Genomic DNA, 62,210 nt, shown 5'->3' with positions numbered 1-62,210 from the left:
CGGTTGACCGTTGAACCATAGCATGGTCATCCCACATAGTTAGTGCGAACAACTTGCATTTGGAGGCTTCATCCATATTAGAGTAGTTCAGTCAATCGTTGATGAGTTATACATGTTCGTCTGAATCTCCCTTTCTGTTATACTCGCCCATCTTGGGAGGATTATCCATATATTTCGGTAATTTTCTGTTATGCTGGTTCTTCGATGGCTTATTTTCTACCTGATTCGAGGGGGGAGCGTGGCCGCCTCGATTTACATCAAGGCTTTGGGGAGGACTTTGGCGCATCTTACTCCTATGCTAATTCTTCGATTTAAGAACTTCATATTTCTTTGAGTTCTCTTTGATATAGCTTCTTGAATGGTGTTCCCTCGTAGAGGCACATTGTGGGGGTTTTATTCGAGGTAAAGCAACCTTTCTTTTATTGCTCGCAAATTCTACTGTCGAACGATGTCGCACATACTGTTCAATGATTAATTGGATCCTTGCAACCTAATGTTAGTTCACAATAGTTAGAAACTAGTTAAGGCTCTAGGTTGTGAAATTGGTGGTGGAATAAAAGGTATAATGGGAGGAACTTTGAAAAATCCAGATCTCTGTGGATCCTGGAACATATTTGGATGCCATAAAACCTCTGTTCCAAAATTTGCAATGTCTTGCGAATGAGGTGGAAATTAATGCTACTTGAGCTACGTCAGAGCGAGTAGCCTTAGATCCATATATTACTTACCATAAGGGAAGTTCTCGCATACTGAGAAGATTTCCGAAGGATTGCAGCTCCTTTCGAGCGATCAGTCGGGGATCCATGTGGTCGTCCTAAAATAGTTGTTACTATAATTTTGTTGAATTTAATTATATGGTAAAAGAAGGGATAAAATGAATGTGTTTTATGTTGTTACTATTACTATTAGGGTTAAAACCCATTTTTCCCTACCATTTGAGGCGAATCTGAAAAACAACTACGTAAAAAACACAGATTTCGTCCCCGCCATTTGAAGATTCCTTTATTTTGACATCTCAGCTCGTTTGGTCAATACTGAGGGTGATGTGGAATGTCTAGAGTGAAATTTTTCTTATTTTTTCCTTTAAATAATTTACAAGTGACACTTAATTAAGGATTTTACAATTTTGAAATTATTAAAAATGATTTTGTTCTTTTTTATTATAAAAGGGAAACTAGGGTTTCTACTTTGTCTCCTACACTTCATCTTCCATGATAAATTATAAGTTGCAGAGTGTTCAGAATTGATCAGCACATACACCATACAATGGTTGGAAGCGGTAGCGCGAGTTTATGTGCAAATTCGTGTGGATGCAAAGCTCTATTATGTGGACACGAGATAGCAATTAAAATTCCTGTTTATGGTGCATAATAAGAATGGTTCTAGAATGAGAAGGCCCAATGTTAGTTACAGATGCACTAGATGTGACATGTATGGTCATAACTCAAGAAAGTGTCAAAGTAAAGATCAAGACCTTGCTGCATTGAAAATAAAGGTATGTGGATTCTGAATTTTTTTGCTCTTATTAACATGTATGATAACTTACTAATTGATGGTTTTGTTTATCATAGAAAAGCACTTAAAACCAAAGCCACTACTCAAGATGTACCCGCTGAAGGTGCAACTGATAAAAATGGACTTATTGAAGGTGAAACTGATGGAGTTGGACCTACTGAAGGTGAAACTGATAGAGTTGGACCCGTTGATGGTGAAACTAATGGAGTTGGACTTGATAATGTTGAGGATGCTACTGCTAGTAGTGTTGACATACCTACTAATATACCTACCGGGTTTGATTGTCATGATGATCAAACTGTAGCATCATTAGGGGACATGGTGGACAAAATAAGAGCTGAATACCTAGCATCTCAGATTGTGAATCCAATACCTATTACATATGTAGGAAATGATACAAAGTCTGCAAGAAAGAAACAAAAAGTGGCCTCCAAGAAGAAACATGTTTCTACCATTCCTAAAGAAAATGTGAAAGGTTGAAGAACAAGTGAATGTAATGCTTATTTTTCTATGTAATGCACTTAAAGTGCTTATTTTGGTATTATGTACTGTAATGCACATACGTGCTTAGTTTGGTAATGTTGAATGTAATCTTGAATCTTTTGATTACAATGCACATAAAGTGCTCATTTTGGATTATATGTTATCTTCAATGTAATGCATATAATGTGCCCATGTTTGGATTAAATGAAAATTATGTTTTAAAATGTTTGAATTATATTATTTTATTACATTGTTGAACTGCATACAACAGATGAAATTACATTGTTGTACTGCATATAGGAGTTTAGAATACATTGTTGTACTACATATAACAGATTTGGAATCACGTTGCAACAATATACATAATGGTACAAACTACTCAAAAAGTTACCATTTCATTCTTTCATAATCAAAGAGTTACAAAGGGTTACATAATGTTAATGCAAAAAAGTAGCAATACATTTAATTCACTTATTACATTATATGTACATGTACATTAAAGCAAACAAAGTCTAAGATGAAAATATAAGGTATGTCAGTGTCTTGATTTTCTGCCGATCTTCTAAAACCTTCAGCTTGAGTTTCTCTATTTTTTTGTTGCTAATGACTCAACTCATGCCCAAACTCTGCTCCTTAGTTTCTCATATACACTTTTATTTTTTCACATTCATAGCAACCTGATTCCACTTGTTTACTAGAAAATAATTCACCATCCTAGTGAAATTACTGACAATCATCATCATTCTTGCCAAGTCTAAAAGACTCACTGTCAGAAAATAGTCAACTTTTGCAAGAGAAATAAACGAAAAAGATGAATATATGTAACTAACCTCCATGACTTGCACTTCCAATAACGTCTTCCTGGATTCACACTTGATTTGGAAGCATGAATTTTCATTACTATCTAGTGTCCACATAATAGAGCTTTGTGTCTAAGCGACTTTGCACCTAAACTCGCGCTACCACTTCCAACCATTGTATGGTGTATGCGTTGACCAATTCTGAACACTCTACAACTTGGAATTTATCGTGGAAGACGAAGTATATGAGACAAAGTAGAAACCCTAGTTACCCTTTTACAATAAAAAGAATAAAAATCATTTTTAATAATTTCAAAATGATAAAAATACTTAATTAAGTGCCACATGTAAATTATTTAAATGAAAAAATAAGAAAAATTTCACTCCAGACATGCCACATCACTCTTAGTGTTGACCAAATGAGCTGAGGGGTCATAATGAAGAAATCTTCAAATGGCAAGGACGGAATCTGAATTTTTTACATAGCTGTTTTTCGAATTTTCCTCAAATGACATGGGACAGAATGAATATTAACTTTTATTATTATTATTATTATTATTATTATTATTATTATTATTATTATTATTATTATTATTATTATTATTATTATTATTATTATTATTGTTGTTGTTGTTATTATTATTATTATTATTATTATTATTATTATTATTATTATTATTATTATTATTATTATTATTATTATTATTATTATTATTATTATTCAATTAAGATTCATTTAAACTTTCTCATATCTTAGAATTTTACTCATCTTGTACTCTCTCTCACATCTCAAACTTACACTTTTACTCATTTTAGACTAATAACTGATTTGTATGTTTAAGTACTTACTTTGCAGATCTATCCTATGCTGCTGGTGTTGCATCTGAGTTCTATGCCACCATATTAGGAATTCAACATCCCAAATATAAAACATGAATATCTTAAAGAAGAATTAAATTATTTTAACGCATCTATTTAGTCTAACTAATAAATACTAGTCGAGATACCACACCAACCATAAAAAAGAATTGAATAAAATATTTTTTTTATACATTTATAATAATTTAATTATTGTAATTGATTGATAGTGTAAAAGATTATAGTACATAGATTAAATTTTTAATAATATATTATTAATATGAAATATTTTTGTTTGAATAATACTTTATAAATTATTAAGTCATTATATTACCTTTCAAAAAAGTCCCTATATTAATTAATAATTAATAATAAATATTTTAAAAGCTTAATAAGAATTAATAATATACTAAAGTAAAAGAAATGATATAATAAATATTTGAAAAATCAATAAAATAATAAACTATATATATTTTCTATACATAACAATTTAAAGATTGCAATTGATTTTTTTGTTTATAAATTGAATGTTCTATGCTCGCAACCGGATAAACCAATCTTTTAAACCAAAAAGAATTACACTATATAAAAACATTCTCTCAATTTTTTTTAACATAGTTGTATGTCTAGTGAATTTGAATTCGAATCCAAATATTTTATAAAGATTTTTAGAATCTATTTAACATGACATATATTTGAGCTTCTAGCTTGTAACTTACTTAACTTATAAGCTTATATGAAAATAATATATTTATTTAATAAAAATATTTTTATCACAAGTTTATAGTTTATTATAGTAACTTATAACTTATTTTTTAAATGTTATTTCAAATAGCAATTTACCTTATAAATTATATCTTAACATTTATTATTCCACTTTTACCTTTCTTAATTTTAACTTAAATCCACTTTATAAGTTAATTTAAATAAAACAATTAAGTATTAACTGTAAAGAATATAAAAAATAAAGTTTTTTCCCGTGAGAGAGAGAGGGGGGAGAGAGATCATGTATTTTAAAATTCAAATATAATATTTCAAGATATAACAATTGTAATTGATTGATAGTGTAAGAAGTTATAGTTTATAAATTAAAATTAATAAATATATCATCCATATAGAATATTTACATTTGAATAGGATTTTATAAAGTACTAAGTCATTATATTACATTTAAAAAAAGTCACTATATTAAATAACATTTAATTAACAAATATTTTAAAACTTAATAAGAATTAATAATATACTAAAGTAAAACAAATGTTGTGATAAATATTTTAAAAAGAAATAGATAGAAAAATTTAAAAAGCAATATGTGATACATTTAAAATAATTTAAAAATTTTAATTGATAATTTTATATTAAATGATTCGTGTGTGCAAGTGTAGAGACTAATATTTTAAGTTAAAAAGAATCGATAGAAAAATTCTCTTCAGGAATTTAGCATTTCTAGTGTATTGAAACTTGAACACGAATAGTAAGGGTTGAAAATAGGCCGGACTCGGGTCGAGCCAAATTTTATTTAAATAGACTAAATTTAATTAAAAAGATTAAGACCTAAGCACAACTTATTATCGATTAAAAGCTTTATTTTAAATCTTGTCTGACATTTTTAAAAAAATACTTGATTTATTATTCTATTTAAAGTATATTTTATAAAACATGTACATCTAATTTTTTGAGTTTAGTAATTTATTTAATCTATTTATCTTTTTTTTCCCACTTTCTAATGTATAGATAAATATGTATTTATTTACACATCCGTCCAAAATTAGTGGATTGAATTGGAATTTTGAACCCGTCACCCACTAAAGTCCGTCTTGCCAATACCTGTCGCCCGCCAAAATCTGCATCACCTACTCGTTCAATTCATCCCGTCTTAAGTCTGTCATTTTTTTAGTTAATTCTAATAATTACAATTCTTGATGATTTTATTTTATACATTTATTTGCAAATATATGCAATATTTTAAAGTAAAATTTGTTAAAAAGATGCTTTTATAGAAAATTGTTTTAAAAAATAATTGAAAATTTTAAGTGAAAGGTAAAAAAAGCCTATTAATATATCAAAAAAAAAAAAAAAGAAAAAAAAAAGAGGGACAACTCCGGCGCCCGCCAACCCGCCATCTTAACAGCACGAACATGATTTTTATGCCCATTTCACTTGCGAACATGCCCGCCCGCTCATTTTTTGGAGGAATTTAGGCAGGACAGGGCGTACGGTCCGTTTTGCCACCCCTAATTATATACAACATAAAATTATAAAATTTAATTATAAAATTGAATATATATGAATAGAATCCAACTTAAAAGTATTATAATAAATAATATTTTTCAAATAAATGTAACCTAATTTTTGTTATTAATTTTTACTCTTAAAATAATAGTTATTACTCTATTTGTAGATAACTAGAACTTTATAAGAAAATTAATTAATTAATAAAATATTATTAATTTATTTATTTTTAAAATTTACAAATACTCTCTTTTTAAAAAGTAAAACTATTTATTCTTAATATTCTTTTTCTAATTTAATTTTTAAAATTAAATCCACCATTTATTTTTAAATTTATTATATATATATATATATAATATTATTATTATATATATATATATATATATATATATATATATATATATATATATATATATATATATATATATATATAATTTATTATGTATAAAGGAAAATTTTCTTTCTTCTTTTAAATACAATTATTTTCAAATCATCAAGACTGTTTATACTTTTTATATATCTTTTAAGATTTTATAAAAAATTATTATGTATATTTAATTATAAATTAATATAATATATAAAATTACACATAGATAAATTGTCTTTAGACTTTTTTTTTATATATATTTTAGTCTGATCCATTTTAATTAATAAATTTTTAAAATATTTAAGCATGATTTTATTAAGTAAGTAGGATCATAGGCAGGATATTTCCGCATCTACAAAGTATTCCCTCCATTTTTTTATGAATAAATTTTATTTTTTATATTCATTCAATAAATAATATATCTAATTTATATGTAGTACAACTATAATATTTATTGAATGAACTTAAAAAATAAATTTTGCTTATAAAAGTGAATGGAGGAAGTACTCTAATTAAACTTAAAAATATTGTTACCATACCACCTCATCCTCTTAGGTATATGTTTTGAAACATAAATTTTTAATAAATCTAGTTTATGTGATACATATATATTTTTTATCACCACCAGTTTAGTCCAGCTTGAGAACCAGTTATAGTATCAAATAGTTCCAGCCTCCTTCTAATCGCATTTGCGGGGATCGAAACATAATTTTCCCTATCAAATTCAGCGTCAATCACCACTGACTTTTCTTTGCAATGTAATAAGCTTTTCTTTAAATGTAATAATTATTCTTTACTATGTATTAATTTGAATATTTATAAAAAAATATATTTTATAAAATATTAAATTAACATATTAATTTTCCCAAAAAAGTCATAAAATTAATTATTCTTTAATTAATAAATATTTTCAAAAAATTAATAACAATAATAATATGTTAAAATAAAAGGAATATAACAATGAAAAATTTTAAAATGAAATGAAACAATAAAAAGAATATTTTTTTTATATATTTATAATGATTTAACTAGGGATGCCAAAATGAATATGATCTATAGAACTTGTCTTTTTTTCGCACACTTTTTGTGGGACGAGTCAATCTTTTAGATCCGCACTCTTTATATGTCTGTTCGCCCCATTATTTTTGGATACACGCTTTTTCTTAAAATTTTTAAATCTAAAAGGTTTAATGTATGCGGGTCCGCCCCATCCTCACGTTTTTGCAGGGAAAAATAATTTTTAAGTCTGTACTCTCAAATATGTCCGCTTTATCTCAATTTTTTTTTTAGCTTTTGAAAGGCGTGTCTAAACAGGATGAATATGCCCGTAGATAATGTATATAGAAATTAAATCTTATATAAAGTTTATACTTTTAACCAATAAATAAAATGTATAATAATTTTATATATCAATCAATAAATTACGTATATTCCGTCAAATAACTTTATACTTTTAACCAATGAACGACATGTTTTCGGTTAAATCACACATTTATTTTTAAAATATTGATATGACATGAGAAAATGATAGTTATTTTATTAATACAACTGTTTAAAATTATATTCATTAAATTCAATCTTTAATAATATATTAAGATTATAAAATAAAGCTTGTCAAAGAAAAGATAAAATATAGTTTGTCAACAAAAATAATAAAAATAGTCTGTAAAATAAACACAAAACGCATAGGTCAAAAGGGTATTAAACCAACATTAAATCTTTATAGGATATTAACATTATAAAATATGGTTTGTCAATAAAAAGAAAAAGGATAATCAACAAAAAGAATAATGTGTTAAATAAATACAAAGACGAAAAAGTGTTAAACATTTAAACCAAAGTTAAATCTTTATAAGATATTAAGATTATAAAATATAGTTCATAAAAAAAAAAGAATAAAAATAGTGTGCTACATAAATACAAAAGCGCATGCATTTTCATTTGGCTCTGAACTCTCTCACTCCTTAACAAACCACTCTCTTCCTCTCACATTTCTTTCTCATTCTTCTTTGATGGCTATGGCAGTTCCCGCCCAAACCATCGAAGCGGATGAAGTTCTCTTATGCTCGATTCTCCACCGTACCGACTTTGCTTTGCTGACAAACACCGATCCTAACGTATGGGCGGTTGAAATCACCTCCATGCTTCGCTCCTCCGCCGTCACTCTCCCCTCCGTCGAGCTTGCTCGCCGTCTAGTTTCTCATTTCTTTTGGAACTATCACGGTCCTACCGCTTGGAAGATTCTAGACGTTGCTGCCTCCCGCAATATCATCCCTCCTTTGCTCCTCCTTGCTCTTCTCTCCACCAGGTCCTGCCACATTTCCGTTTCTTCTTCTTCTTCTTCTTCTTCTTCTTTTTTTTTTTTTTTCCTTTTTCTTTGTAATGTACTCTAATTAGTTTTTTCTTCTTACTTCCGAAGTGGATCGCTCAATCGCATTGTAAATTTGTAATCAACTTTTATTATTGATATGATTATTTTGTTGTGGTATGATTGCAGGATTGTTTATTGTAGGAGACTTCAACCGATAGCTTACAAACTTTACTTGGAACTCGTTAAGCTACATGCGTTCTCGCTTGAAGCTCATTTCAATTCTCCCTACAATGAAAAGTGAGGTCCAACTCTCGTTAGATATGAAATTATTCTCGTCTTCTTTTTATGTGATCAACTTGTGTAAATCTTTATTATTCTCATTCTTTAAAACTATCTGAAAAAGACGTGGCCGTGTCCGTGTTCGACTAATGTGATTACGTTTAATTTTTTAATTTTTTTAAAAATATTATCGGTGTTACCGTGTCAGTGTAATGTTTGGGTGTCCGTGTTTCATAGTTTGTGATCACATTTAATTCATTAATTTTTTTATTTTTTAATCTTTATTATTCTCATTCTTTAAAACAAATATTCAAAATTATGTAGTGCTGACACCTCTGAAAAAATGCGTGTTAGTGTTCATGTCAGACACTGACAGTGACACTTGTGATCACATTTAATTAATTTATTTTTTTAAAAATTATTACCGGTGTTGCCGTGTCAGTGTTATATCATATTCGAGTGTCTGCGCTTCATAGCTTCTGAATGAAAAAAAAATGTTGGTTTTCACCTCATTGTTAGATTTGATCATGTCCGTTCACCTAGCTTAGTTGGTTTTTAATCATTCCGTATACATTCGATGGAGAAATCAAATTTATTAGCTCTTCGGTGTGTTTATAATAATTGGTGTTGTGAATTGCGGATAGAAAATTGTTAAAATTTTACTATGCATTGAAGGTATTTTGTACTAGATAGCATATCGCAGAATAATAATGATATATTGAAAGTATTTTGTACAAGATAGCATATCGAAGAACAATAATTGGTATATTGACAATATTTCATAGTAGATAGCATTTCGGAGAACAATAATGGTATATTTACAATATTTTATACTAGATAGCATTTCGCAGAAAAATAATGATTTGTCCAAATTCAGTTATAGTGGTACATTGAAAATCATCAATAATTCCATCGATTTTGTTAATTGTATTAGCTCTTGAATAAATTTTCTACCAAATGCTTCCTAAAAGGCTCAAACCCTTCAATTTCATGAACTGGGATAGGATTTTAGAGATTTTTATATTAGGAAGTATATTTTCTTAGTTTATATAGTAGGTAATAAACGTGGACTTTAGGCATTATCTTAAGGAAATATATTTTAAAAAAATGCATCTAGTCATTGTTGGCAATAGTAAGTTTGGATTTTCTTAAGATTTTACTGTTATCTCCTCCTATAACTACATTTTATTTACTATAGTATATATATATTCAGACTTGGTAACAATTACTTGCTTTGGTGCTCGTCATTAATAAATCTCATGCTTGTTGCAATCTTAAAAGACTAAATCTGAAATTTTACCATAAAGAGAACATAAACCTGCTCAAGTGGCTTCTTTGTATTTTTCTTTGGTTCTCTCTATTTTTGGGGATGGGAAGGGTTCCTTGTTATTTTGTATATGTGACTAATCCAATGGTTTCACAGGATTATGGAATCAATTGATGATGTTCTTAAGCTTTCTCAAGTATACGGCAAAAAAGTGTGTGAACCAGGAGTTGTTCTGGTTGAATTTGTCTTCTCAATGTTATGGCAGTTACTTGAAGCATCTTTAGATGATGAAAGGTTATTAGATAATATCCCAGAGATTAAGCCAAGATGGCTAAGCAAATCACATAATATGGATATTGATGTGCCTGACTGCAACAATAGAATGGAGACTGAGCTGAAGGAGAGGTTGAAGAGGGAAAATACAAAGTTGGCTATTGAGATCATTGTAGAATTTTTGCAGAGTAAAATGACATCAAGGCTTCTTTCCTTAGTTCATCGAAACATGTAAGAACCTAATTCAGATATACTTTGCTTCAAAGATGTAAACTGTCTGAATACTTATTTGAGCCAACCTCAATTTATATTTTGGAACTTTCCATGAAGAATGTTATCTTTTGTAGGCCATTACACTGGGGATCTTTCAATTACCAAATGCAGCTGCTTGCATCAAACTCTTCAATTTTGAGGAATTTGATACATAATGGAAACACCCTTTTATCTTTAATGGAAAATATCCGCATGGGTGTATCTCATGAGAGCAATACAAGATCTAAGCTGGAGTCTAATGTAGTAGTCACACCTTCTGGCTCTCAAATATCTTTTGCTGGTCAATCTTATGGTAGTAGTTGGTCTTCATTCTGGCTTCCTATTGATCTTATACTTGAAGATGCTTTGGATGGGGGGCAAGTAGCAGCTTTTAGTGCTATTGAAATTATTACCGGTATGAATATATGGTTGGTTTTTTTAATTTTAAATCATAATGTTGGGGAAGTTCCTCCACAAATCAGAGAATCAAATGAAACACAAGAATAAAAGCCCAGAAAATTAAAATTTAATAAATACAACAATATTTTCTAAGTTGCCTACTTCTTCACAAACATCCTTTGTTAAAATCCATTGATAATAATCAATCAACTTCGTAACAATCTGATATAAACCCAAACCCCAAGTATCACATCATATACACATATATTGTATAAAAAGCGATAGTGGAAATTACGTAATCAAATACCTAGTAACAAATACAAGTGCTGTTATTACTTTCAGTTAAAAAATGCTGAGAAATAAATGTGAGTAGCGATATCAATTTATTTCATGTGAGGATGCAGCATGCTCACTTGGAAAAAAATTTCAAAACGGCATCTTTTGTGGGGGAGTAGTAAATAATACTTCAAAATAGATAATTTTTTTTTCCTTTTATCTTCTTTGTTTATTAACAAATTAATAGTATTTATTTGATATTCTTGTTGCAGGTTTGGTAAAGCTTTTACATACAGTAAATGGCTCTATGTGGCAAAATACTTTTTTGGGTTTATGGACTGCAGCACTGCGGTTGGTTCAAAGGGTAGGTATTGTTCAACAAAAGGGAAGGGAGAGCTAAAGAATTCTCTATGAAAAATTACTTGATTGATTTATCCGTGTCTATGATATATAGTCAAGCATCAATGAGGAAAGACCGTGTTGCATGTCATTTACAAATTACTTTGTCTGTGTAGCCACATGTAGTTTTACATTTAACTGATCAACTAATTCTTTATTACCCGTGTTACTTTAGGAAAGGGATTCAAAAGCAGGCCCTATACCTCGTCTTGATACTTGCATGTGTTTGCTATTAAGCATTACAACCCATGTGGTTGCAAATATTGTTGAAGAAGAAGAAAGTGAGTTGATTGAAGAAGCTGAACGCGCCCCTTCAAATCAAGGAAAAAATATACAGGTTCTGGGGAAGCGTCGCGGGGAATTGATTACTAGTTTGCAGTTATTGGGTAATTCTCAGTGTTTGCTTACTCCACCTCAAACTGTTCTCATGGAAGCCAATCAAGCTGCTGCCAAGGCTACCAAGTTTGTATCACGAAACCTTGTGGGTCGTGGGCGCTTAGAATCATTGACCATGGATGACTTGCCTGCGAACTGTTGTGAGTAGTTTCTTTACTGTGCTAATAATCTGTAATTTCATGTTGTTTAAAGAATTTGCGCTTCTGATTAATATGTTACCTTTTTATCAGTATGTTTTAACTGAGGCAGTGCTAGGATATTGGGGTGAATCAAAGTTAAAATAATAAAAGGGATCTATGGAAAAAGAGAAAGTATGACAGGTTAATAAACTGTTTACAAATTTTTGGAATGAAGGGCAGTCAATTTTTGCAATTTTAAACTCTCACATCCGCTCTTCTCACAATTTTAGTCGTAAATAACTTTGCTGGCTGCACTTTTACCCTTGCTACTATGAAATTAAATCATATTTTTATTTTCAAACGATGCTCTTTTTTCCTTTTTGTCCAACCACTTCAAATTATAAATCTACTATTTCATAAAAGTCTGTGCATGTTTGTTTAAAGCCTCTTTGGTGTACAAGTGACACTGTCAAATTTTTCTCTTGCAGCTGGCAACTTACTGCATCTAATTGTTGAGGCCTGTATTGCAAGAAATATACTCGACACATCAGCATATTTTTGGCCTGGCTATGTGAAGCCCCGCAGCAATCAAATTCCTTCCAGCATTTCTTACCATGTGGATGGCTGGTCTTCATTGATGAAGGGATCACAGTTAACTCCTGGATTAGTTGATGTCTTAGTTGCAACTCCTGCTTCCAGGTAGGCTGATGACTTCTACCATTCCTATTCTGTATCACCGTCACTTGCCTGTTATAAATGGTTTTAGAAGGGAAAGATTTGGGGAAGTTGATTGGTTACTATCTAAGTAGTTAGCAATAAGGAGCTAATATCCCGAATGCTGTTTTTTTCAATACTGTTAATGTGGCAGTGACTTGGGATATTAGCTCCTTATTGCTAACTACTTCATCTGCTCCATTGCTCTCTTTATAGCTTGATTTTGTTTCTACTACAACTACTACTACTACTCACAAGTTCATATATGGCTTTGAATCATTGGCTTTGAATTTCGTTATTCTGCTAGCAAATCATGAAAACCCTTGTTTTTTGCCATTCATGCTTGACCTAAATACTGTTAGTACATTGTTCAGTGGTAGGATTATTTCATGTAGTTTTATTTATAATTTTTCTTTAATTGTTTTGGTGGTTTTGGATCTAACAATTGACTTCTTGATATTACACTCTTTAAAGAGAAGGAACTACAAAAAGAGGGGGGACTAGGCCAAGACCCACTCAAACTAAAATGAACCTAAAAAAAAGACAAACCAAGCCTATTTTTTACAAAGTCATTCCTAATATCCAAAGGAATGAAATAAAAAATGTGAGAATTAGAGGTGAGACTAAGACCTATATTTGCGAAGTAATCCGCACAACTATTTTCTTCTTTATATATGTGTGAAATAAAAAAGGACATATGTTCAGTGGCTGAAATGAAAGAGCTCCATCGGTTTCTTAGTTGCCAAGGCATCATATTAGATTTCAAAAAGGCTTGGACAACAAGAAGAGAATCATTTTCAACCCAAAGTTTAGGCCACGATCTATCCCTAGCTATCTCTATAGGTTTAAGGAATGCACTAAATCCAGCAATAAAGGAAGATATCCAAGTGATAGGTTCAACAAATGCAAATAAGAAATCACCTTTGCTGTTCCTGAAAATCCCACCACAACTGGATGTGGGAGGGTCTTGAGGGAAAGCATCATCACAATTGTCCTTAAGACAATAAAAAATTGGAGGATTCCAAATAACCAACCTCCTTGACTAGGGGAGCCCTTGGAGGGTGGATATTAACTTTAAAGGCTTTAATATCTTGAAATCATGGATGGAGGAAGAAGATGTTAGAAGTGATCTTCCAAAGGTTTCTTCTACTGAGGTGATAGGTTGAGGCATAAATAGCATAACTCCAAAGGAAATGGAGTTTCGGTCAACTAGGAAAGCAACTTGTTGATTAGAGGAGGAAATCACTTGAGGGGAACCCTACTTGTTGCAAATGCACCATAAGTTAGGTAACATGTTAGGTCTGGAGTTCATGGCAAACATCCTTAAGCCTAAGGAGTCGAAAAAATTGGATGGAAAATTATCAACATTCATCCAAAGTTCAGCCAAAAAACATAAATCTGGTTTTTGAGATTTTAAAATATTTTTAAGAACCAATCTAGTGGGAGAATTGGTCAACCCCATAGCATTCCAAAAAATTCTCTTCATAAGGAAGTTTTTTTTGATACCGCATCAGATTGATTACTCAGTTCTTGATCTAGCTTTGTGCCTAAGCTTTTTCTTTTGGGACTTTGACAAAGCAAGTTGGAATTTCATAAATTCTGCATTAACATCCATTTCTTCCTCTGAAAAGACTTTTGTGTCATTCTTGTCTGCAATATTATTCCAAGAGTTTTGAAGGAAGATCTTGTTTTCCTTTTGAGACTGAGTTTCAATGCTATTCTCCTGCTCAATTGTTTGTGTGGCATCCACAAATTCGACTCATCTGAACTATTGGTGTCCACATTAACAAGCTCATGATCAATGACTCTAGCGCCTGAGTCATTCCCTCCTTCAATGATTGCATTCGGATTACAATCATGGTTGTTTGTAACTGCAGGTTGCCTTTTACTAGATTCTCACTGCTCCTCTAGATGTTTTCCTCTAGCTGCAGTAGCTGCCCTAGGGCCATTGTTGTCCTTCCCCAAAAAAGAGACATCAGGTCAAACCATTGGATTATCCCCTTCTAAATCAGATTGTTATGATTTTCCATTTACTGAAACAAAGATTTGCTTAGCAATTCCCCTTTGTGCCCCCTTGATCTTATTAGATTTTGCCGATGGATTCCTTCTGTTGCAAGACTCGAACGAGTGTCCAACGTAGTTACAAAAATTGCAAAATTCAGGTATATTATGATACTCTAGCTCAACGTAGAAAGCAAAACCCATTCTTTTAACCAAGACCTTGTACCTGAACTCCTTAGTTGGGAGGTCTAAATCAACCAGAACTCTTACAAAATGACCAAAATTTCAAAGGATGGCTTGTTAGAGGCAAAGTCTATGCAGATGGGTGTCCCAATGCTAGTGGCAATAGCAAACAGAATTTTAGGTCTCCAGTATTCCTGCGAGAGGCCATGAGTTCAAACCCACTCTTGAACTGAAGTTTAGTGAATGGAAGAAGACACAGTCTATTGACCAAGGGAAAAGCTTAAGAAGTCCAGGACTTACATTCCCAGATTGAACAGACCTTACACGCCTAACATCTTCAAGGGAAGAGAAAGAAAACTTGAAATAACCCTTTGCCAAGCGATGTTAAACCACATTTGTCAATAGAGATCCAAAGAGACAAAATTTTGAGACGCAAGTTATCTCTAGTAAGAGGGGTAGAACCCTTGGGCCAGATTACCTTACCATGAAGGTTATGTTTGCACGCCTCTACACCAAGTAGGCATTTATCTTCGGGGATTGAGATGACAAGCCTATCACCCTTGACACACGGTTTTGGAAGTTGACTTACTGGGATGTTGCACACATTGTTGACGGCCTCTGCGAAAGACTTAATCTTTGACTTTTCTGAATTTTTGGGCATAGAAATAGGAGCGTTGATGATGATTTCGGGAAATAGAAGAGAGATTCCAGAGCAATCCATGCTCACGAAGATGAATAGTAGCTAGGTCAGCAGTTGAAATTTTCGCTAGAGCATCCAAAGCAAATTGTGGTTCCTAAATTTTTTGACCATTTCTCGATTTAAGGTTGTTACATGGAAAATATATCTAGTTTTCTTAAAGAGCTTCTTCTCTTAAACTGATTGTTAAGATCTGAAGATAAGGCCCCATTCATATTTCATTATTTTTTTTTTTGGAGCAAAAAACAATTTGAGTCAAGCTGATCCAAGGATCCAAGCCTCAAGCAAACAAGCACAAACAAAACTAATTATAAATCATTACAATAATCCCTAAGTTTTCTATCCAAATGAGTCCTCTCACGGACTATATCCTTAATCTCTTGAATGTTTAGATCCTTATCATTCTCCCTTTGGAAAGCTTTCTTGTTCCTTGATATCTAGACATAGTATACCGTCTCAGCAACACAAATTCTCAACATCTTAGCTCGCTGACTTTTGACTCTCCCATTTTCTAGGATCCACTTCAATTCAGCCTCCCACTCTTGTGGGCTATGATCAAGATGCAGCCAGTTCAGAACTTGTTTCCACAGTTTATTTGTTTCCCTGCAAGCAAAAAATAAGTGGTCACATGTTTCATTGTCACCGCAAAAACAGACATTTTCCATCAGTCATGGTACCAAATCTAGCCAATCTGTCTTTAGTATGCAGCCTGTTTTGGCAAGCCATCCACAGCACAAAGATGGATCGAGGCCTTGCCCAGTTACCTCTAACCATGTTCTTCCAGGGCACACTAGGTTTAGGCCCTCTAAGCTCCCTATACATAGTGCTGGTTTTGTAAAAACCAGTTACCTCAAAGTCTTTCCACGCAGCAGAGTTCATAACAGCCATTTTATGCTTGAACAAAGCTTTGATAATCCACGATGCAGACATCTTTGGCATGAACTCATTAATGTTCACTCTCTTCATATAATAATGATGAACCCAATTAATCCAAAGTCTATCCTTCTTTTGGCACAGGTTCCACAGCATTTTCCCAAGGGTAGCACGATTCCACATACCTAGGCCAATGACATTCAAACCTCCTTCAGCTATGGGATTACAAATCTTCTCCCAGGATATAGGAGCTGTTCTAGCATCCTCCTGACCAGTCCATAAAAACCTTCTACACATGCCCTCTATATGAGAGATAATTTTTTTTGGGGAGAGGGAAGATCTGAAGCCAGTAATTAGCTATAGCAAAGAGCACACTCTTCACTAATTGCAGTCTCCCTGCATAGGATAACAATCTGGTGCACCAATGATCGAGCCTACACATCATCTTATCAATAAGAGGTTGGTAGTTTGCAATTGCTATCAAGAGGCACTCCTAAGTATTTGAAGGGCATAGTGCCAATTTGGAAGCCAGTTTCCTACATCATCAGATTCTGATTATCAAATCCACACCCCCAAAATAGATCTTGCTCTTAGGTTTACTCATGTGAAGGCCTGTGGCTTTGGAGAAACCTCTAACTTTGTTCATGACGAGCCTGATAGAAATGATATCAGCCCTGGAAAATAACAGAATGTCATATTTCATTCTTTATTATCCTCCTGTGATAGGGATCGAAAATTGAGATAAACGGAAAATATAATATTGATTGAATTAAGAACTATTACAGAGACTGATCCCTATAATCCCAGAGCAAATGCTCCTCAGAGGAGAGATGAATCTCTCTCTGCCCAAACCCTAACCCTAATAGGAAAAACAGAAAATAATAACCTACTAGCTACTGTCCCATACACTCCTATTTATATGGGGAATACTAACTAAACTAACTCCTATTTATTTGGATGATAAAAACTAACTGACTAAGCCACTCCTAATTATTTGCGGAATAAAAACTAACTAATTAAGCTAACTCCTATTTATTTGGTTTGGACTAAGGCCCAAACCAATATCCTAACAATACCGGCAACCAAAAATACAACCTTGTCCTCAAGGTTGAGATGAGAAAATGTCCTTCAACATATAACAATGACATGCCAAACACTTCCCTTGCAAGGTAATGGTGGGGTCTAAAACAAGACCAAATTTGCACTTCACAGCAAACCACAAAACCATACTTGGAGTTCATTTTCTTGAAAGATAACAACAACACTACTATAGCTTTTGCATCTCCCAGGATCCCATTGTTGAGAACTTGATAGACCGGCTTCAAATAATTGAACCTGTTGCACATCTTCATTCTTACTATCTCTTGATGATGGTCTGTAGCTTTTCTCTTTAAAACCCCTTTGAAATTGTCGCTTTTGCCTCAACTTTTTTGGATCCTTCCCTCCTTCAGCAACCATGATGCACGCCAAACTGATATTGTAACCTGCATATGGCGGATATGGCGGCGGCAGCCGCATGCACATGCGACGCCTCATCTTTTTCATCTTTCCTCTCTTCTCTACTCTCTCTCTGACCACGGATTCGCTGAGATCTGGCGGCTTGGCCGACGGTTTTTGCTTTAGAAGGTGCTTCACGAATGAACCAATGTCTGGTGGTTTCGGTGGCAGTGTGCGAGCCACCGATATATAATTCTCGTGCTTCTCCTTGGCTTGCGTTAGATGTAGAAACTCCATCCATGATTTCCACGAATATGATGATTTGGAATGGGGAGGGACCCTCTTCCAACAATATTTGACCGGTGACGACGCGGTCAAAGTCTTCCGAGATGGAGGTGATATTAGTGACTCTAAACTATGTGACTTCATCCGTCCCTTCTCTGGCTTCTCAGCCACAAGGATCACATCTTCGCTCACCCCATTGGTTTCCTTCTTCTCCATTGCATCTCCCTTTTCCGACTTTGCATCTGTATGAAACTCTGTTCCACAGTTCTCTTTCATAACATTTGGTATCGGAAACACACTCCAATCAGAGCTAAGATTCTCTGCTGGAATATGCCCCACATGCTTAGCCATCTCTGTCCTTAGCAATTGACGAAACTCCAACTTAAAGGATTTAACCGATTCTTCCAATCTTCCCATTCTCAATTCAATTGCGTCAATTCTCTCAACCATTCCTTCTTCTAACACTTCTTCTTCTGCAATCATCTTTGAATGACACAAATGCTGGCACCTCGACGATCCGGCAGGTCGGACCAATTGATAGGGATCGAAAATTGAGATAAACGGAAAATATAATATTGATTGAATTAAGAACTATTACAGAGACTGATCCCTATAATCCCAGAGCAAATGCTCCTCAGAGGAGAGATGAATCTCTCTCTGCCCAAACCCTAACCCTAATAGGAAAAACAGAAAATAATAACCTACTAGCTACTGTCCCATACACTCCTATTTATATGGGGAATACTAACTAAACTAACTCCTATTTATTTGGATGATAAAAACTAACTGACTAAGCCACTCCTAATTATTTGCGGAATAAAAACTAACTAATTAAGCTAACTCCTATTTATTTGGTTTGGACTAAGGCCCAAACCAATATCCTAACATCCTGTTTTATCAATAGATATATGCAGCCTTATTTGCATCAGCTGTTTTCTGTGACTAGAACCCATGATCAATTGGCTACAAAGCAGCGATCTTAGCGTTGCCCCAGTGTCCGTCGTCAACATTTCTTTTAATTCTTTTTAAATAGTGTATAGAATCCTTACATAGCATTAAATAAATTAATTCTTAAATCAAATTTATCATCTCTTTATTTGTCATTCACAAACATGCACTCATTGGCAAGCATATAGATGTATTTTTGCTTTCAATGTAAATTAAATATAAAGTATATAAAAAACATTATATTATAGTAATACTAAAAAGAATATGTAAAACGTGTGAAGGTAATAGTCGTGGTATGTAAAATATATAATCCACAATAAATATGAAAATAACAAATGTATTCTATATAAATATGAATGGCTTCTGTATCATTTTCTTAATAAAACTAGGCTAAGTTAGTACCTAACCATAGTTCCTGGATCAAAAGACAATTAAAGAAATGAGATTCTTGTTATCGAGACAAAATATAGATTTATAATTTAGATACACACACACACACATGACATAGACTTCCGGTATTTAAACTGGGCAGCTGTCTCATTAATGAATAATGATAGTATTGCTCAGTGACAACAGATACACTCTTCTTTTTTGAAGCTGGACATATTAGATTCTCTTATTTGAAAATTTAGAAGGTAAGGCAACTGAATTTAAGTTCATGAATTTGATGAAAGCTTAGCGGAGATTGAAAAGATATATGAAATTGCAATCAGTGGTTCAGACGAAGAGAAGATATCTGCTGCTACCATTCTGTGTGGGGCATCTCTAGTACGCGGATGGAATATACAGGTAATCCTAATACTTTGGCTACAGAAAGACTACAGTTGTTTTCTTGCTTAGTTCTATTATAATTGTGAATTAGAGCGAAAGTGTGAGAAAAGATGACAAAAGGACAGCAGATGTGTAAAGAGAATTTAAGAGAAACTTAGGTTTAATCTTAATTATCTTTTTGAACCATAACAAGAAAAAATGACTATCTTCTGAATATTAACAATATCGAAGCTGTGCCTTTACATTTGTAGATGTCATGATACAAGTGAGGCTAGTATTCTGTTACAGCCTATGAAGCACAAACACTTCAGGAATTAGACGAGTCTCTGTGTCCAATATATTTCAATGTCCGATACCAGTACAATATTTGTATGACAAGTGAGACAACTTTCTCCAAAAAAAGCTTTTTTATTTGCTTCAATACACCTTGGAAACTCCTCAGACACATCTATAATAACAATTGACACTTGCTCCAACTTTTAATTAGGCATTTGAAAAATACGCCCAGACATTAAATTTGATTTAGCTCCCAAAGACACAGTTTCCAGTAGTAGATAGTCTGTCATCTAGATCAGCAGCTCAATCTGCATGTCAGAGGAAAAGATTGTTCTAGTAATGTTGATTTGAGCAAAAGGCCACGACTTGTACTTTTAATGTACTTAAGAGTTCTCTTAACCATTTTCAAGTGCTCTTCTAAGGATTGAGAGAGGAATTGATAAGCCTTGTTCATAAGATAGGAGTTTTTAGCCCATGGTCTAGTCATTGTTGCATACCCCTAATCATATAGAAAGTAGGATTATCCGCCTTAATCAGCCTCATCCTTGAAGGTTTCTGTTAGGAACCCAAGAATTGGATTCCAAAGAAATAACAATTTTATTTAGAATTAGGAGAGAATCTCTTCTCAACAATGGTTTCCCTTTCTCAATAGAGAATACTCTATTCACAGTAACAATATTCAAAGATGCTCTCTACCCTTTGTGTTTTCTTATTTATCCACATACTCTCTATAACAAACAACCTTAACTAACTGACCACTAGCAACTCTAACAACTCATAACTACTTGAATTTCCTTCTATTCTATAATCCTAACATTGGGTACTCTTCTCATAGGTGTGGAAATTCCTTTTTCTTGAGACATGAGATTTCGTTAATGTTAAGAGTCCTACATGGGATGAGATAAGGCCTCAACATAAATTTATAAGTGGGGGTAGTCAACACCATACAAGCAGGAGTTTGACTCAATCCAAGTTTTAAAACGGTACAACTAAATGTTAGCTATAACATGAAATTTAACAAACTTAAACAGAAAGGCTTAGAGAAATTATTCGGTTCAGCAGACTGCCAGTTTGACCTAACAAGTTCTTTAGTTTCTTTGGTGGCTCCTAAGTCTTGACCCCTTCTTTAAATTGTCTTTTATTTTATTTAAGGTTTATGTTGTTATCTTTGTTTACAGGAACACACTATTATTTTTATCACAATGTTGCTCTCACCTGTTGGTCTGCCTAATCACACTGAGACCGAAAGCCATTTGATCAGCCAAGCTCCACTTCTAAATGTCCTACTTGTTGGAATTTCATCTATAGACTGTGTTCATATTTTCTCCCTGCATGGTTTGGTATGTTCTACTTATCAGTCCTTGACTTAAACATGTATTTGCCAACAACCTTCTTTTTTTCTTCATTTTTTAATGTGTTTGTTTTGCAGTCTAGGAAGGCTCTTCAACTAATTAAGTTTTTAAGTTAGAGAATGTTTTTTAAAAAAATGATGGAGGAAGGGGTTTTGTGCCAGAAAACTAACTAATGGTGCATGTACCTTATTTCCTGATGCTGATATAGCTACGGTTTTTTCATTTCAGGTTCCATTACTTGCAGCAGGGCTAATGCTATTATGTGAGGTTTTTGGGTCATGTGTTCCTGATGTCACATGGACTGTCACAGCCGCAGAACAACTCTCTTATCATGAGGTGTTCTCTAATGCATTTACTCTTTTGCTTAGATTCTGGCGGTTTGATATTTTACCCATTGAACAAGTAAGGACCAATGCAGCAGATCCACCACTTGGATCTCTATTTAGTCCTGAATACCTTTTATTGGTTCGAAACTGTAGAGTATCATCATTTGGAAAATCAACAAAGGATATTCTAAAGCTCAAAAGACTGCCAAAAATTACAAACTATCCTAAGGAATCTGTATTTATGAATTCCTTTCCAAAACTATACTTTTGGTATAAGCAACACCAAGAATGCATTGCTTCTATTCGCTCTGGTCTTGGGCCAGGAGGGTCTGTTAATCAGATTGTTGACGCTTTACTAAGCATGATGTTTTGGAAGCTACATGATGGTTCTGTACCTTTGACACCTGCGACCTTAGGAAACAGCGGTTCATCTGGATCTGTGTATACACTGGATGAGGCTTTAATTAAACTAAAAGTGCCTGCCTGGGATATTCTGGAAGCCATTCCCTATGTGCTGGATGCTTCTCTTAATGCTTGTGCGCACGGAAAAATCTCTAGCCGTGCGTTGTCAACAGGTTTGCCTTGTTACCTGTTTCTAACTTGAATTATATTGAATTAGTTAGGAGTATAATGAGGGATTGATGCTTCGAAATGTACGATTATCACAAAATGTGGGGTGAGGGCGTTTAGATTGGAGTACAGATGTAAAGCTCCAAATGAATTTCTAGGTAGAAAAGGGAGGCATTTTAGTCCTGTTCTCTTTCACTCTCTACTTGGCTTATTTTAAACATAAAATTGCCAAACCAGTTTACAGAATAACAAAACTAAAAATATGTTGGAAGCAGTGTCTTTTAATTAGTTTCAAAGTTCAATTTACTACCCAAAGGGTTTTATTCAACAACATCTCGATTTTGGACGCATCTATTTGTAGTATAATTGGAAATTGGGAATATTTTAAGTCAACACCACATGCATCGGCGATGACTAGTCCCCTAAGGTAGCTGAAATCTATTTAAGGAGTTGAGCTCTTCTAACCTATGTTATTTTATATGCACCGGCCAAAGATCAAACTGAATCAAATGGTTAAGAGATTGTGCCACACCACCATGTTGCTTCGCCTTTTTCTATCTTTGGGTTGAACTAACGGTAGTTCAGATGGGTTACTTACGGCATGAAGTAGTTCATTAAAAATCGTGAAGTGTATTATGAACCATACCAATATAAGTAGAAATAAACCCACGTATCTTCGAATTGATGATAGTCCTCAGTCAGTAACAACTTTATAGAGATCTTGTGTCATTAGTGTAAAGTTTCTAAGCCCAACTGTCAAGGAGAGAAGTGACAGATAATTTTGAAAGTAGGTTAATAAGGTTAACCACGATGCTCCTTTATTACTGATGGACTATTTTTTTCCTTAAATTTGTCCTGATATTGAATCCACATGCTTGTCAAACTTATACTGGATCATTAAAGTAGTTGTGTAATTTGACTTCTGTATTTTTTCTGTTTTTTGTCAAAGGCATCAAAGATCTAGCCGATTTTATACCAGCATCTTTAGTTGCCATTGCAAGCTACTTTTCTGCCGAAGTTACAAGGGGCGTATGGAAGCCAGCTTTCATGAATGGAGTTGATTGGCCTAACCCTGCTGCAAATTTATCCATTGTTGAGCAACAGATAAAGAAAACTTTAGCAGACACAGGTGTTAATGTACCAAGCCTTGATGCTGGTAATTGATCTTAGTCACTATTACATTTGTTTTTAAAATAACTTAAATAACATTGTTACAAAGATCCATATGCTTAAAGAGGTTCGTCTTTGACAAATAAGTCAACTAGCTGTATTCTTATGTACTCATGCTTGCAATTATACTTGTGCTGGACTAAGTTTCGATTTTTTTTGTCATTGTTATTCTATATTGAAATAGTAGGTCTTGATTATATTGACAGTATTCTAAATTCCCTGTAAACAGATGGAGACTCTCCGGCTAAACTTCCTTTGCCTTTGGCAGCTTTCGTAAGCCTGTCAATAACATACAAACTTGACAAAGGCAGAGGGAGATTCCTTGTCCTGATTGCCCCAGTTCTTACTGCCGTTGCTTCTGGTTGCCCCTGGCCCTGCATGCCCGTATTAACTTCTCTGTGGACCCAAAAGGTGATGCGTTGGAGTGATTACTTTGTGCTCCGTGCTTCCGGAACTGTCTTCCAACACAATAGAGATGCTGTAGTTCAACTGCTAAAAAGTTGCTTCAAATCCACTCTTGGATTTGGCACTACATCTATGAGTAATGATGGTGGTGTTGGGGCCCTTCTTGGTCATGGCCTTTCTTTCCAAGTTGCCAGGGGGGTTTCTCCAGTTGCTCCAGGGATTCTTTACTTAAGAGTGTACCGGTCTATTGGCGATATCACATTTTTGAACAAAGAAATCATGTCCATTCTAATGCTTTCAGTTAGAGACTTGGTAAGTAGCGAGTTATCTAAAGGCACTATAAAGAAAACCAGATATGGAATGCAATGTGGACATGTTTCTTTTGTCAGATACATGGCATGTGCCAAGCATGCTGCATTACTTGGGGCTTCTTTGATCTGGATATCAGGTGGTCAAAAATTGGTTCAATCATTGATGATAGATACTGTTCCTTCCTGGTTTTTATCAGCTAATAATTTGGAGCATAATGGTGAACAGCCTGGATCTCTGGTTGCTAAGCTTATCGGCCATGCACTGGCGTATTTTGTTATGCTTAGTGCGGCATTTGCATGGGGTATTGACCATTACTCAGTTCCACCAAATCAACGGGCATTGGTTATTGGGATGCATTTAGAATTCCTTGCAAGCATCCTGGAGAAGAATAAATTACTATGTTGCCATCATGCTACTTGGCGAGCCTATGTGTCAGGTTTTTTGAAGCTGATGGTGGGTTGCACTCCAATGTGGGTCCAAGAAGTTGATGTGCAATTGTTGAAGAGACTGAGCCAGGGATTAAGACGATTGAATGAGGATGAGTTGGCTCTTCGCCTTTTGGAAGTTGGAGGGATAGGCGTCATGGGTGCGGCAGCTGAAATGATTATAAATTTTGAACGTAGGTTGTAAATCTATCAGAACTGACTATACAGAGTAATACCTTTTAGACGGATGTTAGTAATCTTTACTTTAAGAAACATTAGTGGTTTATATAAGTTGCAATAAATTCCTAGTTGCATTAAACAATTATAAAGGTTTTATTTTCAAGCTGGTGCAGTGACTACTTTTCTGCCTATTTCAGTAAACTTCTAGTCAAATGGCTTTTATTCGGGTAGTGTGTTTTTCGGTAATTTGTCGATATCGATATCTTTTACTGTAATTATTTGGAGTGTGACTTGTACTATATGCAAACAAAAAAATATATGAATATAGGGATGCTTAATTCCATGAAGCTATATGGTTGAATCTCCTTTCATTATTTTTTTTCTTTACAATCTTATATGGTGTCAATTGACAGCATCAACGACCATAGCGGGCACTAAGGAACATTTATGGTACCCTGTTATGGATGGACTTTGCACGGGAGGTTACTTAACTATTTTATCATACAATTACCAACCTGATTTTACAAGGAAAACAGATAAGAGTAAACTTTTGTCCTTAAATTAATTTTATCTAGCGATCTCAATTATTAAGAAAATAGAAATTTCATTCATTCTCATTCAAGGCAACTCTACTTTAGAGGAATCGGCATAACAATAATGATGACAATGGTAGGCTTGTCACATTTAGTGAGTCAGAGAATAACTTACTGTTTACACGATATCAAATTTTCAATCACCAAGAATGAGAAACCATCACTAAAAAACTACTGAGTATATTTGCACAAGACACTAACATAGTATTTATTCTCATTATTTTGTTTAAATGTCATAATTATTGGTTTGCAGATCCACAACCAAGGAAATTCAAGTAATGACAACATTTACAAAGGATTGGGAGGGAAAGATTTTATCTGCAGCTTAGTAGCTATTTTGTTCCAAAGTGTTCTAACTAGTACTAATGTTTGCCTCAAACAAAGTGCAGCTGTAAGATTTCATTTCATAAGTAGACAAACCTGACATTCGCTGTGGAACAAAATCACTATTGTTCAAGAAAAACCCAGGAAATGGAAGAGCAGTATCGACTAAGCGGTACCATAACATCTATTCTGGAAAAAAGGGTGTAAAACTACAGTTTCTGGACGATCATGGCTAGGAACATGCAGGATGGATCTTCCCACCATTCAATGTTTTCTTCATTTAAGAAGCTCTTAGTTTCAAGAAGATCACTCCGCATTGTTCTCGACGAAGTCAAAAAGGAAATGAGCTGTGTGGTTTGTTTACAAAAACCTGTTTTTAAAGCAGCCCAATTGAAGGGTTGTGTTACCATATGCAGGAGAACCACCTGAGGAGTGGCCCCACTCATCTCCATGTTCAAAATAGGTACTCCTAATGATCCAAGGTTCTTCACTGACCCAATACCATTAGGAAAAGAATTCCTAACAATTCTCGCATAAGGGTCCAAAACAACACGCTCGGCATAACTCGCTGTTAGCTCCTCTAAAGCGATAACACCATAGCTCACAAAAGTATATGCATTCTCCAAAGAGATATGCCAAATATCACCTGACCTATTGATATAAGGATCAAGATCAAGCTCCAAAGAAGGCTTCTCCACGCCAGTGTCATCATAGAAACACAATACCACACCCTCTGCATGCATTGAAAAAAATAGCAAAATTGATAGACCCGTCAGGGGAAAAAGAGACCCCACTGGAGACGGGTGACCCTTAAGAAAACCAACAGGCACGCAGAAATTCCTTTTCATATGGGTTCTGATTTCTAATCCAGACATTCTCAACAAAAAGGACAAGTACAAAGGAACTTGTTCAACATCAAATTCCAGTTCAACTGAAAATTTTCCAAGAGAATTTTTCACCAAGGGATTCACATTCATCCCTTTCCCAAAATCCACGCTTGAGGAATCATCATTATACACCTTGAGAACTTGAGAACTTGATAGACCGGCTTCAAATAATTGAACCTGTTGCACATCTTCATTCTTACTATCTCTTGATGATGGTCTGTAGCTTTTCTCTTTAAAACCCCTTTGAAATTGTCGCTTTTGCCTCAACTTTTTTGGATCCTTCCCTCCTTCAGCAACCATGATGCACGCCAAACTGATATTGTAACCTGCATATGGCGGATATGGCGGCGGCAGCCGCATGCACATGCGACGCCTCATCTTTTTCATCTTTCCTCTCTTCTCTACTCTCTCTCTGACCACGGATTCGCTGAGATCTGGCGGCTTGGCCGACGGTTTTTGCTTTAGAAGGTGCTTCACGAATGAACCAATGTCTGGTGGTTTCGGTGGCAGTGTGCGAGCCACCGATATATAATTCTCGTGCTTCTCCTTGGCTTGCGTTAGATGTAGAAACTCCATCCATGATTTCCACGAATATGATGATTTGGAATGGGGAGGGACCCTCTTCCAACAATATTTGACCGGTGACGACGCGGTCAAAGTCTTCCGAGATGGAGGTGATATTAGTGACTCTAAACTATGTGACTTCATCCGTCCCTTCTCTGGCTTCTCAGCCACAAGGATCACATCTTCGCTCACCCCATTGGTTTCCTTCTTCTCCATTGCATCTCCCTTTTCCGACTTTGCATCTGTATGAAACTCTGTTCCACAGTTCTCTTTCATAACATTTGGTATCGGAAACACACTCCAATCAGAGCTAAGATTCTCTGCTGGAATATGCCCCACATGCTTAGCCATCTCTGTCCTTAGCAATTGACGAAACTCCAACTTAAAGGATTTAACCGATTCTTCCAATCTTCCCATTCTCAATTCAATTGCGTCAATTCTCTCAACCATTCCTTCTTCTAACACTTCTTCTTCTGCAATCATCTTTGAATGACACAAATGCTGGCACCTCGACGATCCGGCAGGTCGGACCAATTGATAGGGATCGAAAATTGAGATAAACGGAAAATATAATATTGATTGAATTAAGAACTATTACAGAGACTGATCCCTATAATCCCAGAGCAAATGCTCCTCAGAGGAGAGATGAATCTCTCTCTGCCCAAACCCTAACCCTAATAGGAAAAACAGAAAATAATAACCTACTAGCTACTGTCCCATACACTCCTATTTATATGGGGAATACTAACTAAACTAACTCCTATTTATTTGGATGATAAAAACTAACTGACTAAGCCACTCCTAATTATTTGCGGAATAAAAACTAACTAATTAAGCTAACTCCTATTTATTTGGTTTGGACTAAGGCCCAAACCAATATCCTAACATCCTGTTTTATCAATAGATATATGCAGCCTTATTTGCATCAGCTGTTTTCTGTGACTAGAACCCATGATCAATTGGCTACAAAGCAGCGATCTTAGCGTTGCCCCAGTGTCCGTCGTCAACATTTCTTTTAATTCTTTTTAAATAGTGTATAGAATCCTTACATAGCATTAAATAAATTAATTCTTAAATCAAATTTATCATCTCTTTATTTGTCATTCACAAACATGCACTCATTGGCAAGCATATAGATGTATTTTTGCTTTCAATGTAAATTAAATATAAAGTATATAAAAAACATTATATTATAGTAATACTAAAAAGAATATGTAAAACGTGTGAAGGTAATAGTCGTGGTATGTAAAATATATAATCCACAATAAATATGAAAATAACAAATGTATTCTATATAAATATGAATGGCTTCTGTATCATTTTCTTAATAAAACTAGGCTAAGTTAGTACCTAACCATAGTTCCTGGATCAAAAGACAATTAAAGAAATGAGATTCTTGTTATCGAGACAAAATATAGATTTATAATTTAGATACACACACACACACATGACATAGACTTCCGGTATTTAAACTGGGCAGCTGTCTCATTAATGAATAATGATAGTATTGCTCAGTGACAACAGATACACTCTTCTTTTTTGAAGCTGGACATATTAGATTCTCTTATTTGAAAATTTAGAAGGTAAGGCAACTGAATTTAAGTTCATGAATTTGATGAAAGCTTAGCGGAGATTGAAAAGATATATGAAATTGCAATCAGTGGTTCAGACGAAGAGAAGATATCTGCTGCTACCATTCTGTGTGGGGCATCTCTAGTACGCGGATGGAATATACAGGTAATCCTAATACTTTGGCTACAGAAAGACTACAGTTGTTTTCTTGCTTAGTTCTATTATAATTGTGAATTAGAGCGAAAGTGTGAGAAAAGATGACAAAAGGACAGCAGATGTGTAAAGAGAATTTAAGAGAAACTTAGGTTTAATCTTAATTATCTTTTTGAACCATAACAAGAAAAAATGACTATCTTCTGAATATTAACAATATCGAAGCTGTGCCTTTACATTTGTAGATGTCATGATACAAGTGAGGCTAGTATTCTGTTACAGCCTATGAAGCACAAACACTTCAGGAATTAGACGAGTCTCTGTGTCCAATATATTTCAATGTCCGATACCAGTACAATATTTGTATGACAAGTGAGACAACTTTCTCCAAAAAAAGCTTTTTTATTTGCTTCAATACACCTTGGAAACTCCTCAGACACATCTATAATAACAATTGACACTTGCTCCAACTTTTAATTAGGCATTTGAAAAATACGCCCAGACATTAAATTTGATTTAGCTCCCAAAGACACAGTTTCCAGTAGTAGATAGTCTGTCATCTAGATCAGCAGCTCAATCTGCATGTCAGAGGAAAAGATTGTTCTAGTAATGTTGATTTGAGCAAAAGGCCACGACTTGTACTTTTAATGTACTTAAGAGTTCTCTTAACCATTTTCAAGTGCTCTTCTAAGGATTGAGAGAGGAATTGATAAGCCTTGTTCATAAGATAGGAGTTTTTAGCCCATGGTCTAGTCATTGTTGCATACCCCTAATCATATAGAAAGTAGGATTATCCGCCTTAATCAGCCTCATCCTTGAAGGTTTCTGTTAGGAACCCAAGAATTGGATTCCAAAGAAATAACAATTTTATTTAGAATTAGGAGAGAATCTCTTCTCAACAATGGTTTCCCTTTCTCAATAGAGAATACTCTATTCACAGTAACAATATTCAAAGATGCTCTCTACCCTTTGTGTTTTCTTATTTATCCACATACTCTCTATAACAAACAACCTTAACTAACTGACCACTAGCAACTCTAACAACTCATAACTACTTGAATTTCCTTCTATTCTATAATCCTAACATTGGGTACTCTTCTCATAGGTGTGGAAATTCCTTTTTCTTGAGACATGAGATTTCGTTAATGTTAAGAGTCCTACATGGGATGAGATAAGGCCTCAACATAAATTTATAAGTGGGGGTAGTCAACACCATACAAGCAGGAGTTTGACTCAATCCAAGTTTTAAAACGGTACAACTAAATGTTAGCTATAACATGAAATTTAACAAACTTAAACAGAAAGGCTTAGAGAAATTATTCGGTTCAGCAGACTGCCAGTTTGACCTAACAAGTTCTTTAGTTTCTTTGGTGGCTCCTAAGTCTTGACCCCTTCTTTAAATTGTCTTTTATTTTATTTAAGGTTTATGTTGTTATCTTTGTTTACAGGAACACACTATTATTTTTATCACAATGTTGCTCTCACCTGTTGGTCTGCCTAATCACACTGAGACCGAAAGCCATTTGATCAGCCAAGCTCCACTTCTAAATGTCCTACTTGTTGGAATTTCATCTATAGACTGTGTTCATATTTTCTCCCTGCATGGTTTGGTATGTTCTACTTATCAGTCCTTGACTTAAACATGTATTTGCCAACAACCTTCTTTTTTTCTTCATTTTTTAATGTGTTTGTTTTGCAGTCTAGGAAGGCTCTTCAACTAATTAAGTTTTTAAGTTAGAGAATGTTTTTTAAAAAAATGATGGAGGAAGGGGTTTTGTGCCAGAAAACTAACTAATGGTGCATGTACCTTATTTCCTGATGCTGATTGATCAGTGCATTTTGATGCACATTCCTCTATGGTTGTACTTATACATTTCCATGGTTTGCTTGTCTTATTTTTGTATTTTATAAAGTTTTTATATTTTAATTTATTTTTATTGTTATTTGATTTTCGTATTTATTTTTCAGCTTTAGCAGTCTGCACGGAAACAATCATATCTAGAGTTCCAGGAGTCCGATTAAGGCGTTCTAAAAATCGCCGGAAAGCTAAGAGAAAGAGCTACAATTCTTATGTTGGAGCCAAAGTCAGAATCGGACTGTAGAAGGGCCAGAAAATTCGTTGAAGTTGCAGCACTAGTTTTAGTTAAGTTTCGGGTCATTTAGTTTTGGGCCTGGGTCGTATGTTTGACCCAGTTAGATTGTAAAACGGGTTGCACTCTTTCCCCTTAGGGTAGCAGCCGCGGTACTGTTCACGAGGGGATCACCATTTCACATTTTTGGAAGAGCTTGTACGTTTGATCATGAAGAACTAATTCCTAGAGGTTAATCTGCTGTAAACGGTTTCCGCCGATACTTTGAGGTTCTTATATTTTCCAATTAATCTATTTCCTTTCAATTCTAATCTTTGATATGTTGTTTGCTTAATTCGATATTATCCAAGGTTAGATTGATTTATTTCGATGGTTGCATGTTCCTATACTTCAATCGCGTTTGCTTAATCCGCGTATGTTTGTCGTGTTTGCTTAATTCACGATTGCTATATATAATCCGTTTGCTTAATTCGGGAATTAGGAACATACATCACATAATTTCAATTGCGCTTGTATAATTGTTTTTATAATCGAAAAGGGAATAGAATCCGCTTGTGAGTTGGAAATTATTTGGATCGATGATAAGTTAGGAAGCCAAAACAGTAGATTAATTATTTCAGCTTATTTTGATAATCACTTATTTTCACTATTTTGTTTAATCGAAATCTAAAACAAACCCCCCCTAAATCGATTTACCTTTGGTTAATAATCAACGAGAATCCTTGTGAGAACGATATTCGAGTTGTCGTTACCGCTAAACTACCATTTTACAAAATACTCGTTTTTGATCCGTGCGCGACAGCGGATCAAATTGGCGCCGTTGCCGGGGATTCTTGTCGTTATTAACTGATATTAGAGTCATAGGATTAGTGTTTGTGCATTTAGGCCATAAGTTTCTCGCGGTTTCGGCCATAACGCCATTTTGAGTCGAAAAAATGGTTTTTTTTGGAAATTGAGTCTGATCGATAATCTGTTTTTACCTACTAGAAGGAGAAAAATCGTGCGATCAATACTCCCTTACTCTAAAAGAGTAAGGGAATTCAACCCCAAATCTCCAAATTCATCGTTTTTCTATTTTTAATGAATTTTTTACTGTTTTCATAGAGTCGAAAAAATCCAAAAAAATTCTCAAAATTCTTATTTGTCTTAATTAGATTAAATTTTGTGTTTTTATATTTTTCTGAGTTTAGTTTAATCGTTTTTATTCTTTCTATTCGTTTTTGCCTGTATGGGACATAATCGGTATTTCATTATTTGTTAAACTCATGGCTGAACAAAGAACTTTGACGCAGTTGGCTGTCCCTAATGTGAACTATAATGGTTTATGTATTGACTATCCTGCGGGCGATTCACCTTTTGAATTTGAATATGGTTTAACACATTTTTTGCCTAGGTTTAATGGTTTTGCAGGTGAAGATCCGCATAAGCATTTGAATGAATTTCAGGTTGTGTGCTCTGCACCTTCCGAACCTTCACTAGAGGATATTGTCAAACAAATGGTTGAAAATAATCTTCAGTATCAGCAACAAATAGATTTTACTCTTCAGACTTTACAAACACAAATTGGACAGCTTGCCACTTTGGTGAATGCCATGCAGCAAGCTCAAGGATCAAACCAACAATCCTTGGAAGAGCATTCTGTTTTTCAAATAGAGTTGCCTTCTGAAACTGTTGATAATACTTGTACTGATTTGTTTGCAGATGATTTTCCATCATTGTCTGATTTTGATGATGTTTACTCTTGTGATGTTTGTACTGACACTAAAATTTGCTCTGTTTGTGCTGAAATTGAGGTTGCCTTGCAAGTTGATATTCTTACTACAGATGAGGTTGCAAATGAAGTTGTTCATGTAGATGAAGCTCTCGACACCCCGGCTGCCCGGATCAAACCATCCATTGAACAACCACCTTCCCGGGAGCTGAAACCAATTCCTCAAAATCTTAAATATGCTTATTTAGAGATGAATGAAAAACTTCCGGTTATAATTTCTTCTAAACTTTATTTTGATCAAGAAAGTAAGTTTTTGCAGGTTTTGAAGAAGCATGACAAAGGAATTGGATGGACCTTGGATGACATTTATGATATTAGTTCGTCCATGTGTGTGCATAGGATCTCACTTGAAGATGCAGCAAAAGTAGCGAGGCAGCCCCATAACCTTTGGTTCCTTGATGTTGTGAAAGATGAGAGCACCTTCACATGCCCATTTGACACTTTTACTTTTAGAAGAACATTCTTTGATCCTGGAATAAAAGGCGAAGGAGCTAAACCACTTTTTAAGGACGATGAGAATTATCGAAAGCTAGTCCATGAGAGCCCCACTTTGGAAGAAGAGAATATAGAAGATCTCTCTTTGGGAAAGGCAGCTTATGTGATCACTTATCCTCCTTGACTACTTGGGTGTGTTCTTTCCTTTCTCTCACTCTTATTTTATATTAATGTTCTTTCATTGAGGACAATGCTTAAGTGTGGGGGAGAGAATCATTTATTTGTTTTGTTTTCTTTCAATTTTTTTTGTTTTTGTTTTAATTTCAACCAATAAAAAAATGCATCTTCTTGAAAGTTTTAGGCTATAGACTGATTTGAGTCGAGTTTGCGGAGACGTGGGAAAAATTCACAAGATCGGTATCGTTCTAACACCGTACGTCTCCTGCATATGGAAATCGATTTGAATTTTTTATTATGTTTTAGCCTTAAATTCTCATTCTCTGACAGCTCTTGAGTAGTTTATTTCAGCAGTCGGCACCATCTCTCACACACTTTACGCAGGGAAGCCGATGAATATAAGTGAGTGTTCCGAAAAAAAAAAGAGAAAAGAAAAAGGTAATACACCTTCTAAGTTTGGTGACCCTCACCCGGTCACTTAACCCAACGGTTGTGTAATCTTCAAAAAAAAAGTTTTCAAAACTCTTTGTTAGTTGGTTCAGCGGTTTCTGGTGCTGAACTTGGTAGGGAGGATTACGGTCCGATCCCCCGCAACTACATCTGAGTAAGCAAAGGGTTATGCCACGTAAGTACCGGAACCCCGTTCAAAAAAGGATCAGAGTCACTAACCGGTCGTCCTGCTATAAGTGTGTGGAGATAACGGGCTTAATGTGATTGCGCCTGAATGAAAAAGAGCAAAAAGGATGAGTAAGTTAGGCTATGGTATAATAATATGATTTGAATTGGTTTGTGTATTTAGGAGGCTTATGTCTGCATATCTGTGTATAGTGTTCTTACGATGTCCTTAATGTGCAAGATTAGTACCTGTCGATGCAAACTTACCCGAAGAAGATTTGTAGCCTAGGATGAGTAACTGTTGATGTATTTGTGCTTTCTTTGTTTTGTTTTTCATTTTGCTCGGAGTGCAAAAGTTCAAGTGTGGGGGAATTTGATCAGTGCATTTTGATGCACATTCCTCTATGGTTGTACTTATACATTTCCATGGTTTGCTTGTCTTATTTTTGTATTTTATAAAGTTTTTATATTTTAATTTATTTTTATTGTTATTTGATTTTCGTATTTATTTTTCAGCTTTAGCAGTCTGCACGGAAACAATCATATCTAGAGTTCCAGGAGTCCGATTGAGGCGTTCTAAAAATCGCCGGAAAGCTAAGAGAAAGAGCTACAATTCTTATGTTGGAGCCAAAGTCAGAATCGGACTGTAGAAGGGCCAGAAAATTCGTTGAAGTTGCAGCACTAGTTTTAGTTAAGTTTCGGGTCATTTAGTTTTGGGCCTGGGTCGTATGTTTGACCCAGTTAGATTGTAAAACGGGTTGCACTCTTTCCCCTTAGGGTAGCAGCCGCGGTACTGTTCACGAGGGGATCACCATTTCACATTTTTGGAAGAGCTTGTACGTTTGATCATGAAGAACTAATTCCTAGAGGTTAATCTGCTGTAAACGGTTTCCGCCGATACTTTGAGGTTCTTATATTTTCCAATTAATCTATTTCCTTTCAATTCTAATCTTTGATATGTTGTTTGCTTAATTCGATATTATCCAAGGTTAGATTGATTTATTTCGATGGTTGCATGTTCCTATACTTCAATCGCGTTTGCTTAATCCGCGTATGTTTGTCGTGTTTGCTTAATTCACGATTGCTATATATAATCCGTTTGCTTAATTCGGGAATTAGGAACATACATCACATAATTTCAATTGCGCTTGTATAATTGTTTTTATAATCGAAAAGGGAATAGAATCCGCTTGTGAGTTGGAAATTATTTGGATCGATGATAAGTTAGGAAGCCAAAACAGTAGATTAATTATTTCAGCTTATTTTGATAATCACTTATTTTCACTATTTTGTTTAATCGAAATCTAAAACAAACCCCCCCTAAATCGATTTACCTTTGGTTAATAATCAACGAGAATCCTTGTGAGAACGATATTCGAGTTGTCGTTACCGCTAAACTACCATTTTACAAAATACTCGTTTTTGATCCGTGCGCGACAGCGGATCACTGATATAGCTACGGTTTTTTCATTTCAGGTTCCATTACTTGCAGCAGGGCTAATGCTATTATGTGAGGTTTTTGGGTCATGTGTTCCTGATGTCACATGGACTGTCACAGCCGCAGAACAACTCTCTTATCATGAGGTGTTCTCTAATGCATTTACTCTTTTGCTTAGATTCTGGCGGTTTGATATTTTACCCATTGAACAAGTAAGGACCAATGCAGCAGATCCACCACTTGGATCTCTATTTAGTCCTGAATACCTTAGGAAACAGCGGTTCATCTGGATCTGTGTATACACTGGATGAGGCTTTAATTAAACTAAAAGTGCCTGCCTGGGATATTCTGGAAGCCATTCCCTATGTGCTGGATGCTTCTCTTAATGCTTGTGCGCACGGAAAAATCTCTAGCCGTGCGTTGTCAACAGGTTTGCCTTGTTACCTGTTTCTAACTTGAATTATATTGAATTAGTTAGGAGTATAATGAGGGATTGATGCTTCGAAATGTACGATTATCACAAAATGTGGGGTGAGGGCGTTTAGATTGGAGTACAGATGTAAAGCTCCAAATGAATTTCTAGGTAGAAAAGGGAGGCATTTTAGTCCTGTTCTCTTTCACTCTCTACTTGGCTTATTTTAAACATAAAATTGCCAAACCAGTTTACAGAATAACAAAACTAAAAATATGTTGGAAGCAGTGTCTTTTAATTAGTTTCAAAGTTCAATTTACTACCCAAAGGGTTTTATTCAACAACATCTCGATTTTGGACGCATCTATTTGTAGTATAATTGGAAATTGGGAATATTTTAAGTCAACACCACATGCATCGGCGATGACTAGTCCCCTAAGGTAGCTGAAATCTATTTAAGGAGTTGAGCTCTTCTAACCTATGTTATTTTATATGCACCGGCCAAAGATCAAACTGAATCAAATGGTTAAGAGATTGTGCCACACCACCATGTTGCTTCGCCTTTTTCTATCTTTGGGTTGAACTAACGGTAGTTCAGATGGGTTACTTACGGCATGAAGTAGTTCATTAAAAATCGTGAAGTGTATTATGAACCATACCAATATAAGTAGAAATAAACCCACGTATCTTCGAATTGATGATAGTCCTCAGTCAGTAACAACTTTATAGAGATCTTGTGTCATTAGTGTAAAGTTTCTAAGCCCAACTGTCAAGGAGAGAAGTGACAGATAATTTTGAAAGTAGGTTAATAAGGTTAACCACGATGCTCCTTTATTACTGATGGACTATTTTTTTCCTTAAATTTGTCCTGATATTGAATCCACATGCTTGTCAAACTTATACTGGATCATTAAAGTAGTTGTGTAATTTGACTTCTGTATTTTTTCTGTTTTTTGTCAAAGGCATCAAAGATCTAGCCGATTTTATACCAGCATCTTTAGTTGCCATTGCAAGCTACTTTTCTGCCGAAGTTACAAGGGGCGTATGGAAGCCAGCTTTCATGAATGGAGTTGATTGGCCTAACCCTGCTGCAAATTTATCCATTGTTGAGCAACAGATAAAGAAAACTTTAGCAGACACAGGTGTTAATGTACCAAGCCTTGATGCTGGTAATTGATCTTAGTCACTATTACATTTGTTTTTAAAATAACTTAAATAACATTGTTACAAAGATCCATATGCTTAAAGAGGTTCGTCTTTGACAAATAAGTCAACTAGCTGTATTCTTATGTACTCATGCTTGCAATTATACTTGTGCTGGACTAAGTTTCGATTTTTTTTGTCATTGTTATTCTATATTGAAATAGTAGGTCTTGATTATATTGACAGTATTCTAAATTCCCTGTAAACAGATGGAGACTCTCCGGCTAAACTTCCTTTGCCTTTGGCAGCTTTCGTAAGCCTGTCAATAACATACAAACTTGACAAAGGCAGAGGGAGATTCCTTGTCCTGATTGCCCCAGTTCTTACTGCCGTTGCTTCTGGTTGCCCCTGGCCCTGCATGCCCGTATTAACTTCTCTGTGGACCCAAAAGGTGATGCGTTGGAGTGATTACTTTGTGCTCCGTGCTTCCGGAACTGTCTTCCAACACAATAGAGATGCTGTAGTTCAACTGCTAAAAAGTTGCTTCAAATCCACTCTTGGATTTGGCACTACATCTATGAGTAATGATGGTGGTGTTGGGGCCCTTCTTGGTCATGGCCTTTCTTTCCAAGTTGCCAGGGGGGTTTCTCCAGTTGCTCCAGGGATTCTTTACTTAAGAGTGTACCGGTCTATTGGCGATATCACATTTTTGAACAAAGAAATCATGTCCATTCTAATGCTTTCAGTTAGAGACTTGGTAAGTAGCGAGTTATCTAAAGGCACTATAAAGAAAACCAGATATGGAATGCAATGTGGACATGTTTCTTTTGTCAGATACATGGCATGTGCCAAGCATGCTGCATTACTTGGGGCTTCTTTGATCTGGATATCAGGTGGTCAAAAATTGGTTCAATCATTGATGATAGATACTGTTCCTTCCTGGTTTTTATCAGCTAATAATTTGGAGCATAATGGTGAACAGCCTGGATCTCTGGTTGCTAAGCTTATCGGCCATGCACTGGCGTATTTTGTTATGCTTAGTGCGGCATTTGCATGGGGTATTGACCATTACTCAGTTCCACCAAATCAACGGGCATTGGTTATTGGGATGCATTTAGAATTCCTTGCAAGCATCCTGGAGAAGAATAAATTACTATGTTGCCATCATGCTACTTGGCGAGCCTATGTGTCAGGTTTTTTGAAGCTGATGGTGGGTTGCACTCCAATGTGGGTCCAAGAAGTTGATGTGCAATTGTTGAAGAGACTGAGCCAGGGATTAAGACGATTGAATGAGGATGAGTTGGCTCTTCGCCTTTTGGAAGTTGGAGGGATAGGCGTCATGGGTGCGGCAGCTGAAATGATTATAAATTTTGAACGTAGGTTGTAAATCTATCAGAACTGACTATACAGAGTAATACCTTTTAGACGGATGTTAGTAATCTTTACTTTAAGAAACATTAGTGGTTTATATAAGTTGCAATAAATTCCTAGTTGCATTAAACAATTATAAAGGTTTTATTTTCAAGCTGGTGCAGTGACTACTTTTCTGCCTATTTCAGTAAACTTCTAGTCAAATGGCTTTTATTCGGGTAGTGTGTTTTTCGGTAATTTGTCGATATCGATATCTTTTACTGTAATTATTTGGAGTGTGACTTGTACTATATGCAAACAAAAAAATATATGAATATAGGGATGCTTAATTCCATGAAGCTATATGGTTGAATCTCCTTTCATTATTTTTTTTCTTTACAATCTTATATGGTGTCAATTGACAGCATCAACGACCATAGCGGGCACTAAGGAACATTTATGGTACCCTGTTATGGATGGACTTTGCACGGGAGGTTACTTAACTATTTTATCATACAATTACCAACCTGATTTTACAAGGAAAACAGATAAGAGTAAACTTTTGTCCTTAAATTAATTTTATCTAGCGATCTCAATTATTAAGAAAATAGAAATTTCATTCATTCTCATTCAAGGCAACTCTACTTTAGAGGAATCGGCATAACAATAATGATGACAATGGTAGGCTTGTCACATTTAGTGAGTCAGAGAATAACTTACTGTTTACACGATATCAAATTTTCAATCACCAAGAATGAGAAACCATCACTAAAAAACTACTGAGTATATTTGCACAAGACACTAACATAGTATTTATTCTCATTATTTTGTTTAAATGTCATAATTATTGGTTTGCAGATCCACAACCAAGGAAATTCAAGTAATGACAACATTTACAAAGGATTGGGAGGGAAAGATTTTATCTGCAGCTTAGTAGCTATTTTGTTCCAAAGTGTTCTAACTAGTACTAATGTTTGCCTCAAACAAAGTGCAGCTGTAAGATTTCATTTCATAAGTAGACAAACCTGACATTCGCTGTGGAACAAAATCACTATTGTTCAAGAAAAACCCAGGAAATGGAAGAGCAGTATCGACTAAGCGGTACCATAACATCTATTCTGGAAAAAAGGGTGTAAAACTACAGTTTCTGGACGATCATGGCTAGGAACATGCAGGATGGATCTTCCCACCATTCAATGTTTTCTTCATTTAAGAAGCTCTTAGTTTCAAGAAGATCACTCCGCATTGTTCTCGACGAAGTCAAAAAGGAAATGAGCTGTGTGGTTTGTTTACAAAAACCTGTTTTTAAAGCAGCCCAATTGAAGGGTTGTGTTACCATATGCAGGAGAACCACCTGAGGAGTGGCCCCACTCATCTCCATGTTCAAAATAGGTACTCCTAATGATCCAAGGTTCTTCACTGACCCAATACCATTAGGAAAAGAATTCCTAACAATTCTCGCATAAGGGTCCAAAACAACACGCTCGGCATAACTCGTTGTTAGCTCCTCTAAAGCGATAACACCATAGCTCACAAAAGTATATGCATTCTCCAAAGAGATATGCCAAATATCACCTGACCTATTGATATAAGGATCAAGATCAAGCTCCAAAGAAGGCTTCTCCACGCCAGTGTCATCATAGAAACACAATACCACACCCTCTGCATGCATTGAAAAAAATAGCAAAATTGATAGACCCGTCAGGGGAAAAAGAGACCCCACTGGAGACGGGTGACCCTTAAGAAAACCAACAGGCACGCAGAAATTCCTTTTCATATGGGTTCTGATTTCTAATCCAGACATTCTCAACAAAAAGGACAAGTACAAAGGAACTTGTTCAACATCAAATTCCAGTTCAACTGAAAATTTTCCAAGAGAATTTTTCACCAAGGGATTCACATTCATCCCTTTCCCAAAATCCACGCTTGAGGAATCATCATTATACACACCCCAACACAAGACAAATGTTTCCCTTCAACATTACTTAACTCCAAGGAAGAAACCTCAATATAAACAAAATAAGTATATATTTTTTTTCTTTTTAACATAAACTTTGACCAAACCTGCACCTTTTTCTGTCCGAAACAAATAAGGCAATGCTGGTTTGATGTCTTGTGATTCAGTGAAAGGAGTGAATTTCTGCTCAGTTTCTTCTATAGACAACCTTGATGAAGTGCTACACAATTTTGAAGTGAGATTCTGAGAAAAAGTGGATTATGAGATCTTGCAAATTTTTACTAACAAATTGGTTCTGATGTTGAATGCGGAAAAATGAAGTGTGAAAGAAGAAACATTTGAAAATTGGTTCCATTTTTATGCAGATGCAAAGCGCCCTTTGCAATATCTGTGGAACCAGAATGTCAAGACAGATTGTGCAATCAGCAATAGTGCTGTCTTATTTACACCTCTTGTACTAAGCAATCCCATCAAAAGAATTTAAGATATAATCAAGCTGATAGTTACTGGTCGGTGGACATCCGTCCAAATCGTACTCCACTCTCGTATTGCTAGTTATACAAATTGATAATCTTATGACAAGAAAAGATAACCATTGATCAAGATTAAAGTAAGTTTCATTGTATAAAAATATGAAGTTTATCTTCTTTTTTCTTGTTTAGATATGCATTCATTATAAGCAACAAAATATGTAGCAAACTCTTTGGGCTCAAATTAAGGAGAGGTTGATTAATAGTAAATATTAAGAGAAAGCTACCCGAGATAGTTGGTCTCTTTGAAGAGTCTCCTTCATATTTGTTATGATAGTAAACATATCAATTTTGCAATTTCTTCTTTTCAACTATTGATGTAAGCATGTTTGCATTATAAACAATCTATCAGTAATTCAGAAGAAATTAATCACATGTTAGATCACAGGAAATCACAAAATTAATGCTAGTTCGAGATTCATGGCAGAAATTGATGTGGACGATGATGTCCATATACCAAAAATCACAATCTCATTGTTGTAACTATCCTATTCCTTATAAAGACTATAGTATGTTAATAAGACTGTAGTATGTTAAGCTGAGAAGACATATCGCAATACCAATATGCGTTCAAAATCTAAAAAAATGACATGAAATCCCATAACATAAAGTATGAAGCAATCAGTTATTATAACAAAAGAAGTCAATTCAGATATTATTCATACTCCTATTTGGTTTGTCTGGAATAAAAGACAGATCAAATTTATAATCTATTAGAGCATCTTTATTGCTGGTTCCTTGTGATAAAATTTGTTATAGCTGAAGTTATTAATAACTTGCATTGTAAGCATGACATGGCATTTGATAAACTAACATTTAGTTTCCGGTATAACTTTTATGGGGTCAACACTAAATACAAATAAAAAATAAAAAAGATGGGGGTTAAGTTTGGTTCTCTATAAATAATCACCACTAAAATAAAAATTTCTCAAATCAACTATAAATTTTTTAAATCCTGCACATCACTTTTTTTTTTTTTGGAAAAATCCTGCACATCACTTTGGATCCACAAAAAGTATTTTAATTTATCTATTTAATTTACTCCCACTAAAGATGCTCATATATTAAAACAGACTACCAATATATTTGGCACGTAAAATTATTTTTGCCACATCACTCATATTAGTACTAGTACATAGTATCTTTTAAAATTTATCTTCACTTTTCAACGCTTTCTTTCTTTAAAAACAAAATGGTATACTATTCTAGTATCATATTATTTACAATAAAAAATACTCTTATGATAAACCAATCGTTAATTTTAACATTTGATATTAAAATTTCTTTGTAAAAACTCAATTACAATTAGGTTGAAAGAGGGATATCTCTAAATTTAGGATGATATGATATGATGTTTCTCAAAAACTTAAATTAAAATTAGGTTGAAATACAATATCTTTGTAAAAAAAACTTAATCAGACACAACTCACAAATTAAAAAGAGATAAAAATAAATTAGCTATAAAAATGAACACGTGTTATCTTTTTAATTTTAATAAATCTTCACCATTAATTAAATCTAACCATAATTATTGTGGGTTTCACCGGTGAGGGATTTAGTTGAACCCTCACCTTAGACATCACCCAATATTATATATATATATATATATATATATATATATATATATATATATATATATATATATATATATATATATATAAATAATTTTTGGGTTAAATATGTTTTAGGTCCCTGTAAATAACCCAAAAAATGCTTTTAGTCCCTCTAATATTTTTGTTCAAACAATGGTCCCTCTAATATTTTCCGTCCCTATTATGCATCCCTGCCGTCAATTCCACTTAACAGAAGCTGACGTGGAGCTTGACCTGGCATTTTTTTTAATAAACACGTCAGCTGTAATTTCCACGTTTGCAATCAATGTAGCAGCATAAATTTACATCCCCTTGCAGTATCACGTTATTGCCCTGTTCTTCTTCTTCCCCAAATTGACGTTCTAGGGTTCCCAACAAAGTTGAAACTCCATCTTCTCTAGAAATCGAGCTCCATCGTCTGCTTCTCTCATGTCGTTTTCCAGAAACTCGGCTTCACATCCTAATAGTGGGTCGGCTTCTGTTCGCTCCAGGCGAGTAAGGAAGTGTGGATGTGAAGCACGAATGGTTTCATACATTTGCAAGAATGGTCGAAACAGGGGTAGGCTCTTCTGGAGGTGTCCCTTTTGGCAGAGTGGAGATACATGTGATTTATTTATATGGGACGAAGATATGGTTGAAGACTACGATGTTGGTGTCGAATCTGTAGATGTCAACAAGCAAAAGGAATTGGAGACCATTGAATTGATGAGAGAGAAGTATCAAGCCTCGAAGAAGAAGAACATGAAGCTGCAAGGAAAGTTGAAATCAGAGGCATTGTGTGGAAAAATCAAGATGATGCTTTTGTTGGGTTCTATTATGATTAATGTGTTGGTGTTGTCCAAATGTAATTGTTGAATTATATCATTAGTGATTTGAATAGATAATTGTGTCTTTGGCAATGTAGTTCCTATGTCATTTTGTAAGATTTAGTTATGTTTATTGTATTGTTGTTTATGAAGGATGAATTCTAAAGTTGATGTAAGGTTCTGTTTAATGAATTATTGTTGATGTAAGGTTCTGTTTAATGAATTATTGTTTGAAATTCAACAAAAGTTATCAAAATGTCATCATATGTTTATCATTAAATCCATAACAAATCCATTAAATGGACTGATATTGTACATTGGCCTAAAGGAAGTTTGCAACAAAAAACAACTTTGCAACTTAAGACCTATAGGAATTACAAGCATATGCCAAAATATTGCAGCAAACATAGATTGTAACTGTTACATAATTGTCAACACCAAACTTCTACAAAAAGAGATCTAAATAGTTTCCTCATTGAGTCAAATTTCTTTGAATGTCTTCCCAGGTTTTCATACCCTTCACGACTGGTGGTTCAGAATCATCATGGATCACAACTGGATCATCAAACTTTTGTCCTGGTCCCTTGATGTTTTTAGTCTTCACACTCTTAAGTCTTTCACTCTTTCTAGACTGCACCTGGCCCTCACTTTTGCTAGACTCCACCTTAGCACATTGCCCCTCAGTCTTTTTAGTCTGCACCTTGCCCTCACTTTTGCTGGACTTCATCTTTCCATCACTTCTGATAGACTGCACCTGTCCATCTCTTTTGCTAGTCTGCACCTTACCATCAGTAGGCTCCACATAATTCCTTCTTGCCTCTTTGAGAGCTTCCACCTAAAATTACATAGACATAAATTTCCAGCAGAAAAAGAATGTAACAACATTATTAAATTGCTTGCAGACATACAAATCTAGGACACTTACAGGATCTTTAAAAGCTGGCTTCACATGATGTTTTTTTACTTTTGGTACAGACCCAAAAAAAGTCTTTGGGCCAGCTTTTTGTGCAGCCTGCTCTTTTATGGGACTTAGATCAACATTCAGTGGTGGAATGTCAAGGACATTTCCTTCCTCATTGTTGATATCATTGAGAATTGCATCCAACACATCTGGATCTATTTCATCTAGATATTGTCTTCTATTTGGTGCAGACTCAGTAGGAACCTCTGCAGTTGGAACCTCAGTTGGTGGAACCTCAGCAGTGTGAACCTCAGCAGTGGGAACCTCAGCATGAACTTCATTATTAGCCTCAGCAATTGGAGGTTCAGCAGATGGAACCTGTACAGATGCTTGACTTGGGGCATTCACCTTAGATCCCTTACCCTTCTTATTTAGAGATCCTTTTGGTCTTCCCTGAAAACAATTACAAGAGAACAAATCAAGACAAATCATATAAAATAGATCAATCATATTTTCAATAAATAACACAAACCTTTTTTGGTTTTGGTTTAGGTTGCTCAGTTCCAGTTTGACTTGCTTGTGTGGGGACCACATTTTCATTGACATTTGGGTTGCTATGTAGAACAATCTGTTTGTTCTTCTTACATGTCTTTTTATTGTGACCATACTCCATGCATATCTTGCACCTATGAGTGGTATTAGATCTTCTCCACTTGGTTGCATTTGATTCATCAGGATCCCTTCTTCTTAGTTTTTTGGGTCTGCCTGGGCCTCTTTTGAACATTGGAGGGAAAATAACAGGATCATTTGTTTTAGGCCACTTGTTTTGACCATTCAAAGGGGTGATGCCCACCTCATAACACTTAACATAAGTTGATTTGTGATAGCACTGATGTACATAATCAATGGGATCATCTACTTTCCTATGGATGGCAGAAATGGCATGTCTACATGGTATGCCAATCAGATCCCAATAATTGCATGAGCAAGTGTGCTTAGCCAAGTCTACTACAAAACTATCAGTAAACATTACATGTGTAACTTGAAAGGTCAATTGTCCTGCATAAGTTGCAGTCCAACTTGCACTCTTTTCAATCTCTCTATCTAACCTCCTAAGTGGCTTAGACATGATTCTACCCTTATACCCAACTACTTTTTCCCTTAAGGTTGCAAACCTACCCATTAGATATGATCTAATCCATTCAAACATAGTTATGATTGGCTTATCCCTTTGAAGCAAAATTGTTGCATTAAAGGACTCACTTAAATTATTCATCAAGACATCACACTTACTATACAGAGGAAAAGCATGCTTACACCACTTAGCTTTTGGGATTGCTTCCAACCATTCAAAAGCATCATTGTTAGCTTCTTTGATCTTGAGCATGAATTGTTGATGAGCCTCCACATAAGTAGCCTTTGCTGCAGCCAGCATGAGATCCCTAAATAAGGTTCCCCCTCCAAACTTTTTCTTAAAGTTTGCATACAAGTGCCTTACACAAAACCTGTGTTCAAAAGCTGGATATTGCTCCTCAAAAACTTGTACAAGACCCTGAAACAACAATGAAACCATTACCACATATAATTATTAAGGAAAGACAATCAAATGAGGTATAGCCAAAAAATAGACATGCCTTTTGTTGGTCAGAAATGAAGCACCATCTTTGTTCACCAATATCTTGAAGTAGCAGCTCCATAAACCAACTCCAAGTGTCTTTTGACTCAGTTTCCACCACTGCAAAAGCTAAGGGTAGATACTGGTCATTTGGATCTCTCCCAACAGCTATTAACAGTATCCCACCATACTTGTGCTTTAGATGACATCCATCTAGTCCAATAAAAGGCCTACAAGCCAACTTCAGGGCTTTCTTTGTTCCATCAAAGCACACATAACACCTTTCAAATCTTGGTAGTAAACCTGTTCCTGGAGTTTGTATATTCATCTTGAAGGTGTTTCCTGGGGAAGCCCTTCTCAATTCAGCCCCATAAGACCACAATAGACTAAACTGTTTGCTAGAGTCCCCTTCAACTACCCTCTTAGCAATCTGCCTAGCCTTAAATGCCCTACATCCAGGGATTTCAGTTGCAAATCTCACTCTTACATCTTCAATTACTTCATTCAATTTCATTTTGCTAGTGTTTTTCATCCTATCAACAATTACTTTTGCCACCCATTCAGCTTTTGCACTCTTGTTAAAAAATTGTCTTCCACACTTGTGTTTATCAAACAATGTCTTGATCTTAAATGTAGTTGATGTTAACACTCTGCTACACAACACAGTGTAATTGCACTGTCCCTTCTCCTTGCAAACAACTCTACATCTCACTGCATCATTTTTCTCAAACCTGACATCCCTCCCATTCAGCACATTATGTTCAAGAATACAACTCTTGAACTGACTAAGTGATGAAAATTCCATGCCTACCTTGAACTTAAAATCTTTGCTTACACCATCTTCCTCATTATACCTAACAACCCTAGGCCTATCATCATCACTATCATCTTCAGCACCACTGTCAAGCTCATCAGTCAAATACTCATCTTCGATGACATGTTCCTTACCCATTTCAGGTGTAATCAAGCTAGGATTCATACACTGACTAGAGCCTGCAACATCTGGACCATTTGCTCTAGGTTGCTTATTGGGTTCATCCTTTTCAAAACCCTCATCAAAACCTTCATCAAAGGGATTCATCCTTTCTTCCTCACTGTCTTCAAACTTAATATCCTTCATTGACTCATCACTGGAACTCTCATCACCCTCATCACCCTTTGGTTCATCATCACCTTCATCCATTATGCCCTTCTTCCTCTTCCTTACATTCTCCATAAATGTTGCATCCCCTGTGTTTGGTTTCTGCTCAACATATATTTCAATGTCACCTACTTCATTATGGACTGAAGCAGCCATCTCAAAAGCATCACTATCATCCCTAAATGGATTGAGGTCATTTTCTAGACTACCATCAACATGCTTCCACCACATCCTAACTTTTTTGTAGTCAAAACCAGGATCCATGGACATAACCAAGTCACATGAGTCAAAAAACGACCACGACCCAGTGTCTTGACCAGTAAAGGCATAAACTTCCCCACCCTTGTATGTCAGATTTGGTTCTTTTGCAAAAGCACCCTTAGTGTAAAATATTACCTTAAATGTACCCATCCCTAAAAAAACAGTGAAAACGACAATAAACTAAGGACCCACGAAAAACATTTTTTATACCAAACAGAGCTTTATAAAAGGGGAATAAAGTAATATACAACTGGTCCTACCTGGGATTCAATGTTGAGGGACCACAGCACTTTCACCTTTCAACCCGTGTTTGGGACCACAGAGATGTCGTGCGCAGAAAAAAAATACCGTTACTGCAACCATTACATACAAATCAAGTTAGTGGTGGAGAGATGTCGTTATCATATATAGTAATTGAAGATTGTTGTCATAAATGAATGGAAGTGGTGGAGAACAAACCTTCTCTTCGTGAAAAAAACCCTAGCAGAGAGTGTTTGAGAAGAAAGAGGAATGAAGATGAAACGTTACAGGCAGCTGGGTTTATTGCTTAGTTACTAATTTAATCTCCACATCAGCATATATTATTTAAAAAAAAAAATTAAAAAAATGCCAGGTCTTCTTCCACGTCAGCTTCTGTTAAGTGGAATTGACGGCAGGGATGCATAATAGGGACGGAAAATATTAGAGGGACCATTGTTTGAACAAAAATATTAGAGGGACTAAAAGCATTTTTTGGGTTATTTACAGGGACCTAAAACATATTTAACCCATAATTTTTTTATATATCAATAATATATTCGGGATTCAACTCATTACAATATTTTATTCTTATTATAAAAAATATTTTATAAGATATGAATTTAAAACCATGTATTAAATTTCTATTTGAGATCACAAGTTCAAATCCTATCAAATACAAAATATATTACTTCAAATATCATTTTTTTTAACATTAGAATAATAAAATTTACAATTTAATAATCATATGTCATTTATATAAAACAATTTTACTTTTTTGAAAAATAATTTAATTTTACACCAATAAATAAAGTCATATCTAAAAAATTATTTTAATTGCATAAAATATGAAAAGTAGATTAAACACATCCGCGCACAATGCGGGTCATATTATAATATATTATTATTTCCACTAGATTTATTTATCCTCGTTTAATTTTATAAGAAACAATTTTCCAACTAGTTTTTACACCAAGTTATTCAAAGCTTGTTTCCTTAGCATTCCAAATTCATTTATTTATAAACTAACTAGTAGGAAACTCGTGCTGTCGCAGGGTATGATCGGGATTCAGATAACATATATCAATGGCTAAATTGTTAAGTATGAGATCATATTTTCAGTGTGATAACATTAATATAGTCATCACTTACAATTATTTATCAAATTTTATTTTATGTCTTTGGAATATCAAACATAATATAACTTATTTTGCCATTCATGAATATTCAGGTATTTCAATTATATATTAATAATATATACCAACTTAATAGCATTGATTCGTATTTATAATAAATTGTACAACCATTTTTATAACTTCAATTATGTAAAACAACAACAAAAGAAATAGTTAAAAGATAGAGATTAAAATGATCAGTCAATAGCTGATATCTCATAGATACGTTCACATCTACCCGTCAATCTAGATAAGTTAACAAACCCCAGTTGAATCTAAATGAGTTAATTCTAAAAAAAATTTAAATTTTTTAAATATTAGTCCATTTTTCCAAACCTAAAATGTTTGACAGCTCACGTCAAATGCTTAAAAGTTTCTACTTTAATGTATATTATTATAATAATTATTACAATTAATGTATATTATTTTCTACGTTTTTATAAAGAGACAAAATTTACTTTTGATGCGGTGTTAAACTTTATATTATGTGTATTAATTAAATAAAATGATAATACATAATTGTAGAAATGTAAAAAGAATGATAAATTTATCTTTTTCATAACAAATTTATGTATTTTTTTATCATAATTATCTCATGTTCTTTTATCATATACAAATATTTATATCATTTTTTAGTATAAATGATAACATTTTATCCTTAAAAAAAACACTAACATTTTTTGATAAATTGAAATTCTAAAAAAAATTTAAATTTTTAAAATATTAGTCCATTTTTCCAAACCTAAAATGTTTGACAGCTCACGTCAAATGCTTAAAAGTTTCTACTTTAATGTATATTATTATAATAATTATTACAATTAATGTATATTATTTTCTACGTTTTTATAAAGAGACAAAATTTACTTTTGATGCGGTGTTAAACTTTATATTATGTGTATTAATTAAATAAAATGATAATACATAATTGTAGAAATGTAAAAAGAATGATAAATTTATCTTTTTCATAACAAATTTATGTATTTTTTTATCATAATTATCTCATGTTCTTTTATCATATACAAATATTTATATCATTTTTTAGTATAAATGATAACATTTTATCCTAAAAAAAAACACTAACATTTTTTGATAAATTGAAATTTTAATATAATTTATTATATTTTAATAGTAATTTTAATTATAGTTAATATATTACTAAAATTTTAAAAATAAAACTTAAATAAATTTAATAACAACAACCGCGTAAATTTTGAATACTAAAAGTAAAATCATATTTAAAAAAATATATATTTTTGTACATGTAAATCAGATTTAATATTAAATAATATTTACTTTTATTTATTAGATTTGAAAAAAAACCAAGTCATATTAAATTAGAAGGAGTTAGTATTTTCTTTTTTTCTTATATCATCACATAATATTATATATGATATGATTTTTCCCGTCCATGAAACTTTTTAAATAAATTCATAAAAATAATTTTTAATTATTATTCTTTGATAGCATTAACATTGCAAATATGCAGAAAAAACCAATACTTCGATTTTAAAACATAGAGATACCATTCTGTCAAAAAAAAAAAATAGAGATACCATAGACAATGTTATACTACGGTGTCAAGTTTAACAACCCTCTAATGTTCCTATTTTTGTGGATGCATCAGTTTCAAATTAAAATCTAGGCTTAATTGCAATTTTAGTCCTCTTATTTTGTTTTTTTCTTGATTTTGATCCCTCTATTTTAAAAACCATTATTTTAGTCTTTTTTAAAGTTTTCTTTTTTGCAAAATTAGTCTCTATTTTTGTCTTTTTTTCAACAGAAAACTCAAAAGGAGACCAAAATCGTGGTTTTAAAAATGGGGGACCAAAATCGAAAAAAAACAAAATAGGAGGACCAAAATTGTAATTAAAACTAAAATCTAATATAAACCTAAAAAATATTAAAATCTAATATGAACCTTAAACAATATGTGCCAATTACTAAGTTTTAATATAAAACAAAAAAGATCAATTTTAAATTTTGAATCAAACTTAATACTGACAAATTAATAACTAAAAAATCACGAGATATTAAACTTTTTAGCCCCAAGTCAATTAAAATCATTGGAAATACTACCTAAGATGTCAATTAAAATAAAACATCGATCTGTTCTCTTTCTAATCCCTATTAGGATGTTAGGATTCAACAGAAACAATATGGGATATTAGGATTTAAAGACACAATAAGGCCCTATTAGGATGTTAGTGACACAATAAGGCCCTAAAATGATTATAAATTTTGAACGTAGGTTGTACCTTTTACCTTTTAGACGGATGTTAGTAATCTTTACTTTTAGAAACATTAGTGGTTTATACAACTTGCAATAAATTCTTAGTTGCATTAAACAATTATAAAGGTTTTATTTTCAAGTTGGTGCAGTGACTACTTTTCTGCCTATTTCAGTAAACTTCTAATCAAATGGCTTTTATTCGGGTAGTGTGTTTTGAATCTCCTTTCATTATTTTTTCTTTACAATCTTGTATGGTGCCAATTGACAGCATCAACGAGCATAGCGAGCACCAAGGAAAAATTATGGTACCCTGTTATGGATGGACATTGCACGGGAGGTGAATGCATTCCTGCAAGAGAATTTGTTCAGAACAGTGAATGGTAAAGAATAGTACAGGATATTATGGACTGCTCTTATGTATTTCTTACTTAACTATTTTATCATACAACTAGTAAAGGACCCGTGCGTTCGCACGGGTCACGCAAAGTCGATATAAATAATAAATAAATATATAAAGATAGTTAATAAATATATACAAAAGATACACAAATTAAAAAGAAAAAAATTTGAAATTATAATTGTTATATAAATATTAATTTAATTTAGTTAGAAATATATACTTTAGTAGAAAAAATAAATGAAATAATTAAGCAGTCATCTACCCGTGCGTTCGCACGGGTCGCGCAAATGTAATTATGAATAATAAATAAATAAAATATATGATTAATAAAAGTATATAAAATATATATAATTAAGTAGTCATTTACCTATGCATTTATACGGATCACGCAATATCATTATAAATAATAAATAAATATAGTATAGTGATGGTTAAGAAAGTATATAAAAGATATATAAATTAAGTAATCTCGACCCGTAAAAAAATGTATAGTTTAGTTTAAAAATAAATAAAATAATTAATTAGTCATCTACACGTGTATTCGTACAGGTCGCACAATATTGTCAGAAATATTAAATAAATATAGTGCTTTGATGGTTAAAAAAATATAATATTTGAAATTCTGAATGTCATAGAAACATAACATTAATTTTAAAGTGTTTAAAAAAATTTCACTTTGATTTCATATTCTTGTATTTTATTTTATAAGTTAGTTGTTTAAAAAAATTTGATTTTTAATTATAAACAAATTGAGTTAAATATTTCAAAAAATTAAAAAAAATTAATATATGGATTAAAAAACCTATATTTTGTCGGCCCGTTACAACATATGATATATAATATTTGTTCAATTTAATTAAATATTTTGTCGGCCCGTTAGAAAAATAGGTTCGGCATGTCGGACATGCCTATAATTTTTAAGTTTTTCTGAATTGTAAATTTATGGATTCTATTGATATTATATGATTTTATGATCATATATTAATTAAATATTAATGATATATTTTAAAAATAATCATAATGATTGTGAGAATGAATTTAATTTATAAATAATAAATAAATATATAAAGATGGTTAATAAATATATACAAAAGATACACAAATTAAAAAGAAAAAAATTTGAAATTATAATTGTTATATAAATATTAATTTAATTTAGTTAGAAATATATACTTTAGTAGAAAAAATAAATGAAATAATTAAGCAGTCATCTACCCGTGCGTTCGCACGGGTCGCGCAAATGTAATAATGAATAATAAATAAATATAATATATGATTAATAAAAGTATATAAAATATATATAATTAAGTAGTCATTTACCCATGCATTTATACGGATCACGCAATATCATTATAAATAATAAATAAATATAGTATAGTGATGGTTAAGAAAGTATATAAAAGATATATAAATTAAGTAATCTCGACCCGTAAAAAAATGTATAGTTTAGTTTAAAAATAAATAAAATAACTAATTAGTCATCTACACGTGTATTCGTACCGGTCGCACAATATTGTCAGAAATATTAAATAAATATAGTGCTTTGATGGTTAAAAAAATATAATATTTGAAATTCTGAATGTCATAGAAACATAACATTAATTTTAAAGTGTTTAAAAAAATTTCACTTTGATTTCATATTCTTGTATTTTATTTTATAAGTTAGTTGTTTAAAAAAATTTGATTTTTAATTATAAACAAATTGAGTTAAATATTTCAAAAAATTAAAAAAAATTAATATATGGATTAAAAAACCTATATTTTGTCGGCCCGTTATAACATATGATATATAATATTTGTTCAATTTAAGTAAATATTTTGTCGGCCCGTTAGAAAAATAGGTTCGGCACGTCGGACATGCCTATAATTTTTAAGTTTTTCTGAATTGTAAATTTATGAATTCTATTGATATTATATGATTTTATGATCATATATTAATTAAATATTAATGATATGTTTTAAAAATAATCATAATGATTGTGAGAATTAATTTAATTTATAAATAATAAATAAATATATAAAGATGGTTAATAAATATATACAAAAGATACGCAAATTAAAAAGAAAAAAATTTGAAATTATAATTGTTATATAAATATTAATTTAATTTAGTTAGAAATATATACTTTTTGTAGAAAAAATAAATGAAATAATTAAGCAGTCATCTACCCGTGCGTTCGCACGGGTCGCGCAAATGTAATAATGAATAATAAATAAATATAATATATGATTAATAAAAGTATATAAAATATATATAATTAAGTAGTCATTTACCCATGCATTTATACGGATCACGCAATATCATTATAAATAATAAATAAATATAGTATTGTGATGGTTAAGAAAGTATATAAAAGATATATAAATTAAGTAATCTCGACCCGTAAAAAAATGTATAGTTTAGTTTAAAAATAAATAAAATAACTGATTAGTCATCTACACGTGTATTCGTACAGGTCGCACAATATTGTCAGAAATATTAAATAAATATAGTGCTTTGATGGTTAAAAAAATATAATATTTGAAATTCTGAATGTCATAGAAACATAACATTAATTTTAAAGTGTTTAAAAAAATTTCACTTTGATTTCATATTCTTGTATTTTATTTTATAAGTTAGTTGTTTAAAAAATTTTGATTTTTAATTATAAACAAATTGAGTTAAATATTTCAAAAAATTAAAAAAATTAATATATGGATTAAAAAACCTATATTTTGTCGGCCCGTTACAACATATGATATATAATATTTGTTCAATTTAAGTAAATATTTTGTCGGCCCGTTAGAAAAATAGGTTCGGCACGTCGGACATGCCTATAATTTTTAAGTTTTTCTGAATTGTAAATTTATGGATTCTATTGATATTATATGATTTTATGATCATATATTAATTAAATATTAATGATATGTTTTAAAAATAATCATAATGATTGTGAGAATGAATTTAATTTATAAATAATAAATAAATATATAACGATGGTTAATAAATATATATAAAAGATACGCAAATTAAAAAGAAAAAATATTTGAAATTATAATTTTCATATAAATATTAATTTAATCTACTTAGAAATATATACTTTAGTAGAAAAAAGTAAATGAAATAATTAAGCAGTTATCTACCCGTGCGTTCGCACGGGTCGCGCAAATGTAATTATGAATAATAAATAAATATAATATATGATTAATAAAAGTATATAAAATATATATAATTAAGTAGTCATCTACCCATGCATTTATACGAATCACGCAATATCATTATAAATAATAAATAAATATAGTATAGTGATGGTTAAGAAAGTATATAAAAGATATATAAATTAAGTAATCTCGACCCGTAAAAAAATGTATAGTTTAGTTTAAAAATAAATAAAATAATTAATTAGTCATCTACACGTGTATTCGTACAGGTCGCACAATATTGTCAGAAATATTAAATAAATATAGTGCTTTGATGGTTAAAAAAATATAATATTTGAAATTCTGAAAGTCATAGAAACATAACATTAATTTTAAAGTGTTTAAAAAAATTTCACTTTGATTTCATATTCTTGTATTTTATTTTATAAGTTAGTTGTTTAAAAAAATTTGATTTTTAATTATAAACAAATTGAGTTAAATATTTCAAAAAATTAAAAAAAATTAATATATGGATTAAAAAACCTATATTTTGTCGGCCCGTTACAACTTATGATATATAATATTTGTTCAATTTAAGTAAATATTTTGTCGGCCCGTTAGAAAAATAGATTCGGCACGTCGGACATGCCTATAATTTTTAAGTTTTTCTGAATTGTAAATTTATGGATTCTATTGATATTATATGATTTTATGATCATATATTAATTAAATATTAATGATATGTTTTAAAAATAATCATAATGATTGTGAGAATGAATTTAATTTATAAATAATAAATAAATATATAACGATGGTTAATAAATATATATAAAAGATACGCAAATTAAAAAGAAAAAATATTTGAAATTATAATTTTCATATAAATATTAATTTAATCTACCATGAGTATTCATCTACCGGTGTATTCACATGGATTGTACATTGTTATAAATAATAAATAAATATAATATATGTGATTATATTTATTTGATTTGGTAACAGGTATTAAATGATCTAATTTTTTAAATATAAAAACAAATTTTCATCGTTAAAAATAAATATATTATCTTTCCCAAAATAAATATATTATACTTATAATTATTAAAAGTCAAGATATTTTAAATCATAGGCTAGTTTATATATTAATAAGTGTAAATATGATTTGCATATTGTTAAGACCAAATCAAAATATAAAATTAAATATTAAAAAGTAATTTGAATAAAATAATTTGAATAAAGTAATTGGAATAAATTAATTTGAATAAATTAACGTATACAACATATTTTATCGTTATTTAATTCGTCAGAAGAAGCATTTGGGACTGTAATTACTGACTGGTTAAAAAAATTTAAAATATTCAAAACATTCAAATTTTTGTTTTTGCAAAAAGAATAATAAATTTTTGTTTTTGCACTTCTTAACATTTAAGACCACTATAAATACAACAAATACACCATTTCTATATATATATATATATATATATATATATATATATATATATAAACTCATCGTAAAAATGTTAAAATATTACAGTACTAAATCAATTAATTTCTTATTTTTTTCAAATATTTCTTAATGATTTACTATTCTTGTATTTTATTTTATAAGTTAGTTGTTTAAAAAATTTTGAATTTTAATTATAAACAAATTGAGATTAGTCTTTGAAAAAATAACTCAGAGTCATTAAACATATTCAAATCTTTGGAATGCAAATAACCTAGAAGTCATTAAATATATGACCTATAATTTCTATTCAATTTGAGTAAATATTTTATTGGCCCTTTAGAAAAACAGGTTCAGCCCGTCGGGCATGCCTATAATTTTTAAAAAAAAATTGTATTATAAATGTATGGATTCTATTAATATTCCGCACATTTGTTTTTAAAATGCAACAAAAACTGAAAAGATAGAAAGAAAAATAAAACTATTTTAGCAAAATTGTTGTACATCAGTAATATATATTTCAAATTTTTATATATTATTTTAAGAAATATTGTATCTTAAATTAAAAATAATTTAAAAATAAAAATATTGGCAAAATGAATTAAACAAAAGAACAATTTTAATATTCTTTATATTAAAACTAATATATCTAAACACATCAAGATCAATATGTGCTTACACTACGAAGAGATAGAACTTGAATAATGATTGATAATAGTCAATAGAATTAAACATCTATTTTGGAGCCACCAGCTATAATAGTCGTCATACATTATATGTATGCTAACAAATACAATTCTTACTTGTCTATATAATCATTCATGAAAGTATAAAAAATAAAGCTATAATAAACTTTTTTTGGAGCCACCAGCTATAATAGTCGTCATACATTATATGTATGCTAACAAATACAATTCTTACTTGTCTATATAATCATTCATGAAAGTATAAAAAATAAAGCTATAATAAACTTTTTTTTCTACTCTACACCTTTATACATGCATGTTCTTTTCTCTCAAATTCTGAACCACACACCTTTGTCATTCTTTTGACACATAGCAGCATGCTAGATGTTTTTTTTCTTCCTTCAAATACCATTTTTTCATGTAATGAAATCCATGGCAGAAGAAGTTGAATTTACCTCATTCTATGAGCTTCTCAATGGCTTTGTCTCTATCTTTTTGAATATTCATATACTCGACCTCTAAAGTCGACGTCTACTTCTTCTCAAAGGCATCTACTGAAACCTGGAAATATAAGACAAAGGAAAACAATTCATAAATTTAGAAAAGAATAACCAAACAGAAATTGTAGTTATCAATATTCAAAATTGTTTATACATATCTACATTCTAAATTATACTGTATAAACAAATATTTTTTCGGAACATTTATCTTCAATCAAGGCTCAACAATGGCTAGTACAGCAAACTGCTATCTAAACACTTCCAACAACGGCCAATGCCCACTATGCCGCAATTGACAACGTATATAACAACTCAAAAGAGCCACACAACAGTTATACATATTTACATTCCTATACAATGAATGTTAAAGTGCCAACACGTAAATAATGATGAATACTACACTAAAAAACGCAGAAAAGGAACTATCCAAGATTGGCTTGCCATTACATTAAACATTAAATAGAAATTGTGACCCTGAACAATTTTGCAAAGTACGTGATAATCATCATGGCTTGCCCAAATCTCACAAAATATTTAGACCATTAAAAAAATAGATAACAATAACAATATATTACAATGCCAACACACAAATAATCAAAAACTCTAACTCAATACACCACTAAAAATTGAACATAAATTGATGAGAGAAAAAAAGCACAGAAACTTACCCTTATTCAAATAAAAGTAACAACAACCCTTCAGATCTAACATTGACAATCATCGTGAAGCAAGAACCAACATGAAGAGATCAACTCAAAGAAGGTAAATCCTGAAATATAAAAATTATATTAGAGATTCGAAAGTGAAAATTGAAAATCAATATACTACCCCTAAACAGAAATTGTGACCCTGAACAATTTTGAATGCAGTCCCTCTGGACTGATTGGAACAATCGTGAGGAAGATATTCAAGTTGTGCTGCTGACCCATAGTACTTGTCACAGTTTGATCAAGAATATTAAAGAAGATTATAGTTTACTATGATTGTGTCAAAACCATAGTCCCTTATATATTGTTTATGACAATTCTGTTTTTAATTCTACCACTATGGAAGTATGCACTGGGTAACTACTGTTCCCCAAGAAAAACTCAGCATCAATCCAAATATTAATTTAATTTTTTATTTATTCAGTTGTTCATAAGAATGCCTAAACTAAACAATAGTTGCTAAATTATAAGCTGATACATACTCCAAATTATATGAATCGCAACAAAGAAAGGTTTCCTTATGATAGGAAAAATTGATGAGTAAATGATGTGGGGAAACAGTTTTTGAAAATGTGCAGATGGATTCTTGATTCAACAAAAATTCATCAGAATTTATCACAGTACTAAATTTCATTAGATTTAAATTGTAGTCTATGTAACATTCAATACTATTCCATCTCGTTGAGAATCACATGTCACAAATCAATCACATGTCACAAATTAATCATGGGCCTAAAAAAAATTCCTATTGCAAATCACAAAACTTAGTTTTTGTTCATAAAAGGAGGTATAAAGAGAAAATTACTTCACTATATCAGAAGCTCGGTAAAAGATTTTCATCGTAGTTACATCATAACAAAATCACGGTTCATTAAGAACAGAAAATCAGAGGTTGCAAAAGCCCAATAGAGAATTTCAGAATAGGCCTGCAAACAAAATGAGAAAACCCTAATTAAATCAACATATATAAGCATTCAATACACAATTCCCAAGGCAGAGATCACTCTTCAGAAACATCAGCCGCAGAGAACAATCAAACCCTAAAAAAATTCCATCGTTATCTTCCTCATCAACATAAATTTTCCAGAAATTATGTGAAGAAAGAAAAAGAACACAGTATTCAATTCATCAAAAATGCCATAGGTACATTCATACAAAAAAACCTTGAAACTTTGTTCATCATTTTCCTATCACAAAAACCCTTCAGAATCGTTGAGAGAGAAGAAGAGAGATTAAAGAAAAAACAGAAAAATCAAAAAGATCTCACCCTATTTTGAAGATTCAAAAAGATCTCGGCCACCGTTTCATGGTGAGAAGAAGAAATCAAAAGAGGGCGGTGTTCATCATCGGTGAACCAAATCGGATAAGGTACGAAAAGAGCTCGCATGAGAAAGACGATGAAAGCCGATTGTCGCTCTTGAGTTTTTTTTTAGAGAGAGAGAGAAGGAAGTCTGAAGAAGAGAACGTGAAATTCTCCTAACCCTAATCCTATGGAAGTGGCAAGGGTGTAGGAATGCTTGAAATAGATGTTGAAGAGGTTAATTGAATATGGGAGATGATGAAGAATAATATGATTGGGAGATGGTTTATATGGAGAAGACGAATTGAATTTTGCCGGCTTCTTGAAGGTGCAGGGCCGCACGCATGAGGGATTCTTTCCCTAGGAATGTGCATTTTATTGATTAGGGAAGATGTTGAAGAGGTTAATTGAATAGGGGAGATGTTGAGGTTTTGATGGGGAACGTGAAGAGTATTGAATAGGGGAGATGTTGAGGTTTTGATGGGGAACGTGAAGAGTAATGATGTTAATAAGTAATAATGATTAAAATGATTTAAATTGTAATGACAAATTCAATTTAATTGTAATGACAGTTTTATCCTTAAAATGAAACTAATCTATAGATTAATATGGGATTAGGATGTAATTAACAGAGGCTTTACTTTTCTTAGTATAGTATTGATTACCAACCTGATTTTACGAGGATTATGAGATCTTGCAAATTTTTACTAACAAATTGGTTCTGATGCTGAATACAGAAAAATGAAGTGTGAAAGAAGGAACATTTGGTTCCATATTTATGCAGATGCGAAGCGCCCTTTGCAATATCTGTGGAACCAGAATGTCAAGACAGGTTGTGCAATAAGCAATAGAATATGTAGCAAACTCTTTGGGCTTAAATTAAGGAGAAGTTGATTAATAGTAAATATTAAGAAAGCTACTGGAGTAGTTGGTCTTTTTGAAGGATCTCTTTCATATTTTGCAATTTCTTCTTTTCAACTATTGATGTAAGCATGTTTGCATTATAAACAACCTATCAATAATTCAGAAGAAATTAATCACATGTTAGACCACAGGAAATCACAAAATTAGTGCTAGTTCGAGATTCATGGCAGAAATTGATGTGGACGACGATGTTCAGATGCCAAAAATCACAATCTCATTGTTGCAACTATCCTATTCCTTATAAAGACTATAGCATGTTAAGCTGAAAAGACATGTGGCAATACCAATACGCGTCCAAAACCTAAACAAATAACATGAAATCCCATAACATAAAGTATGAAGCAACCAAATTATATATCAAGGTTCATAATAAAAAGAGTTTGCCACCCTATTATAACAAAAGAAGTCAATTTAGTTATTATTCAAACTCCTATTTGGTTTGTCTAGAATAAAAGATAGAGATGAAATTTATATGGTCCAAACACAATCAACAATTCTTCAATTCTCAATAGTATCTATGGTGTGTTAGAAAAAAAGTGAGTAACATAGAAGATATAGTGAATAATATAGTTACATGTTTCCATATCGGCTTTTGAGATAAATTCGATAAACAATTTAATATGTAAGATAATTTAGGCCGTGTCTTTTTATTGATCTGATAGTCATTTATTTACACAATACAAATATGTGGTTATGATTCTAATAATCATTTGTAATCAAAACTAATAATAATTTTTCTATATTTACACATCTAATACACCCCCATAGTCGAAATTGGAGGTGAACGAATGTTGAGACTATCACGAAAGTCATCAAAGAGTTGCAACGAAAGTCCCTTTGTGAAGATGTCAGCAATCTGAAAACGCGAGGGAATGTGAAGAACGCGTACTTGACCGCAAGCAACTTTCTCACGCACGAAATGTATATCCATTTCAATATGTTTGGTGCGTTGATGTTGAACAGGATTGTCGAAAAGATAAACTGCGCTGATGTTGCCACAATATACCAGAGTAGATTTTGTGACAGGACAACATAGTTCCAAGAGTAAGTTGCGTAATCAACATGTTTCAAACACAACATTAGCTATGCCTCTATATTCGGCTTCGGCACTTAAGCGAGACAAGGTATGTTGGCGTTTTGCGGACCATGAGATAAAGTTGTCACTGGGATAAACACAGTAGCCGGAGGTAGATCTTCTTGTGTCAGGACAACTGATCCAATCTGCGTCTGTGTAAGAAATGAGCTTGTCGACAGATGAAGGGTACAGATGGAGGCCGAGATCTATGGTACCATTAATGTAACGAATAATTCGTTTCAAGGCAGACATGTGTTGAGTTTTTGGATCTTGCATAAATAAACACACCTGCTGAACTGCATATGAGATGTCTGGTCGAGTGAATGTTAAGTATTGCAATGCTCCGGCAAGGCTACGATATTCGGTTGGATCATGGTAAGGGTTACCGGATGAACCACTGAGTTTCGCGTTTGTGTCTACTGGTGTGGGGGATGGTTTGCAGGAGGACATACCAGCTCGTTTGATAATTTCTTCTGCATATTTCTTTTGAGAAAGAAAAAGGCCCTCAGGATGTTTGGTGATAGAAATACACATAAAATAACTTAAAGGCCCCAGATCCTTCATGGAGAATTCGGAACTTAATTGTGCCATGATAGATTCTCTAAGAGTGTCAGATGATGCAGTAAGAGTAATGTCATCCACATATAAAAGAATATAAGCTATATCATTGCCATGATGATATATAAAAAGAGAGTGGTCAGAAATACTGTGAGAGAAACCCATTGTAGCTACATAATCAGTAAAGCGCTGGTACCAGGCGCGAGGTGCTTGTTTGAGACCATATAGAGATTTCTTCAATAAACAAACATGATCAGGAAATTGAGAATGACGAAATCCAGGAGGTTAATGCATGTATACGGTTTCATGAAGGTTCCTATGCAAGAAAGCATTTTTAACATCTAATTGATGAAGACACAATGATTTAGATAAAGCA

At 32.9% G+C, this 62,210-nt stretch overlaps 2 protein-coding genes, 1 long non-coding RNA gene and 1 pseudogene across 3 annotated transcripts; 2 read left to right on the top strand and 2 right to left on the bottom strand.

Moving 5' to 3' along the window:
• The first annotated feature begins 8,234 nt into the window (after nucleotides 1-8,234).
• Nucleotides 8,235-25,765, top strand: LOC131609395 (mediator of RNA polymerase II transcription subunit 33A-like). Its single transcript, XM_058881092.1, has 12 exons — nucleotides 8,235-8,563; nucleotides 8,753-8,863; nucleotides 10,269-10,616; nucleotides 10,733-11,052; nucleotides 11,585-11,676; nucleotides 11,887-12,247; nucleotides 12,715-12,925; nucleotides 20,039-20,153; nucleotides 21,590-21,751; nucleotides 21,992-22,664; nucleotides 23,609-23,815; nucleotides 24,059-25,765. Exons 1-12 carry the CDS (start codon nucleotides 8,268-8,270, stop codon nucleotides 25,174-25,176), a joined length of 4,014 nt encoding a protein of 1,337 aa, XP_058737075.1. The 5' UTR covers nucleotides 8,235-8,267; the 3' UTR covers nucleotides 25,177-25,765.
• A 9,131-nt stretch (nucleotides 25,766-34,896) lies between these two features.
• On the top strand, nucleotides 34,897-39,260 carry LOC131609396 (mediator of RNA polymerase II transcription subunit 33B-like). Its single transcript, XM_058881093.1, has 4 exons — nucleotides 34,897-35,239; nucleotides 35,809-36,200; nucleotides 37,145-37,351; nucleotides 37,595-39,260. The coding sequence occupies exons 2-4, from the start codon at nucleotides 35,993-35,995 to the stop codon at nucleotides 38,710-38,712; spliced, it is 1,533 nt and encodes a 510-aa protein (XP_058737076.1). The 5' UTR covers nucleotides 34,897-35,239; nucleotides 35,809-35,992; the 3' UTR covers nucleotides 38,713-39,260.
• A 208-nt stretch (nucleotides 39,261-39,468) lies between these two features.
• On the bottom strand, nucleotides 39,469-60,785 carry LOC131614215 (isoamylase 2, chloroplastic-like; annotated as a pseudogene).
• On the bottom strand, nucleotides 57,224-59,760 carry LOC131609397 (uncharacterized). The gene is made up of 3 exons (XR_009286148.1): nucleotides 58,783-59,760; nucleotides 57,939-58,039; nucleotides 57,224-57,331 (listed from the first exon to the last, which is right to left on the bottom strand). It is a non-coding gene; the product is annotated as an uncharacterized LOC131609397 (long non-coding RNA).
• Nucleotides 60,786-62,210: the final 1,425 nt, after the last annotated feature.

Source organism: Vicia villosa, linkage group LG6, assembly GCF_029867415.1.
Source record: "Vicia villosa cultivar HV-30 ecotype Madison, WI linkage group LG6, Vvil1.0, whole genome shotgun sequence".
Taxonomy (NCBI): domain Eukaryota; kingdom Viridiplantae; phylum Streptophyta; class Magnoliopsida; order Fabales; family Fabaceae; genus Vicia; species Vicia villosa.
This window is presented reverse-complemented; position numbering and strand designations above follow the sequence as displayed.

Excerpts from the sequence above, each read along its gene's own strand:
- LOC131609395 (XM_058881092.1), top strand. The coding sequence starts at position 8,268 with ATGGCTATGGCAGTTCCCGCCCAAACCATCGAAGCGGATGAAGTTCTC. Across the intron at positions 11,053-11,584 it reads TGCTATTGAAATTATTACCG|GTTTGGTAAAGCTTTTACAT; the intron begins GTATGAATATAT and ends TTCTTGTTGCAG. Across the intron at positions 12,248-12,714 it reads TGACTTGCCTGCGAACTGTT|CTGGCAACTTACTGCATCTA; the intron begins GTGAGTAGTTTC and ends TTTCTCTTGCAG.
- LOC131609396 (XM_058881093.1), top strand. The coding sequence starts at position 35,993 with ATGCAGCAGATCCACCACTTGGATCTCTATTTAGTCCTGAATACCTTA. Across the intron at positions 36,201-37,144 it reads TAGCCGTGCGTTGTCAACAG|GCATCAAAGATCTAGCCGAT; the intron begins GTTTGCCTTGTT and ends TTTTTGTCAAAG. Across the intron at positions 37,352-37,594 it reads TGTACCAAGCCTTGATGCTG|ATGGAGACTCTCCGGCTAAA; the intron begins GTAATTGATCTT and ends CCCTGTAAACAG.